Below are 72089 nucleotides of genomic sequence, written 5' to 3' on the forward strand. Positions count from 1 at the left end.
TGGAGGTGGCCGGAACCATATGGCTCTGGCCGGAACACGGCATAGGATTCTAAGTGCTCTATTGTGATGCCATAATCGTCAATGTTAAGTATTAACGTTTTTCATGTGACGTATTCTAGGTTCTATAGCTTTGTTTACATCCAGCTGGTAGGCAAGGGACAAGTTGAACCCATTGAACATCGTTGTCTGCAGCTGCCTCTCAGTAGGCTACATCTCTGTATTTCAGCAATGTCAACATTTCAGGCATCAATAAAGGTGATGATGAAACGTTATCCCATTGTTCAATATTTGATAGCCTGTCACAGGAACGTTGTTTCGCTAAAATCGCCCTGATTTGGTGCATTGATCTGTATCGATAACGTTATGGGAGAACCTGCATGTAGCCTAATGGTAGCCTAACTTTTTTTCTCTGTTCAAAACTCTGTTTACACGAAGACAATAGCCTTTCTTAGAAGCTGTGAAATTTGACCAGAAAGGAACATGTCTTCCTTCTGAAAGCTGACACAAAATCAAACAATATTTGATCATTTAACTTCAACTGAACAGCGACAGGTCTTGGTAGGCAGTAGACTCAGCAGACGTTAAAACGGTAGCCTACTGTTATAGCCAGAGTCAGTCAGCATCATGTAACATTAATGGCGTTAGTCATGAATCCTGTAACATATTATATCATATAACAGCGATGGCTTATTCGAAGACGATCTGCATGGATATATAACCACCCAGAAAAACTCAGAATGTGAGTGATAAAGTTCATTAATTGTATGAAACTTTTTATTAGTTATCCATTGCAGCATCGCCTATATTAGGCTGTTATGCTAGCTCAGCCTTTAAATATGTTGTTATTTTGGTCATGTGGACTTGATTAAACGAATAAAGATAATTCATAAACTGCTTATTTCTTACATGACTGAAGCAGTAGCCTAGGTTCAACAGTGGTGTTTGAGGTTGCTGTGTTAAGTTGTTGTGTGTGATCGCTAAACAATTAGGATCAAATCAGTTTATTTTGACATACGGGAGTTAGCCTGACCTGTAACGTTAGCCTATAGCACATAAGCCTATTCTGTTTTCATTTATTAGCATTTGTTGTGATTATATAATCAAATGACACTCATGATAACTTGAAATAGAAGGACAGAAGATAGGTGATTGATGTCCACAAGCATGAATTTCACGAGACAAATTAGAACAAACTCTTCCGGTAAAAATAATCTTGCCATGTTTAAAATGCTGCACTTTTTCCCTTCATAGCCTATCTCTGGCAATTCATTTTTGGATGACTGTAGATAGTAGTATTTTACCCTACGTCTTCGTAGACAGTAGGCTACACCATTAAGCTATCTTGAGAATAAAAGACTTCACAGCTGCTAATGATCATCCTCCACAACCACGAGGATAGGTAGGCTAAACGGTCGTTCGTCGCCTTTTTGCTTCTTGTAAAACCAACTGTTAGGGCCTACACAAGTGGTCGGCATCCCGGTCAATATTTGATATTAAAATTTCAATTTTGAAGCTATTTGTAACTATGTGTAGCCTATGCAACCCGACTGTTGTAGGCTTGCCTACCACTCTCTGCAGTGCCTTGCCTACCATTCTTGCCTACCACTCTAGTTTTAAACAAACGGTCACATGACATTATGACGTAGGTGCAAAACCTTAATATGGGGAAATTTTTAATAGTTTTTAATTAATAGTTCAAAAAGTATAAAAGTTACAAATATGAAAAATACATTCCACACCTGTCCTAAGTAAGACCTACGTAACACAGTTTGAATGAAGTTTCTACATTAAACGGTTGAAGCCGCATTAAACGCAGAAAAAGCGTTAGAAGAAGAATAATAACTAGAAAAGCCTTTCCTGAAGGAAATACAGTGCATGAAAATGCAAAAAATAAGATGTAAAATATCATACAGAGTAAAAACAAACTATATTGGTTGCTAGGTAGATGAGGTTTAATATAGTTGGAATGACTGAACAGTTAAATAAGTGGATAGTTTATATAGTTAAATGATTTGCTTGGTAGATAAGGTTTAATATAGTTGGAATGATTGAACGGTTAAATAGGTGGATAATTTAAATGGTTAAATTATTTAGGTAGATAATTGACGATAACTGACAGTTGGAATGGCTCTAATGTTTGCTAGCAGTTATGCTAACTATGTTATCAAAGATAATAATGTTAACCAAGTTACTTAGTAACTTAGTTAACTTAGCTAATGTTTTCATTTTTAGTAGTTATGCTAACTAGCACTATGTTAACCGTGTTACTTAGGTAACCTAGCTAATCATTTTTAAAATGTATGCTAACTATGCTAACTAGCATGCTAATATGCTAACTATGCTAACCATGTTACTTAGCTAATCATTTTTATCAGTTTTGCTAAAAATGCTAACTAGCATGCTAACATGCTAGCATGCTAACAATGTTAACCATGTTACTTAGCTAACTTAGCTAATCATGTTTAGCAGTTATGCTAACTATCCTAACTTTGCTAACATGTTAGCATGCTAACTATGCTAACCATGTTACTTAGCTAATTATTTTTAGCAGTTATGCTAACTATGATAACTAGCAAGATAACATGCTAACTATGCTAACCATGTTACTTAGCTAACTTAGCTAATCATTTTTAGCAGTTTTGCTAAAAATGCTAATTAGCATGCTAACATATTAGCATGCTAACTACGCTAACCATGTTACTTAGCTAACTTAGCTAATCATTTTTAGCACTTTTGCTAAAAATGTTAACAATGCTAACAATGTTAGCGATGCTAACATGCTAACCATGCTAACTAGCTACAGTGGGTAGGAGTCATAGTTGATGATAAGTAACAGTTACAATGGCTGAACAGTTAAAAAGTTCAGTAGTTTAAAGGGTTAAATTGTTTAACAGTGAAATATTGTAGTGAGGACTTTTATTTTGAAACAGTTTTTGGCAGAGGAAGCAGTTGAACAGGATGTGTAGTCTTAATAGGGCCAGTTTGTATGCTTAAAGCCTGAGACTGGCAGTTGATCCAGGTGGCCTGAACACCTGCCATAGGATTCTAATTGCTTAACGCCCGTATTATGATGTCACAATCGGCAATGTTAAGTCTATGGGGATTTTTAAAAAGTTTTTCTTTAATAGTTAAAAAAGTATAAAAGTTTCAAAGTTGAAAAGTCATACCAACCCGATCTGTTTGAAGACCTACGTTACAAAGTTTGAATGAAGTTTCTAAGTTAAACTGTTCAAGAGAAATTGCGTACGGAAAAAGTGGTAAGCGGAATAATAATAAGAAGTAGAAGAAGTTGCCTAGGAAGAACAGTACAGTGCATTTTCATGCACTGTAATAAGAAGAAGTTGTTGAAGTTGCCTAGGAAGAACAGTACAGTGCATTTTCATGCACTGTAATAAGAAATCGGATAACAGTAGAGTGCATTTTCATGTCCTCTAATAAGAAGAAATCGGATAACAGTAGATTGCATTTTCATGCACTCTAATAATATGGAACTATGTGGTTGATTGGGATATGGCTAGCCTTAGTGAACTCACAAGCACAGAAGGCTGAAAAGACACAATTTCTAGGGGCGTAAACAGCAGTGACAAAGCGACACACAAATACAAAAAAAACATAATTTTTAAAATTTAATACAGATTAGAATGTTGGTCAAACTATAATAAGGAGAATAGCAATAATAAACAACAATGTCAATTCAATCAATAGCCTAATAAAATAAGCAATGAAAATGAGGGAAAAAGCAATGCGATGCGTCAGGGCCGTTTTACAACCTCGTAAGTGCATTAACTTCTGTGAACAGACCACCGTGGAGTCCATTATTCCACTGTTGCCACTTGCGTTGTGCTAATTTCCTGTTACAATTTAAACGTTTTAATCGCTAAAACTTGTCTTATTTGTAGAACTACTTTCTTCCAACACTATTAACTAATTTCTCAACTTGCAGGACAAACTGCCGTTACTAGATCTAAATGGATGGTTGCTACGGCCAAAGGCCAGTCGTTAGTTCTATCTCTCCCGTTGTCAAGCGGACGTATCCCAAGATTCTGATGAACTTTAGCTTTGAAACATCGCTATTTTACTGCTGTCATCCATCTAGCTAAAAGCCACCTCCATCATATGCTACAATGTTGCCATGTTCTGAACGTCTGCATTTTACAGCTCGGATGCAACATGACAGTTCATTTAAACTTCACAACGAGTTTGGCGAATTAATATACAAGTGTGATACGGCCAAAAAAATGGATCTTCTTCATAGGTGTGCAAATAACATACCGTTAATGGTTGTTCTACATTACGTAGGACAATGGGAAATTCAACCAAGCAGTGGAATAATAAACAATAATGTCTATTCAATCAATAATATAAAAACAATGACATGGTAAGACTACATTAAGGAGAATTTCAATAATAAACAATAATGTCAAATTAATCAACAGCCTAATGGAAATAAAACAATATTATACAAACCATAACGCATAAGAAGCGCTTAAAGAACTAAGTGCATGTTAAACAGGAATGTCTTTAGACCCCTCTTAAACGACCCAAAACTACCAGAGAAACGGAGAGCACAGGGAAACTCATTCCACCAACATGGAACCACTGAGGAAAAGAGTCTTGAATTAGACCTAGTGTTTATGACTGGTCGACATGGGGATGTACGCCTTGATTATTGAATTAAAATAACTAGGAGCAGATCCAGTCAGTGTCCTATAGGCCAAAATGAGAGATTTAGATTTAATTCTGGCTACTATAGGCAGCCGTGGCCTACTGGTTAGCGCTTCAGAGTTGTAACCAGAGGGTTGCTGGTTCGAACCCCGACCAGTAGGCATGGCTGAAGTGCCCTTGAGCAAGACACCTAACCCTTCACTGCTCCCCGAGTGCCGCTGTTGTTGCAGGCAGCTCACTGCGCCGGGATTAGTGTTTGCTTCACCTCACTGTGTTTACTGTGTGCTGAGTGTGTTTCACGGATTGGAATAAATGCAGAGACCAAATTTCCCTCACGGGATGAAAAGAGTATATATACTTATACAATGGAGAGTAACTAGGAGAGGAGTTACATGTGTCCTCTTTGGCTGATTGAAGACCAGGCGTGCTCCAGCATTCTGAATCAGCTGCAGGGATGGATTACTGCACAGGCCTACCGGGCCCAGGCCCAGGGGCCCAAGGGGTCAGGGGGCCCTGAAGCCCAAGCCTTTGCATGGAATCATTGCCTCAATATCAACAAATCAGGATGTAGGCTATTAATCTGATTGAATTTAGTATTGGCCATCCCCAAAATGCACCAGAATACAGGAAATCACATCAAACTAATTAAAAATGTTCTGGGGGAGGACCCTCAAACCCCCCCTCCCACATATACAACAATTAGTGGAGGGCCCTTAATACATCTGGGCCCAGGGGCCCGAAAGTTCATAATCCGCCCATGAACGGGCGAACAGTTTTTTCGCCCGTTTTGAAGCACAAAATGACACTCACCCACAGAAAACCCCACCTCCCCCCCACGACCAACCCCTGTACCTGTCCTCTGCCAGCGTGAAGAGGACACTAGCCACCATTAACCCACGCAAAGCAGCAGGCCCAGACAACATACCAGGACGAGTGTTGAAGGACTGTGCAGAAGAGCTGAAGGATGTTTTTACAGACATTTTCAACACCTCTCTGGAGCAAGCAGTCATCCCATCACTTTTCAAAACTGCCACCATCATACCCGTGCCAAAGAAATCATCACCATCATGCTTCAATGACTACCGTCCTGTAGCACTCACGCCCATAATCATGAAGTGCTTCGAACGGCTAGTCATGTCACACATCAAAGCCACCCTACCCCCCACCCTGGACCCCTTCCAGTTTGCATACCGAGCCAAACGATCCACGGAGGATGCAATCTACAGCATTCAGTACCATAATACCACAACAACTCATCAGCAAACTGGACAAGCTAGGATTCAGTACCTCCCTCTGCAACTGGCTGGATTTCCTGTTGCAGAGACCACAAGCAGTACGTGTCGGGGACAACACCTCAAGCACTCTGACCCTGAGCACGGGGGCCCCTCAAGGGTGTGTGCTCAGCCCCCTGCTCTTCACACTGCTAACACATGACTGTACAACCACTCACAGCTCCAACCATCTGGTGAAGTTTGCGGACGACACAACACTGGTGGGCCTCATCACTAAGGGCGATGAGGCTCACTACAGAGAAGAAGTAGACCTGCTGGCTAAATGGTGCAAAGACAACAACCTCCTGCTAAATGTCAGCAAGACCAAGGAGATTGTTGTCAACTTTCAGAGAGGCCACAAACAACTGCCACCACTGTCCATCGACGGAGATGCTGTGGAGAGAGTGAGCAGCACAAAATTTCTGGGGGTGCACATCAGCGACGACCTCTCCTGGACCACCAACACAGCATCACTGGCGAAGAAAGCCCAGCAGCGCCTCTACTTCTTGCGCAAATTGAAGAAGGCAAGTGCCACGCCTCCTGTCATGACTACATTCTACAGAGGGACCATCGAGAGCATCATCTCCAGCAGCATCACAGTGTGGGGCGGAAGCTGCACAGATCAGAACAGGAAGACCCTCCAGCGCACTGTTAACACAGCTAAGAGGATCATTGGAGCACCACTCCCCTCCCTGCAGGACATTTACACCACCCGCCTCACCCGCAAAGCACTAATGATTGTCAAGGATACAACCCACCCTGCACACGAACTGTTCAGCCTCCTGCCCTCTGGAAAGCGGTACAGGAGCCTCCGCTCCCGCACCACCAGACTGGCAAGTAGCTTCATCCACCAAGCAATCAGGATGCTGAACACTCTACCCACTCTCCCATCACTGACAGCCCCCCCCACCCACCAGCCAAACAGGAACCTAGGAAACTAGGATCCTGTCTACCAAACCCCCCCCCAACACCGCCATGTGGAACTGCACTGTGACTGCGCAGCCAAACGTGTTGCTGCTTCACATCAAGCCTGATATACTTGAAATTACTGCATACTGCATATCAATGTAAATATACAGGTCACACAAGCACAAGTTTAAACTTCATGTAACTGTTAAGACTATATAAATATACAACACAACTACCTCTATTTTTTTTTTCATATATATGTCCTATATTTCTATTTTGATACATACATGTTCTATATTTCAGTCTTGCACTTTAATTTAATGTTTATTGTCTATGGCTATGTCTATAGTATGTCTATGTCTGTATTTAAAGCATGTCTATGTCTGCATGGGAAAGTAAGAAACGAAATTTCAATTCTTTGTATGACCAGTGCATGTAAAGAAATTGACAATAAAAGCCGACTTGACTTGACTTGATCAGCTGTAATGATCTTATTACACAAGCCAGCTAATAGTAAATTACAATAGTCCAGCTTGGAGATGACCATGGTCTGAACAAGAAGTTGTGTGGAATCTTGTGTCAGATAAGGTCTGATCTTCCTAATGTTGTAAAGCATAAACCGACATGATTTTGCAATAGAAGCTACATGCTTAGAGAAGTTAAATCGGCCCAAGTTACGTGCCGATCTAGTTGGGGTCAGTGAAGTTGAGTCAAGCTGGATGTTAATCTGTTGGGTAATAGGCTAATAGGTTAATAAGTTGGCTATGTTTTAGCTGGAAACACCAAAAACCCAGTTTTTGAGAGATTAAGCTGAAGGTGCCGATCTTTCATCCAGGCTGAAATATCCTTAAGACATGCAGAAATCCGGTAGGAAACGCTAGAGTCATCAGGTGGGAAAGACAGGTAAAGTTGAGTGTCATCTGCATAACAGTGATAATCAAATCCATGGGAGCGAATGGTCTCACCTAAGGAAGTGGTGTAAATAGAGAAAAGCAAGGGTCCTAATACTGATCCCTGAGGCACACCTGTGGTGAGGTCATTAGAGACTTAGATACCTGTCCCTGCCAAGACACGTTGAAAGAACGCCCTTTAAGGTAAGATTCAAACCAGTCAAGAGCTTTTCCAGAAATTCCAGTCCTTGCGTAGTGATATGAAAGACATGAATTAGAAGCACAAAACCCATTTTCCTTGACAGCGGTCTGTTATACTTAGCAACGGTCTGTTATCGAGAAATAGCAGACCACCGAACGTTGGGAAGACCTATTCAAGTGAATGGAGCATTCTTCAGCATTATGAAGAGCTGTGTAATAATCATCATTGTTTACCGACTTGTACAGACGACCGAAAGAAAAGCAAGAAGAGCAAGGCAGTGAAGAACTCAAATATTCAAGTTGAATCATCAAATGCTTCCTATATCTATTAATACCAACTTTAAGGAGTAAAGTTTAAGCCAACTTTAAGGAGTATTGCAACTAAGAGGACTTTAGTTTGACTTAAGTTGGCACAACTAACAAGGATTCAAAATTGACATTAAGGCTGTACCATTGTCAGTTGGTACAAAACAATTCTAAAAACAACTCAAAAATCCAAATTGATCCAAAACATTTTTTATTAGAAATCTGGTTGCCTTCAAATGATAACTTATTATATGATTTTAAATCAACTTATCATAATGAGGTTGCATCAAAGGAAGAGAGTGTGTGGATTTGACAGTACACAGCATCAGTTTTAGTGAATGTGCCTTAAGATTAATCTAAGTTGATTCATTTACAAGTTACAGGATCATTAGTTGAAATAAATGTGTTGACATGAACCAAATACTGGAAGTTTGCTCCCAGAATACCACAACCCCAGTCAACATATTCTTATTCATATCAATCCTTACTGATTTATTTCTTGAAATAAAAAATAAAACTAAGTGACAGTAATACAAAAGGCTATATTATTGTTGTCATGTTGTCGTGTAATTATTTGCTGGTAGCACAAACCATCAAGTAGATGTCATCCACAACACCTTAATCCTGTGCATAGGGCTCAAAGTATTGATTGTGGAGGCAGGAACAGATGTACGCAAACTTAGTTTTGCAGTGTTGTCATTGTGAATATAAACTTCGTGGTAACACTTTATTTTAATGTGTCGCTGTTACAGTGTACTTACCTAATTAGGTACAGTGGTACAACCTGTGTAACAACATGTACTATCAGGTACTATCATTGTACTTGCATAATGTATTTGTGGGTACCTACATATAGTTGTTACATTGTAATACTGAGTGCTTTTACAAAACTTTGCCAATTTGCCTACATTTTCATCAGAGGCAAAGAGCTGACCTGAGACCTGCTGGATGGGGTAAATCGGGTCATGATCGATTTGATATACAAAGCATGCTTAGCTTCAGTCAAGGCCTCATTGTCTTCAGTGTACATGTAACAGCTGTGCCGCTACAACCTTGTTACTCTTTGATACAGTGAAATAAACTGGAACAGGTCTTGTCTTGGAACAGGTCTACTAATTCACATGTACTGTGTGGTGTAACAGCAGACATGTTTCAACACATCAATTACAGGATGCATAACATCATTGACAGGATGTATATATGTAGATGTAAGTACTTAACTGGTACACTTTATTTTAATGGGTTTATGCCACTGTATCAAAGAGCAATAAGTGTGTACCAACACAGTTGATATATGTACTATGTAGTGAATTAGTAGACCTGTTCCAAGACATCGAAGACATAACATACATGTCATATGTACATGTAAGAAATTAACTGGTACACTTAATAGGTTTATTCCATTGTATCAAAGAGTAACAAGGTTGTAGCAGCACAGCTGTTACATGTACACTGAAGACAATGAGGCCTAGACTGGAGCTAAGAATGCTTTGTATATCAAATCTATCATAACCAGATTTACCCCATCCAGCAGGTCTCAGGTCAGCTCTTTGCCTCTGATGAAAATTTAGGCAAATTGGCAAAGTTTTGTAAAAGCACTCAGTATTACAATGTAACAACTATATGTAGGTACCCACAAATACATAATGCAAGTACAATGATAGTACCTGATAGTACATGTTGTTACACAGGTTGTACCACTGTACCTAATTAGGTAGGTACACTGTAACAGCGACACATTAAAATAAAGTGTTACCAACTTCGTTTTTATAACTATTAGTCCAGTTGCTACAGCTTTTATATCCATTCATAGTAAATTTATAAGGTCCAAGAACCTTCACCTTATAAGGTGAAGATCAAATCCATCCCATGGAGGAATTATTACACTGACACATAATGCAAGTAAGCATTGAGTGCCCAACTTTGTGACACCTCGAAGTGGGCAGGTCATAATTGAGAGTAGTCAATTTCACATTGAATCCCAAAAGAATTATAGCTTCTCTCTAAAATGTCCTGTATATTTCAATAATGGTCTTCTCCTTAATGGTAATCCTGACAATACTCTGAAAATCTCTTACACAGTCATTTTGCTCATCAGTTGTTCTACGTCATACACATCCCAAAAAGCCACAATAAACAGTAATGAAAGAAGAAAGTAGCATTTACCCATAATCCCTAACTGCTGTAGTTAGGACCATAACGTATTTTAAGTTCAGCCCACATATTGAGTTGACTTCAAAACCAAAGCTGAAACACTGTCTTGTTGAAATTACTCAAAAAAACTGTGACAAGTACAATCAGACAAAGTTTGCAATGCAAAATTAAAAAAAAAGATAAGTGAGATAAGTGTTTTTTTTCTAGTTCACCATGTCTTCCTGATTATTTGAGTAATATTACTTATAAACCTTATTTGGCAGAACAAAAAGCAAGTTCTATTTTTTTTACAGTGTAGGAATATCCATTTAATGCATAAAACGATTTTGATAACTTGAAAGAACAATTTTGGAGTCTGGATAGTCTACACACCTGTGTTTATAAAATCATGGATTTACACTCTTGTAACCATTATATATTCTATATAATGGTTATAATAATAAAATATGACAGGGGGCATTGTATGTTGTGCACAAAACAATTGGTATTTTAATCAATTCATTAATCAAACATGATACCCACACCAGAGTACAAGGTTTCAAATCTAAAAAAACAGGACCATACAAAGTTACAAACTCTACAAAATATAACAATTACAAACATTTTCAACAAATGGCTATTGTACAATGTACAGTTCTGTTACAATACTGTTTTGTATTTGGCACCAGATGTGTGCAATATAGAATTATACTAGCTATTTGTAATAATAAAACAAAAGCATACACCATGAAGCCACTGCAGTTTATCATCTGTGCTTTTATCATGCACTCTCAAAGTTATACAAGCATCTCAAAATGTAATATGCATTTTTGTGCAACTGAGAGTTTCATAATACTTTCTAGTCCCTCATAAGCAACTCGGGTAACTCGACCACAACCAACAACAACATAGATTTAGAAGTTTGGGTATAAAAAAAAGTCTGAACATTCCAGGGCAAGACACCTGCTTCTGAATGAAACGAGTCAAACAACCCCTTTAGCAAACAGTCAGAAACAAATTCAAATGTACTTGCACATTAGATCAAAACTTGTGATTCGTAATTGCCCAATTATGAAAGTTCTGAGGAAAATTCAATTATCTGACACTTCAAACACGGGGTCTTCTAAGCAACAAAGCAGCAAAAAAATCAAAGCATTTCTGTCTTGCATTTCACAATGATCTAAATGTACTGTTGAAATGGCTAAACAAGCCAGGGATATAAGCACAGGTGGACAAGAGAGGCACATGTGTGTTTGGAGAGAAAAAAGTATCATGGTAATGAAAAGAACTCATACTTAAATTCAACAATGATTAAGTATGCAGACTTCAGCTGATTTGCACATTACTAACTATTCTCATATGGATACACACAGAGTATATCCTGGATGTGCATTTTATACAGTCAAGAACCTGAAGTCTGGAAGACAATGACAAAAATATAAATAAAAAATAACTCACAGAGCATAGAGAAAATCTTTAAGCCTAATGTGCACACAAGACACCATAAACAAGGAAGAGTGGGTGGATATTCATGATCAGTGATAATGATATCAGGTATCTATTTGCAGGCTGTTATTTCTGTCAAAGACGTGTTGCTAACCTCTGAATTGGGCACCCAACCTTTACAGGTTTTGAATTTATAAAATAAAAGTTACGTTACATTATGATTTGAAGAAAACCCAATTGCTTGTTTGCTACATGGGTTCTTTCCTTATTTTCACTTTGGCAATTTCCTTAGAGGAGCCAAAACATTTGCATACAATATGCATATGACATTATCCCCTAAAGATGGTGGTAAGAGTTGAAGTGTGAAGAACTTTGCCTGTTATTTGAGAAAGCATTGGGGTATTATCTGGAAAATGGTGGCCTATAATATCTTGCAACTAAATAACAGAAATCAAAATGAAATGACATACATAAGAGCAATGTATTTGATCGTGGCTCTTTAAAACCAGTTCTCTACCCTTTACAAAGGTGTCAAGGATGTACATGTAACCTATGAACAACATAACTAACTAGGGCCTTCAATACCACAGAATCCACAGGGTGTTGAATTCTTGCAATTAACAATGTCAGATGAAACCCTATATTTTGCAATCTGCGAAGATCTTTGTAACCACAAAAGCAGTTTCTGCTTTAATTTCACTTTTCTATAAAACAGTAGTTGTGGTGCATGGGGCTGAAATTTCTTTTTGCTGTTCTGCCATGTCCCCAGTAGTAGATAATGATGTTGCAGAGTGGCATCTCAGCATACTAACCTCCATTGCAAACAAGACAACTAAATATCTTTTTTAATTACCTTACAAAAACAAATCTGTACAAACAATATTTCAATAGCACATGCAACAAAAATGCACTACAAAGGATTGGGATTGTTTTGTCTTTTGACTTCTTATTGTCCTCTGGTTGGCATACCAACACTTGATTACAACAACTTGATGAACAAACAAATTTACACCCACACAAACTCATATGAGTTTACAACCCAAAGTTAGGCTATTTCATAAACATACTTCAGTCTTCTTACAATAAAATAGTAATTTTAGCATGAATAAAAGACATGTTGTTCTGCCTCTGCATTGACATTTTTCATATTTGAGCATAGGAAAAAAGTCTATGAAATACCTTTTATTGTCCTTCAGACTGGCAAGGGTGAAATATGTTAACAGTTTTAAACAATACTTATAGGTAATCAAACCTGTATGTACTGCATAAAAAGCACTTTCAAGCATATGCATTCTCAAGACATCTAAGGCTATTTACACTGAATGGTAAATGTTACCCAACTCCAATTTTTTGCTCACAAATGGCACTGATCATAAAAGTCATGCCAGTGTAAACAGGACAGAAGCACATGGAACCGGATACCTTCTTATCAACATGAGGTAATGCATTATATATGAATTAGATATGAATTCATGCAACTGATGTGTATCCACACAGATGATGATTTGGAGGTACATGAAATTCCAAAGTCATTTGTGTCAATGGTAGGAAAAGTGTTTGTATGTGCATAAACTGTCAAATCAAATCAAATGTTTCCCTACACAATTCATGGTTTGTCACATTATCAAGGCTTTTTATATCACTACTGAAACGTTGCACTCTATTCATGGACATCATTCTAAACTTTCAGCCATCAAAAATCACTGATACACACACCCAGGCAAAACTTTCTTTCTCTTGTGCTGCATGACTTAAAAAAAAGAAATCACTGTGCTATTTATGACATGCAAAAAAAAAAAAACCCTCATGTGCAGCCATGACAGCAGTGCACTCACAAGTCTACACTTATGAGAACACTTTTTTTTTAAAAAAACACATTTTTTTCAAGAAGTCAATTTCGGACTTGTATAAATTGGCTTCGAGTCACACTTTTCTGTGGGTGTATCAAATCGGAAAAAAAATAGATACAGGTAAAAAACATGCCATGTAAACATAACCTAAGCATAAGAGAATTGATAAGAGATTCTATCAATTTCATAATCCCTACAAATCTAAACAGCTGACTGAACAGATTTACAGTAATTGAGGCATTAACATACACTGCATGGCCAAAACAAAAGTTGCACACTAATATTTCGTTGGACCCTTACAAAACATTTATTTCCATTCAGAGTTGCATTAATTTTGTATCAAGATCTTGTCTAGATGACAGGAAAGGCGAACCACTGGGCTTCTCCAGCAAAGACTTTCAATGGGTTTAAAGGCAGAACTGTGAACCGCTTTTCCATAATTTGAGACAGATTAATAAATTGTGACATTGTCGTTCTGGAATATGCCTCTGCCGTCAGGGAAGAAAAAAGCATTGATGGGGTTACCTGGTCATTTAGTGCATTTAGGTCATCTGAAATCTTTTGATAGCATAATGTTGCTGAGCCTAGAGCTGACCAACTGAGCCAACCTCAGATTATAAAACGGTCTCCAGAGGCTTGTACAGTGGGTACTGTACATGACAGGTGCATTGCTTCATGTGCTCTATTTCATATCCTTACATGCCCATAACTATGGAGTAGGGTAAAAAGGGTGTTTGGGTATAAACCACTATTTAAACTTAGACATTGCATACAGTAGGGCTATTGTTACTGTTAAACAAAGACTGTATGTACTCATTGCTATTAATTTAAGTATTCATGGACAGTTCGCACAGTTACACAAAAGCCCATAGAAATGCTATTTTTTCCTTGTCCTGACCCCGCCTGATCTACAGCAGGCAACCTGGGTGCTATCCAGACATTAGCAAAGACACAACATTCATTTAGCATTTCTTTGTTGCCTGGACTGTAACACTGTACACGGAGGTCTGGCATACTTTGTTATCGTTATTATAGAAAGGCAATCCCATTTTAGACAATTGCTAAAATGTCTGAATAAAATCTCATAAACTGGACAGGTAAAGCGGCAATGGAAATGTTACTTGAATCGCCCATTTCTTAGGTTAACTGAAGAGAATAAGGTAGTCCTTACATTTACCGTGGCATTTTGTTGCCCCATTCACTTTTCCTTGACCATGTTTAATGTGTGTTTATAACCTACCATGAATTGAAATTTGGTAAGTGGTCTGTCTGTTATTTGGACCATAACTCTCTTCTTTTAGTCCAATGATTGAGGTCAAGTAAGTGCTCAAAATAAAACTTCAGCTTTATTTACATTCAAGCTACAGAATAGGCTAGCCATACTTCTCAATTAACACTACTTGTGCTCATAGCTTGTGCTCCGTGGTTGCGCTTTGTGCCTGTATTGTGGGTGCAATCGAAATCTGCCGGAACACAAGGTTGCAGTGAAAACGTGGCATGGATCTTCATTCATCTGGGAATTCTCCTAACAAAGTGAAGTGGAATGGATTTGATATGGAAGCGCCCATAAAAACTCAAAGTGAGTGGGTCCAAAATAATGTGATTGGGACTTATCCAACCTTCCAAAGTCAAACGTTTATGCCCCCTAGCAAAAAGAGAGGTTTGGGGAGGAGGAGGAGGAACCATTTTCACAGATGAATTGGCCACCACACAGTCTTAAATTAAACTTCATTGAAAGTCTTTGTGATATGCTGAAGAAGTCTTCACAGAAGGTTGAGTCTCCTGTCATTAATACAAGATCTTGGCAAAAAAATAATAATGAACCTCATAATGAAAGCCATTCTTTCCTGTTAATACTTTCTCAGTAAAATTACATTTCATCTCCTATAATCCTATAAAGTCTCCTTTTTTTAATAAACTAAAAACTATCAACTTGGCTGGAACTTCTTCTCTTCAACAGTGCTTGGCTGTCATTCACATTCATCTACGGATCCCAATTTAGAGTGCAAACACAGTCAATTAGCTTTGGCTAACAACATATCTTTATGACTGTGTCTTAAAGGGGTGGTTCAGGATTTTGGACATAGGACCTCATTTCGAAGTTAGCAGGTGTGATATTTATCAGTGGAGACCGTTTTCAACATGTTTCATCCAGTCCTTCTAGTTGCCGAGTTCACAGGTGCTAGGCTAGCGCAAGTCAACAGTATGTGTCAGCCTGTCAGTCTTATCCACTCCAAAGTACATCCGCGGCAAATAAATTTTAATGCCAGACAATCCATGTCAATGTCTGTGTTGATAGAATAGTGTTAGAAATAAAACTACCCTTGCATCACATTGCAATAGTTATACTTTGTTCCCTGAAGTTCGGGCGCAGTACTACTAACCGGAGAAAGTATAATTCCGCTGCTGCTAAGAAACTAGTCCCTCAAAATGTAATGCGATCATTGAAATGCAAAGATAGAATAATGTTAGAAATCAACAGAGACATTTACATTGATAGCCTGGCGTTATAATTTATTTGCCTTGGGTGTACTGTGGAGTGGGTAAAACTGTTTTCAGTGGCAGGCTAACACATACTGATGACTTGCGCTAGCCTAGCACCTGCGAACTCTGCAACTAGAAGGACTAGATGAAATGTGTTGAACACGGTCTCCACTGATAAATATCACACCTGCTAACATGGAAATGAGGTCCTATGTCCAAAATATTGAACCAAACCTTTAACGGTTTACAAGTTGCCACACAGAGAAAAAGTTGATAGAGTACGGCTGCCAGAGACCCAAACATAGGCATAGACATACATGAGGGGTCAGTCCCAGTTATACAAACAGTCTGGAGAAAAGAGAGGTATAGCAATTAACAACTGAAATAAAAACTAAAATATAAATACATTTTTGTGGAATTTAGGGTGACGGACATCTGAGATGAGGTCCCGCAATCAGAACTGGCCTGCACTGCTGGGATCACACTGCAACAGCCGCACAATGGATGGGTCACTCTTTGCTCCCTTAATAAATTCCTCCAGTGACAGTTTTCCTGAGAAAGCACATACAATATCATGTTCAGTATCTACTTACACTATGTTATCATAACAGGGAATGTCACAGCCTAGTGGAGTGTCAAGAATGGTTAGTTCTGTGCTTGTAGAGAAAACAGTCCATAACCTCTCAAATTATATGAAAATAAAAAGGATTAAAGGAGACAAGTTGTTCATGGTCCTGAGATCTTGCTCAGGCTGCATACAACTTAACAGAAACTCTCACAATCAGTCTGCTCATTGTGAAGTGCAAGACTAAAGGGAGAAGCCTCTGTCATCATGCTAACACCACAGATATCCTAATGTTAGACCAGCGTGATTGGATAGTGAACGAGTGGCTAGCCAAACCTAAGTATCACCATTGGCTATTCAACAAGGAAGCATCAAATGTGACTTAAAAGTATTTGTAAATGTAGGAAAGATATGTATGTGTTGCATATATATATATATATATATATATTTTTTTTTTTTTTTTAAATATTTTTTTGGGCTTTTTATGCCTTTAATTTGATAGGACAGTGGAGAATGACAGGAAGTGAGTGGGGGTGGGATCCGGAAAGGACGACGGGGCGGGAATCGAACCCGGGTCGCCAGCGTACGGTGCAGGTGCCCCAGCCAGTTGCGCCACAGCTGGGGCCAATGTGTTGCATATATTTGTAAATAGATTAATAATTGAAAGACATAGGAAGTGTGGAATGATTTATGCCCATAGAATATATTTGTAAGTGACGGACATATGGGTAAATTGTTTGTACAGTTGCTAATCAGTTTTACTGTTACAAAGTGTGACACACACACATACAATACATGAGACACTTTTGATCCCCAGGGTGGCGCAAAAGTCTGTGTACCTGCAGAAAAGATTTGTAATTGTAGGACAGCTTTGTGTACGTATAGCATTGATTTTAAACTGCAGAATATATTTGTAATAGTAAAATATGTGTAACTGTAGGATCTGTAGCTGTAAAATCTCATTTCTACAGTTTCAAGTGGTGATACAGACACAAAACATATGAGTTTGATTTGATTCCATAGGGGTGCGGTTTAACAAAATGGCTATACTAGCTGCTGAATCTACTTTTTTATTTACATTTTATTAAAGCCCTGTTTCACTTGAAGTCCTATAGTAGCCTCCTTTGGTAACATGCAACAAACATTTCTTCAAAATAAATATCACGTTTGAGTACTACAGCAGTTTTGCTTTTTTTAAAAATTGTAAACATTTTCACCATTATTTCTAGTCATAGCGAGAATAGACAGTCTTCATTCCATTTGATTATCCTTAGCCAACAAATACCTACAATGTCTTAAGACAAGGTCAGTTTCTTTAAAAAGTTGGAAGATAAGGCTTTTACTGTACCATCGCGGTTTGTGTCCATCTGTCTGAAGATTTTTTCTGTTCTCTTCTCTGGTGTTGACTCATCTTCAGGCATCTTCATTACTGAGGATACCATCTTGTAAATGGCCTGTCACACAATAATTTTAAAAAAGTTGAAAAAGTGCTTCTAATTTCAACTATAGATGAGCATACAGCTGTAAAGTCAAGGATTGTAAGTGACACCATCATCACTTTCGGTATATCAAATGATAAGTTCCTGTCAATCAACATGTTCCTTCAGGATGTTCAGCATGGAAGGGACATTTGCTTGGCTTAAATTTGTTAAACCTTAATTACAGAAATCCCTCATAGAAACAGTTGCAAGGTCATAGGCAAGGTCATATTTTCACATGCAAATCTGAGGTGTGTTCAAATTCAGCAAATATTGGCGAACGTTTGTGGTGAACAAGTTTTTTCGAAACAGTTACATTTGAACGTTTTGGTGTTAACATTCCATTGTAACAGCAATTGCATTGTCACCTTCGTCAAGCCCACGTCCAGCTCCACTGTATGTTCGCGTAGAACTACCTTCTCAGACTGTTTGCTGGTGTTTGCAAACATTCGGCAAAACCTCAAGGCAAACAGAAACCTGTTCGCCTATGTTTGTGAATTTAACGTTGAGAAGTACGGTCACAAATATGTGATTAGAATGTTTGCGATCCGAGAGTCCCGCACTATGATGTGACAATTACCCTCAGGTATTTTTCCCATAGACTGTATAAAGAACACTGAAACTATAGATCGTTTGCGTAGAATTCTAGAGGGAACCAGGAAAATAGTTCACTCCTCAACAGGTTAAACACACCTTAGGTCTCTGGCAAACAGTTGCAGCAAATTTGCGGCAAGGTCCTATTTTCACATGCGTTGGTGGACTTGTGGTAAACTCATGGAAAACAATTGGTTCTTTTGGTTTTTATCATTCTTTTCTTTGCTACAGGTTTGCCAGACTCCTAGCTGTTTGCAGCAAGTTCATATTTTCTTTTACGTTTCTGGCAAACATTCAAGTTAGGCTTTCAATTGAGAAATTAAAATTTGCACTGTTTGGGTTCACCCAGGCTACTGGAATGCAGGAACATGGGCTAAATCAAGTAGAACAGTTTAGTAATAATTATAATTAGACATATCAGAACTAGGCCTAAATAACTGCGCTACAGTATGCTGACTGGTTTTTGTTTTCTACTACTGGCAAATTTGTCACCAGAGGTTCTCTAGACGTTTGTCATTACTGACTAACTGTGGCAATTTCCTCATTGTTGCCAGAACTTTGCTGGAAGTTTGCCTCTCGTGGCAAACATTGGCAAACTTGTGGCAACATATTCTAGTGAACTCATTTATTTGCCAGAAATCACCCACAAGCTTGCAGCAATTCTGCCACAAACATTTTGTTTTTTTAAGGGAATGTTTTAATCATGACCATAAAAAGGCAGCCAATCAGTGATTTTAGGATGTCTAATCTCATCTCATCTCGTAAAGTAATAGCATATAGGATGTAGCAACTGTCTCAAACATGCATTTTGGACAGGGTTGGGTAGTAACGGATTACATGTAATCTGGATTACGTTATCAGATTACAAAAATCAAGTAACTATAATCAGACCAGATTACAATAAAAAAATTGTGTAATCAGATTACAGTTACATTGTTGGGGATTACCTGATTACATTTTATCATGCAAGCAATGCAACTTTTTAATGATATTAATGATATCTTTTAATTCGACAAGCTTCTGGCTTGCTGGTTCAATCCCCGACCAGTAGAAAAAATGTGGGCAGGGGAAGTGGTTGAGCACTGCTCTCCCATGCCCACATCCACGGCTGAAGTGCCCTTGAATAAGGCACCTAACCCCTCATTGATCCCCGAGCGCCGTTGTAGCAGACAGCTCACTGCTCCGGGTTGGTGTGTGCTTCACCTCACTGTGTATTCACTGTGCTTCACTAATTCGCGGATTGGGAGACTAAAATCAAAAGAGTATCTATACTTACTTACTAATTTATTTACTATTGGGGCAGGTCTCTCGGCACACTGCCTGATCTTTTCCTCCTAATCTTAATGTAGCCTCTTGTTTTAGTGTTACCGTTTACTTTGAGAAAGTCACCAGGTCCCCCTGGTTGAAAAACATCCCAAAGGAATCATTTTCTCACCCCCACAATTGAAATGGACATGGTGTTATTCAATCTCAGGCCATGTCCCTGGGTCAAAAAAATCCAGCGAAAGCTAAATTCATTGTCCAGGTGTGCCCTTATAAAGGTTAAGCTGTATTGTGCATGTTTGGAGAATAGTGATCCATGATCACATCCATGATGACTAAGTGATCAATTTTGGGATGGGGAAAACTTCAACCACCAAAATACCACCCCCAAAGTGGAGAATAGCTATAGAAATGTATTAGTTTTGGGTGTTTTTCAGACAATGGGACCTGGTGACCTGAAAGTAAATGGTAACACTAAAACAAGGGGCTACATTAAGATTTTTGGAGGAAAAGATCAGTTAATTCCCACAGGAATGCTTTACTCAAAGCAAAGAGATTTATTAGATGTAATGAAATAATAAACAGAAAAATAGAATGAGAATTCTTTCATCAATTCAGTGGTGGTGTCTTTTACTTAAGGGACATACAGTATTTATTGAAGTAATCTAAAAGTAATCCTAAATTAATCAGATTACATTACATGTTTTTGGTAATCCTGATTACGTTACTGATTACAAAAATTGCCATGTCATTTGTAGTCAGTAATGGATTACATTTCAAAGTAATCTGACCCAACCCTGATTTTGGATTATCTTAGCAACCACTTTCTAATAAGAGGAAAACAGGATAACAGGAAATGTGTTCCACCAAGCTAAATATTGCATTGCAAAAATTATATATCTTACCAAGTGTTATAATCTTATATTAAGATAAAAAAAATCTAGTTAGTGTTGTTTTTAGTAAAAATATACTTACTTTGAGCTCTCTTGTAAGATTATTTGACTTAAAATAAGTCAAAATCTTCTTAAATTAAGACCTAAAGTAAATTTATCTGCCAGTGGAGTAAGTCAATTTACCTTAAATTGTCTTAAATCTTCAATCTAATCTTAAATTAAGATAAAATTACTTACTCCACTGGCAGATACATTTACTTTATGTCTTAATTTAAGAAGATTTTGACTTATTTTAAGTCAAATAATCTTACAAGAGAGCTCAAAGTAAGTATATTTTTACTAAAAACAACACTAACTAGATTTTTTTTTATCTTAATATAAGATAGCATTTGGTAAGATATAATTTTTTTGCAGTGTGAGCTGTCAAGTTGTTGTTGATAAGGAGAACACCAAAGGCTGATGAACATAGGACTGAAAAACTCTGTCTGCAGACCAAAATGTTGTTTATCATAACATATGGGGCTCTATTTTAGTGATCTGAAACACCAAGTCAGAGACACAAGATTTAAAGTGTGTCCAGTCCACATTCACTAATTTGACAGTGTGATTTTGTGATCAGAGGCCAGGCACAAAAGGGTTGTTCTTAAACAGTCATGGGTGTGTTTTGGGTGTAACATCCTTTAAACCAATGAGAGTGACATCTGTCATTCTCTCAACAAGTATCATTTCCACCACAAGCAGCGCAACATCAAACAGTGCATCAGTATTTGGACAGTCAGTGCATTTGAAGTGCATGGGTGTGTTTTGGGCATAACATCCTTTATTTTATCCTTTATGGAATATAATATTAAGTTTAACCCTAAAAATACTCTACTCATGACACATGTAAAGTAGTAAAGTACCTTGGTCATATTCTTACCGATGATCTGAGTGATGGAGATATATTCCGTCAGCGCTGCAAACTATATGCTCAGGCCAATATGCTCATTTGCAAATTCAGTATGTGCTCTTTTAATGTTAAAAGCCTTCTGCACACCCATGTATACTGCTCACCTGTGGTGTAGATATTAGAAAAACAGTCCGCAGATGCTCATAGTTGCTTATAATGATACTAGGAGGCTTCTGCTTCAGGTACCAAGATGGTGTAGTGCCAGTCACCTGTTTGTTTCTGGTGTGCCTACTCTGGTCTTTCTCTGGTGTGCCTACATGTGAAGCAGTCCTCAGAGGCCTCATGTTTAAAGCTGCAGTTGGCAAGATTTTTTGATCATATTCACTGAAACCAACACTATGCTCCAACAGAACCACATAAATCAGCCGGTTTTAGAAAAAAACACACTTCTACCTCCACCTAGAGCCTGTTATTTGTTTTGCAAAAATCCACAGCTCCCGGTTCTTCTGGTCCAATCAGAGCAGGGCTGTGTGAGATCTGACTGTCAATCACAGCCTGGTGCGCACTGACAAGCACGAACTCGATGAGAGGATGCTTAGTGGTAGTAGAGGGAGGGGCATGAGAGTTGTAAACATTCAAAATTTTGGCTAAGTCCCCTCAATCTGTCAGACTTGCCAACTGCAGCTTTAATTTTATTAGTCGGCTGGACTTGTCAGAGAACTGCATTAAAGAAGCAATGTTCAATTAAAGTGGGGCGCATGGTAAAAAATGAATCACTGAATTGGGTGTAAGATAAGAATAAGCCTTGTGTCAACCCTAGCACCAGGTGTACGATAGGGCCTTAAAGACTGCAAGTGAAACAGACAGTGTGAGGGAGTTTTTCAGTCCTATGGTCGTCGACTTATAGTCTTCCCAACACACTTGTCAATCCAAGAGTTGTGCAAAAGATTTTGTTCTTGTGTGGTTTAAAAACTCAAGCAGCATAGAATTCCCAAGAACATTATGCACATGGACACACTAACATGTAAACATTTAGTTTGAAATCAAGCACTTAATACCTGTACAATTTCCAGCATCTCAGACTTGCTGATATACCCATTGCCATCCAGATCGTACATACTGAAAGCCCATTTAAGCTTTTGCTCAAGCTTTCCCCGTGATGTCACACTCAGAGCAATGATAAACTCCCGGAAGTCTATTGTGCCATCGCCATTAGCATCAAACGTGCGAAAAACATGTTCTGCAAACTTGGAGGCATCTCCATAAGGAAAAAAGTTTCCATATATCTTCTTGAACTCTTCCATTGAGAGATTTCCACTGGGGCAGTCCCTCAGAAAACCCTTGTACCATTCCTGGATCTCATGTTCAGTGAAGTCAGTACTTTCCAACAGGTCCTGCATCACTTCGGGCCGCAGCTTGCTGTTCTGTTTTCCCATGATGATCTCTGGTGGAACTACAGGGAAAAAAGTGCAATCAGAATTCTACTTAATACAATTGAAGGGTTCAGATGCAAAAGCCTCTAAATGCCACCTATGTCAAAAATGAGATAAAGATGGTGAGGGGATGCGCTTCACACATAGTATACGCTAATCCAATAATTTAACTTCTAAACCCACTAAATACCACTCTCTTCCTGGTCTGAAATGTATTTGTATAGAGCTACCACAGGTTACTCTATACAACCACAGGTGGCAGTGTGGTGACTCTATATAAAACATATTGATGTCAATGGGGCATTTTGCCCATGTTCAGGGTGGAAAAGAAAAAAGAAAGATTTGCATAAGACAAGACAAATTGGTGTTTTCAAAAAGAAGGGATAATGGAGAATAAAGAAAAACATATTTAAAAAATCTTTGTATATTCCCACAAGGTGTTTGGGTGCTCTGAAAATGATAACCAAAATAATTTTTCAGACTTGTGAGGTCTGCTGTTCAGACCCTGAAGGGATTTGTTTTCTGTTCATTGCTTTTTGTGAGAGTGTTTCTACTTATCTCAGTAAGGAAAATAAATCAAGAGCCTATGTTGAGTACAAATATGTCTTCTGAAGGCTTAAACAGAGCCCAGCCAAAAACTCCAATAACATTTGTATCAACTTTGAGGGACAGCTATGACCATGCAGGATTATCCAGACCAAATGTGACAAATGTGATTTTGCTACATACGATTCCTATTTATGTACCAGCATGCAAAATTTGAGCCTCCTACATGGTTTAGTTCTTGCGCTGTGGGCTTGTGAACTTTGACAAAAAAAAGAGGCCGACAAAATCGACACCCCCCTCCCCCTGTAAAACTGTCTGTATCTTGGAAAGTATTGATCTTACATAAGAGTAATTTTACAGTGTGTCTCCTGGGTAACATAGGTACACCTGGTAATTTTTTCAGAATTTTCAGAAAGAGACCTAAGTGCGTGGGCCCTGGTTGAACTGACGTGGAATGACCCATTCATTGATTTTTGTTGCAAGGCCATAGAACCCAACCCAAAACAAATATGCTCTTCATTCATCTGTTCTAAGTACCCCAAGTCTTAATTAATTAAATAATACAGAGCCCTCCTTCACAAATATGCTTTAATTCCTAGACTAGTAGAGAGGTCTCAGGCAGGTAAATGTCACCCAGCTAATCTAAGTTTCAGAACAGGCTCCATTGTTCTTGCATATACCATCATGTCATGCGGCTCTTGAAACAATTTTTGCAAACTGCACCACATTGTAACTTGCTCAAAATGTTTTTATGTTTATGTCTCAAAAGCAAATATTTATGCCAATCAACATAGTGCTTTTATGATGAACTAGTGGTTTTGAGAATTTTAATTCTGATTTAAGAAATTCACTAAAGCGACTGAGAAACACTGTAATCTACAATATGTTTAAGTATGTTAGAGTGATTGAGACTTGAAGACAAATGAACCAAAACCAGTTTTCCCATCTCCCCACAGAATGCGGTCAATTCTCAGCCTCTGACCCCACCTACTGGCAAATGTGAAGACTTGTTGCAACACAACAACCTTATCCATTCACTCTTAACCTAAGGGAACATGATTAGTAGTGTGCCTTTGGATGCCAGTAACAAATAGATTCTTAGTTTTGGTATTTGGTATTGTAATTACCTCCACTCATGCAGTTATGTTTTTCGGTTTTGGTTGTGTTTGAGTGGGTCTGAAGTCAGAGATAGATTTAATTGGGTTTTAATTTGCACTGCAATGAACCGTTGGAAATGTATTACATGCAAAAATATGAGTACTTAAAAGAGAGCTCCCGCCATTTTCCACAGATCTCCTTTTCTCAGTTCATTCAGTGCATGTGGGTGGTTGGACAAACTGTCTGCTGCCCCCCATGCACTGAATTCAAGCCACAGTGCACTGTAAAGACAGTAAAGCATGGTGGTGCACAAGTCATGTTATGGGGATGTTTCTCATACTGTGGTGTTGGACCCATTTATCGCACACCAGAGATCATGGATCAGTTTCAATACATCAAAATATTTGAAGAGGTCATGTTGTCTTATGCTGAAGAGGAAATGCCTTTGAAATTGGTGTTTCAACAAGACAATGACCCAAAAGCGAGCAAAGTATTGGTTCCAGACTAACAAGATTGACGTTATGGAGTGGCCAGCCCAATCCCCAGACCTCAATCCTATAGAAAACTTGTGGGGTGACATCAAAACATTTTTTTCTGAGGCAAAACCCAAAAATGCCAAGGAATTGTGGAATGTAGTTCAATCGTCCTGGGCTGTAATACATGTTCACAGGTGCCAGTAGTTGGTTGACTCCATGCAACACAGATGTGAAGCAATTCTCAGAAATAATGGTAATGCAACTAGATATTAGTGCAGTCAAAGTAAAGCAAAATCTTGAGACATTTCAGTTTATACAGTAAATGAGTTTGAAAAGAAAAATGCAAACACTGCTATTTTTTTTTGAACAGCTTAACATTCCTTTTTTCTTCACCTTCTGTAAAGGTATAACACAAACTTGATCAATTTTGGTCATGTTTTGATTTGAAATTGAATGTGCAGTGTTCATAATACATTGATATTATGGAATTAACAGCTACTTTATTGTAAGGATTTTGGGCTTTATTCAATTTTTTTTCACACTGCTATTATTCTGCACACAACTGTATTTGTGCAAGGACGTGGGTGTTGTGAAAGACAATAAAATGTATTATTATTAATATTTTACCAGACAATTTCAATAGGGCTGTTAATGGTGTGTGAATACTGTACAGGATGGTCAATTTGGTATGAGTCTTCCATGGTTTGCCATGTAACTGTTGTCCATCAGCTTTGGCATTTTGGTCAACAGCCTGGTTAGCTGGTCCAGTCAACCTCAATGGACATTTGTTTCAAACTGTATGCCAACTGATTTCAGGTACGTTTGTAGATATATTTTATTAATTAAATTTATGGATATGTTTTATACATGACAGCATCACCCATTATTGGGAAACAATAAAGGTTGGTTTGTTATCTGTAGGTGTGTGACAATTTAAAAATGTATCAAATTAATAAATGTGATGATATACAGACAAGGCCGATCCCTATGAAATCCACAGAATCATTAACTCTTCCTTGCCTACAACCACACTCAATATAGATATGCTCACTCCCACACAACACTCAAGCTGTAATAACAGATAGGAGAGACAACACACAAAGGCAGCTGTGGCAGGACTAATCACCTCCTACACACATTCTGTCAGAAGAGCTGGCTTTGCCATCATTAATCAGCTTGTATATTTTAACAAAAGAACTTTTAGCCTTGGGGAATACTTTTGATACCCTTGGGGAATACTGTCATTCTTGTCCACCAGAGTGCAACAATGGTCAAAATGGGCCTATGTCTGGTGTTTGTTTCTATGTTAATACCCATATTTTAGATAATATTTAGTTGGCTACATACCTATGACTACTTTAAAGAGTTCAGATGCAAAACCCTCTAAACGCCACCTCCGTCAAAAATGAGATAACAATGGTGAGTGAATGCTGTCCACACATTAATAATTTTGCTTCAAAACCCACTAAATACCTCTTCCTAATCTGAAATATTGATTTGTAGTCAAAAACCTATAGGAGCCTGATAAAAAATGTTTATTTAAAAGAAAAGTAGTCAGACAGATTTAGAGGGTTTTGCATCTGAACTCTTCACTTGCTTATTGATATTGTATTCCTACAATCAACAATCCAATACTCAAAACACGCATTAACTAGGGGTTAATATAAATAATATTGTTCTATCAAACTGCATAATGGATGCTTAAAGGCAACCCCTCTGTTGGATTCATGCCCATGTGCATGCTTTTCTGAAACAATTGTGAATCAAACAGAGTGACAGTGTTAGTAAGGAATATGGTCACCTCTGAGGCATTTCGGAATTTCCCCCATAATTCCTCATTCATACTGTAAAGATCATCGGGCCAATGGTTTTGTTTGTTTTTCCCCCCACATAACCTACGGGAGCACTAATTAGTCTACTTGTTTCATAATTAGGGAGAAATCCTGCCTTGCCATGCATCACAGCAGTAGGAAAGAGTCTTTTTAATGCGTTTCAAACAGATAAAAAAAAAATCTATCTTTGTAGATTATCATTTGATAACTATCTACGATATTATCTAGCCAACAAAGGGCGTCGACATGACACCTCAGTATTCAGAAATACGGTTTTCTATTTCTGGCCGAAGCTGCGTTGTATTGATTTTAATGTGGCAGTAGACAGTGCCTGACGTATCCTAAGCCATGTAAAAGCAAACTCTATATTTTTCTGTCAGTTATATTATATAGATTATCCATATTGAGTGCAGAATTGTCAACAATTCAAAAGTAATATAAGCTGCCGCATATTCTAGTTAGCCTGCTGAGACTGCACTAAGTTATAATGGAAACAGAATAGACGGAAGATGAAAACCTGACGGATTTTGCTTTCATGAATAAGGTGGATAAGGAAGAATTCAGTTTCAGTATGTTGTTTTTTTATTCACAAAAGACAAATGATTATATACCTACATAATTATGCATTGGTTATGCTGTTAAACAATGGTGTGCAGTATCTCCTTATCTTCCTCTGCATCTTTATTTTGTTCTTCAATTGTCATGCATTGCTGATAATTCCATCTGAATTAAATCACTCATCAGTCTACAAGCATGTTTCTATTGTACAACAGAAAGTACCACCTATTAACCGACACCTCTAACAAGTAATAAGATTGATTATGATTAAAAGAGTAATTGTGGATTGGTCTGTTGCCATCTGTCATGAATAGGCCTATCCCAGAATCTTTTGGTCACCCACTATACGGAAATGATAAATGCACATTACTGTGCCATATAAGAAATAAACCTTCTGATTAAGTGTACAATAGAGTATTAAATAATAAGCTACACATATTGATTGCGTGTTGAAATGGGTTGCATTATCAGAACATGTATTGGACAAAAGTTAGAAGAGGAACACTCGTTGAAAAATACACTTTGGATAAAGCCCCTCTTTTTCACCACTTTACTGGTAAAGAGTACATCACTTCGCATTTTGAAGAGAGTCCTATGTGAATGTTCCATTCATTCAAAGCGAAAGAGCAGCGATTTCATAATGTCACATTTAACAGTTATTGAGAGAGAGAAATGGAGTAAAGAGTACAGTGAATATTCAATTTAGTATGAGAGAGAAGGGTTGCGTTGCTTGGCAACAAAAGATGCCAAGACATGAAACTACTTTTGTGGGAGGAGGATGAATTAACAAAAATCTAGATAAACTATAGATAACGAAATGTAATGTATTTAAACTCGACTAGTTGGTAGCAGAAATGCCACACTAAAGAACAGTTTTCTGCTGGTTAACTAAGCAATCTCCAAGGCCCTGGGGACTGCATTTCCCTCTTCCTGTGTTATTTCAGAGCAGCAGTGGGTGTGTGCCTGTATGTAGGGGGTGGGGTGGGGGGGGGGTTAAAGATAGCCAGGGAGGTTGCATGCAAGTGTGCAAGAGATAGGGAAGAGAAGAAGAGCAAGCCAACTCCCCCATGGGAACAGTAATCTACAGCATCTCCATGTCTGCTTGTTTATTTAAACCCACTGCACATTGGTACAACAACCTACGTAATAAGCTTGTGAACCACTCTTACTGAGATATCCATCGATTCAATGAGCATTTTAACAGTCAATAACATGTTTGTTTTGTTCTCATTCCTTCTATTTTTGTAGATTTCTTATTGACCACATCAGCCAAACAAGACAATAAGCCTTACCTCTTTGCTTATTTGTTGATGGAGGCGTTCAACAATCCATAACCTGATTGTTAATGAATTGGATGACAGCTGTAGATGCTTCTCTAATCAATAATTAAATAAAACAAAGACAAAGAGATGTAGCAACAGGCTGCAAGACTCCTTTATCAAAGTCCACAAGATTCTTCTAGACTCTCAGCAGCTGAGGACCAGAACTCTGCCTCCACCCCCTCGCACACACTAACGTCAGAGCCCTACGGTCACATGAAAAGAAGCAGCAAGTCTGTGTTGCCCTGGAAACAGGAGCCCTGTTCCGTAGTGATTTCAATGGGTTATCTGTCACACTGAAAAAAGCACTTATGACTACACTTTGATATTTAAAGAGAAAGATGATAGAACAAAAGACTGAAGAACACAGGAATTTGACAGATCATGGCCACATTGATAAATAAAAGACCAAAGACTTAGTTAACAGAGAGCAAAAAATAAAGTTTATGCTTCAGTGAAAAAGACTTAAAATGTGACAGAATATGTAGCCTTGTAAATAAAAAAAATGGGGCACAGACCAAAAACAATATATGAACTAAATACTCACACTCAAGTCACATGCAAATAAGATTAGGACAATACTGTCTGTCAAAGACCTTTGAAGTCTACTCACAAAAGAAATGCAATCTTTAATGTAGCCTAATAATAAAATAGCATAATAATAAAATAAATTGCTGTGTAGCCAAGATTGCCTCGAGAAAACATTGAAACTTTCTGTTGGATAATGACTGAACTTCAGCCTTTGTGATACTGAAACCGTAGCATCAAAAAAGATTCCTGCATAACAACATATTGATACCTTAGTTTTCTGAAGCTAAATAGATACTGCTACACCACACAGTGCTATAGACCAACAAGTTATGGTATGGTCTGATGATGGATGAGCTCAAATCATACTCATCTCTTGAAAGTAAATCTCATAACAGATCTCACTGCAAATTCAAAAAGAAAACAAGAGAGGGAGTGTAACCGTTCACTAAGGTTTTGTTTAATTCTCTATTCTAAAAACTAAATGAAATTATTGGATTAATTATTCACAACAGGGACTGAAAAAAACTGATAAGTAACCTACATTTTCACTAATCTTAAGTATTTTAAGTTAACTTTAAGTATTTAATTAAAAACAATTACAAAACATAGCTTTTTTAAAATACTCTTTCTGGGAAATCTAGGCAGTACCCCCCACTTTCTTCATTGAAATGGAAATGCAGAGCATTTGGTGGTAGTCAATACTCCATAGTCAGTAGAATCATACATTCCACTATACAGAATAAAGAGACCTTAGTGGTCATTATTTAGTGAGCAAAACCCTGACTCTTTCTCCTCCTCCCACACTGTGGGAATAACAATGGCTTTGGTTGAATTCCATCTGACGGCCCAGCTGCACTTAGGGGCCCCAAATGTGGCCCCTGAATATGGAAGGGTGATTGAAGAAAGCCCAGGGTAACCTCTGTAGCCTAAGCTATTTTGTGCCATAGAAATTTGAGCGGGTACTCAGATGTTTGCTTTTAAGGACAAATGAGAGAGATACTAAAGAGAAGCAGGTGCAGTGGAGATCATGAGGATATATTTTGAAAAAAGCTCTGTGACCCCAGGTGAAATGAAAACTCTGTTGTCCGTAGTAACAATATCAGATTAAATGTCCCATATTATACTTCTTTTTCAACAAGTCAAAATAGACCTGGGTTGATGATGGGTTGCACAAAACATGTACCTGAAAAATTCCTCTCAGATTAACACATTATCAGCAGCTCCATTCTTGCCAATTTCAGTCCCTTTTAGAATAGGCTGTTTCTGGGGCCTGTTGCCTTAAATGCAAATGAGCTGTTGTTGGCCACGCCCCACTCCGGAACTGATTCCACGTTTACCTCAACAGGCAGCATTGTCGTAAGCCAGGGAATACTAGTCGGTCGGTGACACGGCGATGGAGGACTCTCCACCAGAGAGCATTCGACTGCCAGTGATAAAATGCAATTTGTTATGTAGGAATAATAAATAATGTGTGTCAAACGTCTGTTTTAATGTCTGTAGTAAAGTAGACTAGTCAAGTTATTGGAGTTTAGCCGAAACGTCTGCTAAATACAATAACCATAGCAGAATCAATTCAGACACCTGCATGTATGATGTAACATGGCCTAACAATGTTAAATGGCACTACGTAAAACTTTATTTGGGTCGGTATATAGACCCAGTAGAGTGTAAAAAGCATTTGTGAAATTGGCTGCCTACTACCAGGTGGCCTGAGTCGCTTCCAGCGTAGGCTAGGCTACGTTATATGGCCTTCGTCCTCGTACCTACGGCCAAATTACAGCCCCGCGGGGATACCGTTTACCAACCCCACTCCCACTTGTCATAATGCTTAAATATGCCAACAAGAACGAGACGTGTCCTGGACTTCTATTTGTATACTTGAAAAATGGATGATATCAGGTGCATAAAAGACGTTTGGATACACAAAATACTGTTGATACTCTTTCGCATGGTGCTGGTTGGAAACGATGGGCTACGACCAAAATGGAGGACCTTCGACAGGAAGCGTCTAACCTAGTGGGTGGGAAATTTCAGATGGAGGTGGGTAGTCAGCGCCCTATATGGCTCTGGGTGTAGTAATATTCAAATTTCCCCCATGGTGACGTCTCAATAGGGGAGATTTCTGACTAGCTCACAGGAGCGCAGTTATTGACATCAACCTCTCTCAACTAACCCACAAAAACTCAACACATGGTTTTGTTTCGCACCTGGAGTGTTTGTAGAAGCTTCAGAGACCCAAATGTAAGTACAAAAGCACAGAAAAAGTGAGTTTTGCATACCGTAAAACTTCAAATAGCCCGGGCTTTTATTTTCCCAAATAGCCAAACTGCACCGGCTAGTATTTGAGACAGGCGTCTATATGAAACAGGCCTTTAATTCCCTTCACACAAAACTTTAACTCTGATAAAATGGGAAGTATTATCAAATTAATTATTTCAAACACACAGAATGCCTACCCATATGACTACAACAACAACACGTTACATTTATATAGCGCTTTTCTCAACACTCAAAGCGTTTCACATGGAAGGGGGGACCTCACTAACCACCACCAATGTGTAGCACCCACCAGGGTGATGCACGGCAGCCATTATGCGCCAGAACGCTCACCACACACCAGCTTGAGGTAGAGAGTGAGGGAGTGAATGAGTCAATTACAGTGGGGGATGATTAGGGGGCCAGATTGAATGAGCCAGGTTGGAAATTTAGCCAGGACACCGGGGAATCCCCTACTCTTTGCGATAAGTGCCATGGGATCTTTAATGACCACAGTGAGTCAGGACCTCGGTTTAACGTCTTATCCGAAGGACGGCATCTCCTACAGTACAGTGTCCCCGTCACTGCACTGGGGGATTGGGATCAATCTTTTTGGCCAGAGGGAAGAGCGCCACCTACTGACCACCCACCAACAGCACTTCCAGCAGCAACCTAGTTTTCCAAGGAGGTCTCCCATCCATCCGATGATGTTGTTCATTGAGTGAGATAAGATCCGAGAGTCAAAACGGATAAAACACGTTCTTATTAAACGGAATTTACTAAGAGATCATACAACACTGAAAGCTAATATTTTGTCACAGACAAACATTTCATCTCACAGGTAATGAATTGATGCATAATGTTATCCGCAAGTAGTTGACACAGCTAACCACCAAAAACCCAGCTGTTTTAACATTAGCCTACCAGCTAAGGCTCTAGGCTACATACATGCTGCTAACTGCTGATAACTTTGCCTTTTTAAAGAGTTTTGTCTCTCCGCGATTGACTTTGTTGTGATATGAACAAACTAGTTAATTTGCATGCATGTGTATTGCGCTTCGGTGTTGATGGTCATTCGGCCGCATTTATTTGCGCTACAACAATCTACAGTAGTTTGTTCCGATTCACGTGCAAGTAGCCTACAGAGGAGAGGAGCGGGTCTGTGTGTGTGTGTGCGCGCGCGCGCGCGTGTATGTAGAGCACAGGACAAGGAGAAGCCGTGTCAGTGCCACTACATGTAGACCTATTTGTTAACTAACGAAAGAAGGTCATATCTACATGAAATAGAAACGAATCAGAATCATTAAATGTTTACAAGGCTGGAAGTTCAACAAATATATGTCTACTAATGTGATTAAAATAGTTAAATAAAAAATATTTCATTCATCAATCTTATTCAATGACCTAATGTCATCATAACATGGGCCTGGGCTCCAGGAAAGAACAGTTTATGTTTAACTTATCTAATTTTGTGTTGGTCATACTATAGAATAATATATTGCTTGTCTTTGTTGAATAAGACAGAAGATAAAGAGCTTAAAAATAATCGCATATCGCATCACAATCGCAATATTGGTGAGAAAAATCGCAATTAGATTTTTTTCCAAAATCGTTCACCCCTAGTGTGTGGTCCAGGGGAGGACGAGGAGGGAGATGAAGAAGGAGGAGCGGCCGGCGACTTCACCGAGGGCGGCGACTTCACTGGCTGTGTGTGGATCTCTGATTACTGGAGCACCCAAAGTTCACTGGGCTTGACACCAAATTTCGCTCGTGTAATGACCGCTTTCAGCTCTTGTCCTCCTGCATCCACTTCAATGACAACTCACTGAGGTTGGAGAGAGGTCAGCCGGGTTATGATCCACTTTTTAAAATCCGCCCACTCATGGATCTAGTCCTGAAGAGTTTTCAGAGCGAGTACTACCCCCACGAACACCTCTCCATTGACGAATCCATGGTTTCATTTCGTGGAAGGGTGTTTTTTCGTCAGTACATGCCAAATAAAAAAGACACCGGTTTGGTCTGAAGAATTTTGTCCTGTCAGACTTGACAAGTAATTACACGTACCTGTGGCACGTATACACTGGAGGGGCCTTCAACTACGATCGCTGTCTGGGTATTGGCCATAGTTCAGTTGTTGGCTTGCTAAGGGAGGCCAAGCTTTTGGGGAAGGGACACACTCTATATACTGACAGCTACTACACCTCACCCGCTCTTTTCCAAGAGCTCCACCGGCAAAACACCGGCGCGTGTGGAACTGTTTGTGTGAACAGGAAAGGTATGCCCCCTCAACTCCATGGTTAGAAACTGCGGCCTTCAGATCCCCCACTTTTAACTGCGTCTTTTCGTGATGCTGGTACAGTCACCGTCCTCTCCACAGTGCACGATAATCTCGTTATCACCAAACGAGTGCGTAGCAAAGGGCAAACATTTGTAATTTGGCTACAAATTTTGTGTCCTAATGTTAACGTTCGGCTGAATATATTCTCATCCAAGCTATTGGAAGCCTAACTAATGAAGAATTAGTGACCTTTGTATTACATTGCTCACCATTTTTCATGATCTGCTAGGCTTTGTTGAACTCTTTTTGCATGTAGAAAACATACGAGCCCACATTCTGAGCAGCGCAATTGACCTATCGCAAGCCCCGCCCATCGAACGTGGATGAGCCAATGGCAGTCCAGTAGCTCCGCACATGTAGATAAAGTCCGACAGACACCTTATGGCTCCATAGAAATGCATTGGAAGCCGTGATTTTTTTCCGGTTTTATGGGATTGTATAGTGATATAAATGGAAAAGGGACGACCAAACGACATGTGTGGGATTAACGCAACACTGATACACAGAATAATGGCTTTCAATCTTGATTATGCTTTATTGTTATTATGTTAAATTAGATTAAATTCTCCTCCCAGCTCTCCCCTATTTTAAGCAGAGTTAAACTTACTCCTTAGCAAACCACAATGAAACAGTGCTCCACCACTCTATGGATTAAGCCAAACAGTTAACTCAATGTAAGTAAGATAAAGAAGATAGTTTATTGTTCTCAGCACTGCCAGCATTATGTATAAAATGATTGTCACTTAGAGGAGACTCGTAAACAACTAAGGTTAGCATAGTTAGCTAACCGCTGCTAACGTGCTAGCATCGCCTCGTCATAAAAGCATGGGGCTGTGCACAGTAGTGTAACATTTATTCACCAAAAATTAATAAAGTTGAAGTCGCTCTGCAATGTGACTATGTTTCCTTTTATTTGCAGTACCATGTTCCTTACATGACATGACCTGGTGCCCTAGCAATATGCATGCAAGTCTATCTAGCACAGCTAGCTATTAATATCAGTGAGTCCCACTCGCCCCCTGTCGGACAAGTTTGCAGGAAAGTGTGCGAGAACGCGTGTTCAACATGGGGACGCAGCACCCCCATTTAGCCGAGTGCAACAGTGTATGCTGGATTTCTGGGCGTCAAGTAATATTGATATATTCAAAAAACAGAGGCCAGAAAGGCCTTCAGTATGCGGATGGACACATTCACAATGTCCGCTGTTATCAACAAGGTGGAACACCACAAATCGAGGACAAACCAATCCGGTGTTACGGATCTTAATGGGATATGCATGTTAACTGGGGATAAACAATTAGCACGTTATCACAAGCAGGTAGTTTACCTTATTTGCTGCAGATGTGACTGATTCAATAAACAGGTCTGTGCAAACATATGGTGTTGACGTGCCATAACAAAATCTAACCATATTTCGAGGATTAATTGAAGACGGGACCAAGTGCTGCAGATCCAAGTTCCCACGCAACTTGGGAGAGTGGCTAGCCTAGGCAGCTCATGTTGGGGAGGTAGAGAGATAGCCTACTTATTATTTTGAATGGCTGCTTTAGAAGGAAGAGTTCAAATAAACATGATACAAGTGTATTGAAAAGAAACCACTAGATCTATTTGAGATTAAACCTACCACACACGACATATCTGCATGGCAGGCAGACGCCATCAAGAGTAATTGCAGACGTGATTTGTCTTGCATAAGACTTCATCAGTGCCCGCTTAGGCTAAATGTGGGCAATGTAGTAGGCCTTTGGCGATTTCGAGACTGCATAGCCTATACAGCAAAGCATAGTTTTGAATCGGCACATGATTTGATCTTTAGAAGACATTGGCTATCTCTCGTTCATCCATCAATAATGCATCGCAGTAGAATATTGCGTTTGTTGAAAAATGATCGTTAGCTTATTTCTTTGAACAGTCTTCTATCCCAAGTTAAACATGGCAAGGTAGCCTGTGCCTAAAAGCTGAAAGTATTCTTGTTGTGTGTAAGGCGATACTAGTGATGGCGAACTGAAGCTTTCTGAACCAGTGAAGCTTTTAATCCAATTGTATCGAAAAAAGGTTCAGTACTCGAAGCTTCAGAACTCTATGAGGACCTCTGCTGGTGAAAGTTAAGGATAGCATTGTGTCACGAAGTGTTTCAGACATTAGCCATGAATGTCTGAGTCGAAGATGAATAAATGTTGAGCATGAATTAATGGAAATAAATAATGTCATAAATAGGCCTAACTAGGCCTATTTTGTACCCTGTATAAATACAAATGTAATTGCCTTCTCTACAAAAACAATAAAGATAGTATTTTGGCTGTGAACATTTCTTGTATTTGTAAACCAATACATCAATTTAGGAGGAAGATGAATAAAGAATGGGCATGCACATACATTTCTGTGATTATATTGAGTACGTAGCCTAGACCAATTGTAATCTGGGTTGTGTTAAAACTGCGATTCAGTACTGCACACGCCTGGACTCGAACCCGCGAAACAGACGCACCTTAGAACGGGAGTCGAGCGTGCTAACAATGGAGCTAAAAGCCCACGCTATAAGCTTTCGTGTCAGCAGCACTATTGACTCTGTTGGCTCTCCTTTTTCAACAACCCACAACGGCGCGCCCCGTGTCGTGCAACTTTAATGCTTTGAATTAAATTTCGAAGCAGTCACGTGGGTGTGTGGGAAACGAAGCTTCGGACGTCACTGATCACGTGATTATCACAAAACGAATCAAGCTCCGATACAAAGCTCCACTCCAAATTGGTTCATGTCTTTGATACACGCTTCGAAGCAGGGGGTTCACAGGTAACATCACTAGGCGATACGTGATTGAGTATGAGTATGAGTGTGCGAGTTCAGTTCCTGCAAGGTAGGTATAATTTTTTGCGTAGGCTTATATTGTCGTTTTAACAGTGGAAACCAGGTTTAGTTATGTTTTTGTGTGTAGTTTTGAACACAAATAAAGGGAACATTTTCGTACACACTCAGATTTCTTTACTGAAAAGTAGCAGCCTATCCAAAGTTATGCAAACTTAGGCCTGTGTGTGGTAGCGTTTCACAAGGTCAGGATATCGGATGTCACTTCTACAAGTACCCCAGGCATATATTTGAACCTTTTTGAGCTCTTTAGTTATTTAGTTACTTAGTCTACTTGCAAAAGAAGCATTATAGCATTCGCATAACCGGCGTATTGTCATACAGAATGGACATTAGAAAATTCAAAATTGACCGAGGTCCTCCGAAGTCCTCATTGTGACATAGTAAAAAGGGGCGGGGCTTGGGATCGGTCGCCAACTTCACCTTACGGCTCCATAGAAATGTATTGGGAGCCTTGATATTTGTCCGGTTTTATGGGATTTTAGAGTGATGTTGAGTGAGTTGAAAAGGACATATGTGGGATTAACACAACACCGATACACAGAAAAATGCCTTTCAATCTTGATTACGTTTACTGTAATTATGTTAAATTAGATTAAATTCTCTCGTCCCAGATCTCCACTATTTTAAAGCAAAGAGTTACTCCTTAGGAAACCATAACGAAACAGTGGGATTGGTTTTGGCAAGCCATTGGGCTGATACATAGACTGACAGTGCAAACTCGACCAGGAAAAACTCGACTTGGGGGGGGGGGGGGGGGGGGGTTCCACGTAACTGTATCACTTAAACGTAACTTAATGTGGATGTGTGCTAGATATCTTTTTAACTTAAATTAATTGAACATAACAATGTGACTTTGATTGAACAGGACAGTATTAAGTTGAGTCAATGTAAGAATGCTGAATTAATTGAACATAACAGCATTAAGTTGGTTGAACACAGCCATATTAAGTTGGTTCAATGTAAGAATATTAAATAAAAATAAAGGAATTCAATTACTTACCATCTACTTTATTCACTCTTGTTCAGTTAATGTTATTTATTTGAGTCAATTGTAAAGAATATAGTATCTTTAGAGTTATTTTATACAGTTTCGTGGAACCACTTGACAAAACATTTTTAATTAAATCCAACAAGATATTTGTGTGCACTTTATTTTTGATGGCACTGAACTGAAAATGTTAATGGATTTTTTTCTGTAAATTTAATTCATTAAAACTTGTATCAAACCAGTTTTTGTCTATGCTGTCAAACGTGGATTAGTTATGTTCCCAGTTTTTATATTGGATGTCATCACTTTATAATACATCATAGGCCTATATCAGAATATTCTATTACTGTTAAGCCCACTATGAATATTAAAATACACACAACCATGTTTCCTGTATCATACAGCTTTTCTACTGGGAGGTTTACAACTTATTCTGAGTCAATTTACCCAAGTTTGTCACTAAACCACATAGGCCTACTTGGAATACCCCTCAGATGCCTGAATGGCACTGATCTCACTTAAATGTTTATGGAACCTTTCTGTGGACTGTGAATAATGCTGTTGATGGAACTTTTCTGTCAACTGTGAACTATATTTAACTCATTAAACTTGTATCAAACTAGTTTTGTCTATGCTGTCAAACATGGATTATGTTCCCAGTTTTGATATCGGACGTCAGGTCACTTTATATCATATATCAGAATATTCTATTACTGTTAAACCCACTATGAATATTAAAATACGCTATATCATAGCTACATGTATGACCTTTGCAGCAAAAAAAAACGTGTGAGAATCTGTTCGGTATTCAGTGAGATATGATTAATTAAGTGCGCTGACAGCTCATCTCACCGGCCAAACAGATTACACTGAGTGGAGTGGATGACCGGTCCAAGATGGCGGCTCCAAATCTCGTCAGCGCTAGTAAGGAGTAGCGGTCGATGCGGCGTCTATGTATATTATGTCTATGGTGCCACTGATCTATATGTCTATGGTGCCACTGATCTTTATAGATCCGTGGGCTGTGCACAGTAGTGTAACATTTATTCACCATATAATAATGAAGTTGAAGTGGCTCTGCAATGTAGGCTATGTTTCTGTTTTTTGGCAGCACCATGTTCCTTACATGACATGGCCCAGTGTCCTTGTAACATGCATGCAAGTCTATCTAGCACAGCTAATATTAATATCAGTGAATCGCACTCGCCTCCCGTTTAAGTTTGTCACCCAACAAAGCTAGATATGAGTTTTTATACATGTGTCTCCATGTCATACTGCAGTTTTTCAACGGATTGTAAATGATTGTTAATGAATTTAGGTCCGTGGCTCTCTAAAAGAGCCTCTTGTGCTGTAACTTTTGCAGAGTTTGAGTCTTAACAGCTACAGTATACTGTACCATTGAATTTCTAGACAACTCCTTTCTGAGTTTGACGGGCATAGTAACAATAACTAGGGGGGCGTGGCTTTTGCGAACGGTCAATTAACAGGCTGCTGTTCACTTGTCCTTTTGGACGTGAGCTAAAGTTGGACATAGCAACAGTAACCAGGTAGGGGTTAAACAGTGTGATGGGCTGGCGCGTTGACTGACAGTTCGAGAGGATATTTGCAATAACTTCAAATCAGAATTTAATACATACTATATATTTCAGAAAAAAAAATATTTATGAAATTAAATCATCATACCAATTATGGGTTATGATAATTATTTCAACCTGATAATGAATGATGGAAATGAGCAACTAGATAGCCCATAATCCAAAGCAGTAGCCTAAGGTCTGAGACGCCCGGAGAAGGTACAGTGTGAACAGGAGTCCAACTCGGAGTCTCTGCATGGTTCGATTTGAACTCCGCGGTGCGGTTCGCCTAATCTTTGCATTGTGAACACAAAGCGCCCTGGGTTCACTTTTACTTTTTGCATTGTAGCCTATTGCATCCTCTTTGACTTGCCATTGCCAAAAGAGAAGGCATGTAGTTTATTATAAAAACTATTACCATTAGGCCTATAACAAAACATTATACAGACATTTGTATCATATACTGTAGGCTACAGCCAAACAAGTGTGTAATGTTAGGCTATTGAATATATTTTCATCCATTGTCACTGAAAATGTAGAAATCACTTCAAATCAGATCAACTTCAGATCAGAAATAATTCTGAAAATATTTTATAATTTTAGAAAAATATATATGAAACAAACCACCACCAGGCACCTAACCCCTCACTGCTCCCCGAGCGCCGCTGTTGTTGCAGGCAGCTCACTACGCCGGGATTAGTGTGTGCTTCATCTCACTGTGTGTTCACTGTGTGCTGAGTGTCTTTCACTAATTCACGGATTGGGATAAATGCAGAGACCAAATTTCCCACACGGATCAAAAGAGTATATATACTTATATATATATATATATATATATATATATATATATATATATATATATATATATATATATATATATATATATATATATATATATAATTATTTCAACCTGATAATGAATGATTATGAAAATACATAACTAACCCAGAGCAACTACATACATGTAGCCTATAATCCAAAGTAGCCTAATAAGGTCTGGGACCCCTAGAGAAGGTATAGTGAACAGTGAACAGGAAGAAAACTGAGACCCCATCAGAGCTGACTTCTTGTTTCAAACCAGTACTTCTCAACCAGCCACTGGTGTGCCGTGAGTGACGCAAAGTGAGGTGTGCCATGGAATTCGAGGAACCCAGTAGCCTACGTTTTCATACAGGCTCATGAAATTGGCAAGGGCTATTTTTGCACGCATCAATGACCGCTTCTTAATTAAAAAGCTCAGTTAACACCATGTAGCCTATGCTGTGGTCTCAGCTCATGAACACTGTATAGAAAAATATGGGCATAAACATTCCCGTTTTAGATAAAGTGTGTACATAATGTATCAGTAACCATAATTCGTGTGCCTGGGCATTCTGGTTTAGACCTTGGTTGTGCCTTAGCCCCAAAAAGTTTGAGAACCTGTTTTAGGCTAGCTACCAGCTGGGCATATAGGGTCAATGAGTTTGGCATTAGCATAGGCCTATATTCTGTAAACAAAGTGACAAAAACAGTTGCCTTGGGAAATGCAAGGTAGGCTAGAGTTCTGCAAAGATAGGCTAATTGAAAGCCTATAGGCTAGACGTAGCCTAAAATTAAGAATAAAAATGGGAAGTTATGAGTTTTCAAAGTCTGGCGTTTTGAGCTTAAGCGTTTCTTGGTTTTAAGCGCAAGAAGTGGTGAGCGGTTTCAAGGAAATTATGAAATATGGATGTTTTAAAACGACTTTTTTCCAGCACTAGCTTATGTCTTTGTAATAATAGGGTGACATTTTGATTAAGAGTGAGCAGTTCAATGTTCTCACAACTGTGGACGGGTTATCCACAGGCAATCACAACCAACATTATAGGCTAGCCATTACTTATTTGTGGTGTTGCATGGGAGCATGTTTAGAATATGTCTGGGAACAACATCGTGAACAGGCCGCGATTTGCCAATAACCAAAGTAATCGTCAAGTAGGCTAATGACATGCTAGATCTTTTATAACAACTGTAGTTCGAGGGATAAAATAAGGGTCAAATAAGCTCTTCGTGCATACCCTACAAATAACGCTATATTCTGGTTTTAAAGGGAACTAGATGTAAACGTAGGCTACAAGAACGAAACAAAGGCCGAAAGTTTATTGACATCGACTGAAATTTAAATATCGTTCGAAGACGACTTGCTGCTGTAAACTGTATGGGAAAGACATGTCCAGTTACAAAAGCTTCAGCAAAGCCTAACGCTCAAGTTCAATTATTAAACTTGAGTAAAAACCGATACCAACGTTAATAGCTGATACAAGTGCACAATCAACCTAAATGGATGCCAGAATTCATCACAATATGGGCAGCCTCCTGCATAGCTTAGTTTTAAACTTCAGAAACTTACCACGTAGTGTCGTCGCAGTTAAATCACTGAAGACGTTGCGGGCTTAAATGTATTCACATAAAACTTTACACTAACTTGTTAGGCTACAAAGGAAACTCAACCGTATGCCATAGGCAAGTAGCGAGGACACAGTTGATGACGTACTATGATTGTGGATCAATTCAAGGAGGAGCATAGCCTACACAAAACTTCAGCAGTTTGATGCACCACTCTACCACGACATCTGCTGGCCAAGAAGTTAGGCCTAACAAATAAAAACGATCAAGAAATCCAAAGTTCCAAACATTTCTCTAATGACAAAGCCTCTAAAAATGTGTTCATTATTTGTCCATTTCATTCAAACTTAAAATATCCTGATTATTGTACATTTTTATATTGTTGGAAATGTGCATTCCTGTAAAAGGCTGTATCGTGAGAATCTACTTGTCTTGGCATTCTTCAGCGATCGCAAAGACCTTAAACCACGCTTTAAGACGAAGCTTTCAACCCACTAGCAAGTCAATGCTCACCAGCACGCCCGACTCACAAGTCCACTGCCCGAGTTTCACCAGCTTTCCCTTCTTGGTCGAAACCCAAAGAAATAGGCTACTTCTGCAATTAGCCTTTCTCAAGGCGACAATTTATTCCAGAGGTAAATATGGGGATTACCTTCGCTGCCCAGCTCCATACAGACAGCCACGACAGGTGCGTAGCCTGCCTTGCCACTGAACGGATCCCAGCAGCTCTCTGCTCGCCAACCTTTGGCCCCCACTGTGCTGTTGTGCTGTGATGGAGCCCTAGACACTCTACTACCATAGATGGTGTGCGAGAGCTCCATCCCCCGCCCCCCACCTCTTCGACCGTGTGCTTGTTTGGAGCTCCGGGTATCGAGAGTGGTGAGATCCCAGTGGACAAGACTGGGCGTGGTAACGACGTCATGTTGATCCTCGCCCTGCCCCAGTGCCGGTGTCAACCCTGAGCTTCCTCTGGGAGCTCTGTGGTGTGCTCGACTGCACTACTGAGATGCTCTGCATCCCTTGGCTGGGACTACCACCCGTGTCTGTGACCAGGATGGTCGGCTGCTATTTTGGGGAATCCACTTCCTGCGTTCCCAGATTTAGCACAAGAAATCCGGTACTCTTGGGATCACCCCTCTCGGCGCAGGCGCCAGTTTAGGGTGGACCGGCTCACCGTTGGACAACATATTGAGTATTGTGGTGTAGCAATACTTTTTGGACAAGAATTGCTAGCTTCTTGGTCACCTCTGTACACGCGGAAAATTAACTCACACGTATCACACGTTCAGATGGCAGAGTATCACACGTTCAGATGGGAGAGTAGCACACGTTCAGATGGGAGAGTAGCACACGTTCAGATGGGAGAGTAGCACACGTTCAAACACCTTCATAGCCACTGAAGTGAGGTTTGCAGATGGGAGAGTAGCACACGTTCAAACACCTTCATAGCCACTGAAGTGAGGTTTGCAGATGGGAGAGTAGCACACGTTCAAACACCTTCATAGCCACTGAAGTGAGGGCAACAGGCCTGAAGTCGTGGAGCCCAGTTGTTTTTGTTGTCATCGGGACCGGAATGATGGTAGAGGCTTTAAAACACTGTGGAACTACACACTGCTGCAGGGAAGTGTTGAAAATGTCAGTGAAGACAGGTGCCAGTTGATCTGCACAGTGTCTGGGGGAAGCTGATCTGGTCCTGCTGCTTTCCTGGCCTTCTGTTTTTTAAAAAGTTTGCACACCTCTGCGTCCTGGATGACAAAGGGAGGAGTGGGGGGGTGGGAGGAGAGGGGAAGACTGCCGGTGACTGATTGTCCTCAAACCAGGCATAAAATGCATTAAGTCTATCAGGAAGCTCAGGGTCCTCATCTGGTGGTGAAGTAGGCCCTCTATTGAAATTGGTCATCTCCTTCAGACTTTTCCAGACTGACCTGGGGTTGTTGGTGGCCAGTTGATGCTCCAGTTTCAGTGCATAATCAGCTTTTCTGATAGCAGAACGAAGTTCATACTTGGCATTCTTATACTCCTCCTTGTCTCCTTTCTTAAATGCAGAACTTTTTTTCCTGCAAAGTGCAGCAACCTCTTTGGTGAACCAGGGTTTCCCATTGCCATATGACTTGATGCATTTGGTCTCAATGCAGTCATCAACACAAAACCGGATGTATGATGTCACAGCCTCTGTGTACTCGTCTAGGCTGACACACGTGTGTTTAAAGATGTCCAGTTGGTGCTTTCAAAGCAGCCTTTCAGCGTATCGATAGCATCTGTGGACCATACTTTCACGATGTTGGACTTCGGCTTCACAGATTTAAGTTTCTGACGATACTCTGGGACGAGGAAGAGTGTTGCATGGTCAGACTCCCAGCGGAGCACTCGGGAATGCACCGTAAGCCGAAGTGATAGTGGTGTAGCAGTGATCCAGAATGTTATCTCCTCTTGTTGGACATGTCACCTGTTGAGTATAGTTTGGGAGCTCGTCAGACAGATTGCAGTGGTTGAAGTCCCCTGCATACAAGCCATAACTAGGGAAATGGAGTTATTTTTGTCACTTTTGGGAGCTATACGCTAGTTCAACCACCTAGATAAGCTGTGCTAAGCTAGGCTAAGGGTGGGTTTGTCAGACTGAGTTACTGCATACACAGAGACGAGAAAGGCATGCATCATCTTATCCAACTCTGAGGGAGACAAATAAACTAATTTCCCAAAATATTGGTGTGTCCCCTTAAATTTAATTAAATCATGGTTATGAAAACTGACTTGTTTTTTATTGTCTTGGCCTCATCTCCACAAAGACTCGATCTCAACTTGGTCTTGTTTCCTTAATTTTAAAACCAGCGGTCTTGATCCTGACTCTGTCTTGACTCTTTAGACTCGGTCTTGACATATGGTCTTGTCCCCATCATTACACTGGAATAAAATGTGGCCCTGATTACAGCAAACATGAATTTTGATTTAGATCACTAGTCCTATTTTTCTTGTCTGTCATTCACAGTAACTCATATAATATATTTAACTAGCCTTTAGATATAATGAAGAGGTTCATTAGGCCTACTGATATACTATTTACAAATATGAAAAATATTTTTCATATTATTATTCACTAATTAATTAATTAATTACCTTGAATCAATCAATCAATCAGATTTATTTATATAGCACGTTTAAACATGACTTGCATCAACCAAAGTGCTTTACAGAGACCAGTAGGAAGCAAACATATAACATATAACAAATAAGACAGAGGCAGGCCATACAAAAAACACATCATAAAGCAGACTATACGAATACACGAAAGAGACGACAGTACAAGCAGGGCTCCGGTCAAGATGAATGGGGAAACGCTAGAGAGAAAAGGTATGTTTTGAGCTGGGATTTAAAAGAGTCACCTGAAGGGGCGAATCTGATGGAGGTAGGGGTGCTGTTGCACAGTTTGGGGGCTGCAACAGCAAAGGCACGGTAGCCCCTGTGCTTGAGATTGGCCTTCAGCTCCTTCAGTAACCCCTGCGTGGCCGATCTAAGGGACCTAACATTAGAGTAGGGGGAGAGGAGGTCTGAGATGTGTGTGGGGGGAGGGCTTTTCCGTTAATGGCTTTGAAAGTAAAAAGAAGGACTTTAAAATCAATTCTGTAACGAACCGGAAGCCAGTGGAGGGAGGCTAGGACAGGGGTGATGTGGTCTCGTTTCCTTGTGCCTGTTAACAGTCTAGCGGCTGCGTTTAGGACTAGCTGCAGGCACAAATTACCCTTTCAAGATCTGGGGGGTTGAGAAAGGTCTTAATCTTTGCAATATTTCGGAGTTGAAAAAAGCTGGCTTTCACCACTGCATTTATCTGCCTGTCAAACCGGAGCTCTAATTAATTGGCTTAAATGCAAATATTACATAAGCCTAAAACTAAATCAGTGTTCCTGCCAACGATGGTACAGTTTCCATCAAGACAACGAATCAAAAAGAATGTCTGAAGAACTTTAAAAAGGCCCCCAAACAGTTAGTTAGAAGCGGAAGTCACTCCCATATTTGACGCAAGGCCTCATGGGAAGTAGAAAACTTGCGGAAATCCAAAAAGATAAGGTAACCTAAAGATAAAAAGGTAACCTAAAATTATTATTTTTTGTTCTATTCTGCACAATGTAGCCTTTAGTTTGTGCCTCTAGTTTTGAAAAACACCAGCAGGTTACTTCATAACTTGCTGCTCTCCCCTATAGCATAGTATATTCATTGGTGTCAAGTTCCACAACAAAAGGAGAAAATTTAGCTACTCAAGTCAACCTGAGTAGATGTTAAGTATTAGCAATGAGTTATCAGAAGACACAGCAATCATGGTTATGGTTACATTTTTCAACCGTTTACAACTGCAACTGTTGTAAAATTTCCCTTAGCCAAGATACATGCAAAGAATATCTACAATCTCTTTTGATCAGTTGAAAGAGCCATCTCACTTTTGGCCTGACAATGATATGGGCAGAGTTACCAGGGTAATTCATTTAAAAAGCAGAATCCATTCATTTAAAATCTGTGATAAATCACTCACAAAAAGAACCATTTATCTGTACATTTATTTATCAAAATACAGCCAAACAGAAACAATACACACACATGATGAACTGATAATGAACCTTTACAACAGATTTGTCTATGTTGAATATTTCACATCTGGTCACATCACAGAATAGAGTGGTACTTGCAGGCAAACATCACCCAAGTAGCACAGGCTGACTCAGGATAGACAAACACTCGCACTCGCACTGCCAACCGAACATGGTCTCCACGACAGCAAACTATCTCCTCACAGAAATGTGACCTGTTTAAAAAAAATAGACAATATTCATTTGAAGGATTGTCTCATAAAACAGGATTCAATTATACTACCGATCTATAGTTTCTGCACAGCCAAGGTTTTCAATACTTTTTCCATTTTGTTCTTGTGAAGAATTAAAAACTTGTTGAATTAACTACTGATGAAATATTAAGACAAATGAGAGAAGTATCCATTACAACACAACAATAAAACAGTACATTTGAAAGCTTTAGGTCACCAGTTTGTCCAATACAAATCTAAGTGCAGTGGAGGGTGCTGTGGTGCAAGCGGCACCATCCACACCACATTCAGGTCTACTGTAAGTGCCCAAAGAGACCAGGGTCCGTTTTTACAGAAAAAGACTTTGACTATGGCTTAGATATATTAGATAGTCAGACTTCCCATAGACATCTAAACTAAACCATTGCACAAAGCAGTTTAGTTATTTTAAATAGGACTATGGTGCAATAAATTCTGGGTAAAGTAAGACACTTAAAAATAAAAAAGAGAACCATGTCTATCCATTCAATTTTACCCAACAGAACATGCATAGGTCTTCTACAATTTATAGGTCTTCTTTTATTGTTTTTGTTTTAGATGGGTTAGGCTAGGCTAAAAATTTCCCACTGAAATCAATTGGGAAATCTTTGTTACTATATCATTCTAAGTAAGGGATAATGGACTCCACGGCATTCGGTTCACAGAGAGAAACATTCGAGGTGGTAAAACGGTCGCGTAAGTGCATTTCTTTCTGTGAACCGAATGCCATGGAGTCCATTATCCCACTGTTGCTACTTGTGTTTTGTTAATTTGCTGTTATAATTGAAGCATTTTAATTGCTAAAACTGTCATGTTTGTACTGTAGAACTACTTCTTTCTGCCACATATCAACTAATTTCTCAACTTGAAGGACAAATTGCCGTTACTAGTTCTAAATGGATGGTTGCTATGGTCAAAGCCCAGTCGTTAGTTCAATGTCTCCCATTGTCAAGCGGGTATATCCCAGGATTCTGATGAATCTTAGCTTTGAAACATCACTATTTTACTTAGCCTACTGCCATGTAACTAGTTAAAAGCCACCTCTTTTCATAGATAGATAGATAGATAGTAGAATTCAAGTACAATTTCCGCTTGGGGATCAATAAACTATCTATCTATCTATCTATCCATGTTCTGAACGTCTGTATTTCACAGCTCTGATGCAACGTGACAGTTCATTTAAAGGGGAAATCCGGTGTAAAATGGATTTTTGATATGCTTAGCATGATAACAAAATGCAAAAAAACGCTAATCCGATGCATTCTAAACTACCCTGTTTATAGCCGATGCTTCCAAAAATGCTAACACTGGTAGCGATAGGGCATTTCTCATGGTAAAAAGATTACTAATTTGAGCCATTTACAAGACTCAAAGTAGCCCATCAAAGTAGCTACTTCCGTCAAAAACACGCAAGATCTGTGTTGTAGGGACTTAATTTCAAGATGGTGCCGACTGGCAAAAGAGATTGACAGATTTCCTTTGTTGTGAAAAATGTTCAGGTTTTTCTTGGTGTTCATGAAACCATGCACCTTAATTAGGTTCCCAAGGCCTTTGGGAATAAAAACAGCCCCACAATAACACAGCCCCTCCACCATAATTCTCATTAGGCATGGGGTTCTTTTCAGTGTAGCCATTCTTCTATGTATGCCAAACACAGGGTTGCTAAAAAGTTTCTTCAAGTCAAATTCAAGACCTTTTTAAGACCATTTATATAAAAACTTAATACCTATTTCACAGACCTACCAGCAAAGAAAAACATTTTTTTTAATTTGTTCATTTATTTCACAAACAAATGTGAAAATGTGGACTGTGTAAAGCATTATGGAAGAATGATGTAACATTGCAGCATAGTAGTGAGTATTTATGCTACAACACCACAGCACAGACACAGACCACAGACAACAAGCCAAACAGAGGTGTGAAAAATCAAAGAATTTCAGCAGACCACAAAAAAGTTTGACTAACACAGTTAAGTTGTTTTTTAACATTGTACTCTAACGCCTTCACGCCCATGGTACCAAGCTGAATCTTTTTTTGCATACTGTACAAAAAGCCTCGAATACATTGTTGTCCAACGGTTTTAACCAGTGACAAAATGCTTGTTTATCTAGCCACACTTCGTTAAATTTACATTTCCCCATAACCCCAGCATGAAATGGGTAGCTAGGTAATGTAAAAAAACGTTAAACAACGGCTTTAGTCAAACTTTCTTGTGCAGGGATGCAAACACATGTGTGGTGAAAAAAGAGAGTAACACGTTTGTAGCGATTCGATGCATTACTGGGGTCTGTTGTCGATAGGAAATGATAGATTTTAGTTAATTTTCATGGATTCAAAATGCAAAATATTATAGGCCAAATACTGAACATTGACTGTGGATTCAGGTAGGTTACACAGAGTTTGTCCCCCCCCCCCTAAAATCTCCTGTCACTAGCTAGATGCTTTCATATTTAACATGGTTTAAACCGGTGTTTCTCAAAGTGTGGTCCGCAAGCCATCCCAAGTGGTCCGCGAGCAGACCTGGTAAAATTATATAGATGAGTTGTTTGCAATATTTAACCAACTTGTATGTAAATCCAAACAGTTCTGCAACACTGCCTATATAAGCTACGCCAGTTTAAATCATATGAATCCTCTGACACAATAAGCAAGGTACAAAGACAATAAGCAAGGTGTTTCAGTGAATAGGCCTGTTGTGTAATGTTGAAGTAGGTTTAATGTTAAGTGGTCTGTGATTTTTATAGGGTTAAGTGGTCCTTGGTCTGAAAAAGTTTGAGAAACACTGGTTTAAATTCATATGTTGCAGTAGAAGTTTTATGTAACTGTGAAAGGAAACTAGCCTATATGGAATATTCTGTAGGCCTGCTGTTCCTTTTATGAGAACAATTTAAATGACTGATCTATATACTTAATTCACCATTAGCTAGATTAGCGTGGTTCTATGCAGAGTTGTCATTTAAATGCAGTGTTTTGTAGGCTCAAAGCATTTCACGTTCATCACTCAGTTGCGGTGTAGGCCTATGTCTTGAGTGATCGCTGTCCCTTTAAATGTCTGGGACTTTAAATGACGTTTTAATTCCATGCTGTTTTTGTTGATGGGCAGCCATCTTTGATTCAGTTTTCCTACCTTTTTAACAAACGACACAAGCAATTGCGTGGTTAAAGTAAGAAATTGTTTTCACTCGTTTTCTTGCAATTCCCACATAACATTAGATAGCCGAGCCTAAACATTGTCGGTTACTATGTCTATGACTAGTTCGGTACCGCTCCTTTGCTACATGATCAAATATTATCAGATGAGAGCACCGGACATAACCAGTAGGCTAGGGCCATAGGCCAAAGCGGGAGGCACCGAAAAGCGCGCTGTTTGAATCCCTGCTTGTGTTCTGCTTAGATTTTCTTTGATTTTTCGCGCTTCTGCTTGGCTTGTTGCTTGTGGTCTGTGTTGTAGTGCTTTAACACGTGACGTGTTCGGACCCGGGGCAGCATTGCGCTCTCAATTATTGGTTCCGCCATTCTTTATTTAGGCTATGTTATTTAATCAAAATAATAGTGGTTGACAAATTAAACTTTTGAGGAGAATATGATACGGAGAAGTTACATACTGCACAAATTGTAAGACCCAGATATCAAAATTCAAGACTTTTTCCAAGTCTTTTTAAGGTATTAACCCTGCAAACCTACCTGAAGGGTTTCTAGCCAAAGAGCGTGATTTTCATTTCATCTGACAATAGACCACACTTCCAGACAAAGTCACTGTACCATTCAGTACTGTAACTCCTGCCGTTTACATTGGTAATTAAATGACTGGACAGGCATTTACCTGGCATGCCCTCTAAATAATCTATTAGCAGTGAGGTCACTTTTGAAAAATTTTTGGGGGATTTGGTGACCCCAAGATGATACCTTTGTCTGTAACTCTCCAACAGTGGTTCTTATGGAATTTTTTGCCTATCTTACCATCCTCAATACTGTACGTGGGGGCAAGATAACCATGGGTCTTTGTCCAAGCATGTTTGTCACATTTCCAGATGATTAGAACATTTTAATAATTGTTTTAACTGTAAATAGGCATTTTAAACAAAGTACCTATAGTTGTCATAGACATTCTCTGACTTACAAATGTCAACACACTTTCTTTTTATTTAAATTTAGTGTATTCTCTTGTCTTTCCAATGTTGAAAAATGACTAGAGGATTTAGCCTCTGTGTGACTTTATTTTGATACCATGAAAAAAAAGTCATGAACTACTTCTGATTAATTTAAATAAATTTAAATTATATAGGAAAATGCTTCTGTTAGGTTTTGTTTATAAGATTGTTCAGAGGTGCCAATAATTGTGAGCAACGTGTTTTAGTTAAAAATATTTATTTCTTTATGAGAATTTCCTTTTTCTCAAAATAAACTTGCTTCCCTTCAAGGTTGGATTTTTTCCTATTTTTTCATTGTGAGATTACAATAAATCACGAATTTTAGACCCTGCTGACCAGCTACGACGTGACTTGTAATCATACAACATTTCATGCAAAAAAACTAACAGAAAAACTAAAAAAATTCAAAGGTACAAGACTGTGTACATATTTCAATTTCCAAATAAAGGAACTACTCATTCCATGAGCAGGGTTCCTACACATTTTCCATTTCAAAATTCCATACTTTTTCCATACTCAAATGTTCAAACTTCTCGGTAGATTTTTCTGACCGTATTCTAGATATTGTCAATGGAGTGTTCTACTAGCATTGCGAAGAGCTGTATAATAATGTTTATTATTAACTTGTTTGCCCTCAGATAACACTTGCCCATTGTTGGATACTTTTTGATGGGGAAGTGCTGTGTTGGAAGGTGCATTCACATTTGATACAGCATACTACATATGTTGGAGACTAGTGCACTGATAGATAGATAGATCGATTTCTTCTCCCTACAGTACTCCGTCTGGAATAGGTTGATTCACGCTCATTTACTTTGGCAGTTGGGCAGCCGACCAACCAGCGAACAGAGGGCGTCCCTGAGAGCGATTACGTACTCAGACATGGTGTTTCAATTACTAGGCTACGTCCCCGCCCCTGAAGCAGATCGCTTGGAATACATCAACGTAGGGAGCGAAAAGGGCTTATATTTATGAAATCTTTGAGCAAATGTGAATAATAGTTTAGCCTATTAACAGGAGTGTCACGAACAAAGTCACAGTGGAGTAGGATGTTATATCGTCAGCTAAACTTTAGTCATAGATTTTGTCACTTGAAATAGGCTACGAACGTACCCGAGTCAAACTGTAGTTTAGTAGGCTACATGGTCCCGTCAAAATCACTATTTTTCAAACACTAAGAAGGCTCGACATAACTTGAAACTTTGATCGAAGCATCATCAGTGTCTCTACATATGAACTCGAGCATTAAGAACATTGTTCGTGTACACATAGTTTACTAAAAAGAAAGATTTTGGACAACTCACTCCTTGCAAGATGGCAGCGAGCAGAAAAAACAAGTGAGTTGTTCAAAACCTCTCTTTTAGTAAACTCTCTGTACACCAACAATGTTCTCAATGCTCGAGTTCATGTGTAGAGACACTGATCATACTTCGATCAAAGTTTCATGTTGTGTCGAGCCTTCATAGTATTTGAAAAATAGCGATTTTGACGCGATTGTATCAAAAAAGTAGTAGTTCAAGCTTAAGAGTGGCGCTTTGGACGTACTTATGCATTTATATGAAAGTTTGACTTGGGTACATTCACAAAACACTATATGATGCATTTTGGCGAGAGTTACGCAGATGAAACGTGTGATTGTTTGCTGATAAGATGCACCCGTGCTTGTTATGGGCGTGCTGCAGAGAAACTTCTCTGTATGACGAAACGCCGGTTGTTAGTGATTGGTTCAAAGCGGTTCAAAGGAACTCCAATGATTTTAAACCTCAAACTGTGCCCTCCCACCCGGAAATAAACGAACGCCTATGGATCTAGGCCAGACTCTCTGCGAAGTCAGAGAGTCTGGTTTCCAGGCTAAAATTCAGAGGCCTCAGAAATCACCGTAAACAGTATTATTTGTTTGCAATAACAGTTTATCAGATAATGCAGTATCCACGTCTTGGTAACTTTTACAAAATCAAAAAAGTCTACCAGTGTTTTAGCCGAAAAAAACAGAGCTAGGTATAGGGCACGTGCATAGAATTGGGGTTTTCGATTTGGTTTTGGTACCAGGGTCCCCTTGCGGGAGAGATTTTTTTCTGAGGACCCCCATTCAATTGTATCTTGATGATGTGGACTGACATCTTAAGCTACACAACAGTAGGAATGGTTTATTATGACCTGAGTGAAGTGATTAGTACTGTAGATGCAATAGTCTGGAAACACAAATATTTCTCCATACCCTTGTTCCTTTTTTCCTTACTTATCCAGACCTGGAAATTCCATACTTTTCCAGGTTTTCCATACTGCGTAGGAACCCTGCATGAGCCTTTTTCGAATTTACACATTTTAAACATTTGCATACATTTATACATTCATACATTTAACATGCTTCTAGTTTAGGGCTCGTCCACACGACGCTGTTTTTTTTTTTTATCGGTTAGGCCTTGCGTCCACACGACCCTGCAATTTTAGGAGGCTGTAACCAATCTTTTTTTAAACCAGGTTCCAAAGTGCCAAAGTGGGTTTTTTAAAAAACGCCGGTTAACTTTTGCCGTGTGGAATGCGTAGCCGGCAATTTTGATGACGACATACAGTAGCCCTACCCCTCAACTCAGCCACCGCACTCAACCTGACACTCTGCTTGTCAGAACAAACCAAACCACTTGTTTGTCATGTTTTTCTTTTCCCCGTCATGATTTATGTACACGTGGTATCAGCCTTTTAGAAGAACATTAGCTTAACTTAGTTAAACATTAACTTATTGTGCTTCATATGGTTAAACAGCACAGGAACTGTTTATGTTCTCTAACTGTTTAGTAGGTGAATACAAGTTTGTGTTACATTTGCTATAATCACAAGTTTGTTATTGAAACAGCACCTCTCTTAAAAAAGACAAGAGATTTTCCTGACACCTGATGCCTTTTCATCTGATGTCTGAGGATGTCCTAATGTGTACACCGTACCATGGTCATTTTCTGACCGTACTCCCATCTCTCTATTCCATTCAATTATTTGCTACTATCCAATCGCAATTAAAAACAAAAAAGTCAAGCTTGTTATCAAATGTCTTTTTGAAAATGTACCCCAAAATTAGTTTTTGTATGCATGTGAACTGTGGTCTACATTCATGATGCACTGAAGGTAACCCACCTGAGACAGGTAGCAAAAGCTCGATGTGTATTATGGTGCAGAAATTGGATAGGGAAGCCTTTAAATGTGTGGCCATCAGGGACCGCTCTTCTGACAGCATCCTGAAATTCCTCATTGCCACATGAGACACCAGTACATCGTTCAAGCTCATAAGCTACCAGTGCTGCAGAGAGCAGGTATGACAGGTTGTCATCCCATATTGTAGCTAAACCCAAGTCCTGCAACACACATAACATCATTGCAACATCAGAGCATAGTCATACTAATCAGTAACATGCACAATTCAGAGGTAAGAATACCTACACACACCACTGCATCATCATCTGGCATGTATCTATTAGCAAACTGGAATTGTAACAAATTGTAAAATAAATGTACTGTAACATTTCTCTCAATGGGCCATTATGCAACTATTTTCAGATTATTTTACCTGAAAATGTCATTGCTACCCCCCCTCTATTTTAGAAGGCCATATATCAGAGAACATCGCAGCAGGGACAGGATGTCATGTAATAAGTCCACTGTGAACCACCAAACCACTGACATTTCTAACCGATTCTACCCCATTAGCAACACCACTGATTGGTTATTGTTATTGGTAATTCTATGTGAAGTTAATATCATGATGTTAAAGGACAATTCCGGCTCAAAATTAACCTAGAGGTTACCATATATATTAACACATGTGTACCGAGTTCGCCCGTTCTCTGGGATTTGTTTTCATGCTAATCGAACAGGAACAGGAGGTGATATTTTTCCAGGAGGCAATATTTTTCCATTTATTGACATGTCGCAGGGCTCCACTTTCAGACTTGCATAGATGAGACAACAGTGCCGGCTTCAATGCAGAAAGTCGTAATCTGTCTACCCTCGGTCCTTGGCTGAATGTGCTTACAATTTGTATTAATTTAAATACTATTGGGCTGTTATAATGCCCCAGATCCTTACATTCAGGCTATCCAGGCCCTAGATGAGTGTTATGGCCAATCCAGACAGCTTGTTTTGAAAGAGCTCCAAGTTATGATTGAGTAGGTATGGGTCACGATTTTCTAATTTTAGAATAGTTTTTAATTTAATTTAATTATAGAATATTGAATGGTTAATGCGGTTATCATTTGTCTCCAAAAATAAATAAATACATTTCCCAATGTTTTAAGTAACGCAAATGCAACCAGAAGGTGCCGACAACACACCAAAATCTAAACGCTGTACCTGTATACAGTCTCTCAAATATTAGAAGAACACATTGTCTCTCGCCACTGTTCAAAGTTCGTGGAATAGGCTACAGAATGATGCAGAATCAGGCGTGTAAAAGTTTTGTGTGGAACTCACTGAAGTAAGTCAGCCTACAGTACATGCTAGACATGCAGAGCAAATGACTGCCCTCATTTCCAAGATGATCGCTATTGACATGCTATCTGTATATAAAGTGTTTTAGACCCTGCTGACCAGCTACGACGTGACCCCTAATTTTACAACATTTTATGTCGAGCAAAAAAACGAACAGAAAAACAAAACAAAAAAGGCAAAGGTACAACACTGTACATATTTTAATTTTCGAATGAAGGAACTACTCATCCCATGAGCCTTTTTCGAACATTTGCATACAATTACACATTCATACATTTAACATGCTTCTATTTTAGGACCCGTCCACATGACGCTGTTTTTTTTTTTGAAACCGGCATTTTTTTTTTTTTTTTTTTTTATCGGTTAGGCCTTGCGTCCACATGACCCCGCCATTTTAGGAGGCTGTAACAGATGTTTTTTTTTTATTTTTTAAAACGCCGGTTAACTTTTGCCGTGTGGACTGCGTAGCCGGCAATTTTGATGACGACATAGCCCTACCCTTCAACTCAGCCACCACACTCAACCTGACACTCTGCTACCAAACCATTTGTTTGTCATGTTTTTCTTTTCCCGTCATGATTTATGTGCACGTGGTATCAGCCTTTTGTGGCTAAGTTAGAAGAACACCATTAGCTTAACTTAGTTAAACATTAGCTTACTACAACTTATGATTAACGCCTGTTAATGTTTTCTCCATGTCGAGAATTGGAGACTGCGTTGGTAGCAGATATCGCCATGGCTGTGATAACCTATGGCCGAATCACAGCAATGGCAATATCTGCTACCAATGCCATGATCACGAGGGCCATGTTGCTTTTATACAACAGTTCGACTACCAACTAATCGAGTTTAAAGTCACCAAATTGTGTTTTCTATGGTGGCCCCGCAGGGGCAACTTTGAAATGGCTATTTACTAAGAAGGGAGGCGTTTTGGATTTCATATCTTTTCCCCAAGACCTCAATGAGGAATTTGACCCGAGACAATTTATGTAGTAAGTAGCCTATATATATTCTTTTATAATGCATATGGACTTATTGGGTTTGGATGTACAGTACATACTATAAGTGGGGAACATCTAGGCTATGTGAATTATGTGATTGCTTTATATATTGAAAGAAACACGTGAATGTTTGAATGTATATTAATTCTCTGTCTATTGACCTACAATGTCCATGCCTTGTCATTTGACAATTTGTGATTCTGAGAAACTCCTGTTGTGATATTTATTGTTGATTAAGTGTAACTGCCTGCACCTGGTAATTTACCCATGATGCCTCTACCTAGGACTGTTTAAAGCCAGTGCATGTTAGTTACTCACTGAACCTTGATTAAGGCTGTGCGACGAAATGACTTGTCATTAATAAATGTATTAAGAGATCAGAGTGAACCTCCTGGCCAGCACCTCTACTTGTGTCTGCATTCCTCGTCGTTCATCCTCAGTCCACAAAAATAGTTTCAATCTTAGCCTTGGCGTCTCCCGTGGCCAGGCAATGAAACACTTTCAGAGAAGTTCAGTGAGAGGCTATGTGAGCTTGTGCTCACAGTAATTTGTATAGCCTATTAGCCTAATTACTTGTCATTACCTCTCTTGAACATTCACCCTACTCTCTACTTACTCAATTTTGTCAGTGGTGATTCATGGAATGTCTCTCGTCCAATCAGAATTTAATAGTTAGACCAGACGTAACTGTTGTATAAAGACAGTTATTACACGGCTCTTCAAAATGCTGTAGCATGCTCCACTCACTTGAATGGGCCTTCCCAACGTTCGGAAGTATAATCATTTTGTATAACAGACTATTGCTATGTATAACAGACCGCTGTCAAGGAAAATGGGTTTTGTGTTTCTTATTCATATCATTCCGCAAGTAGTTGGTTCGCTTATCGCCATGGAAAGTGAACGTCAGCAAATAAGACATTGCCATTATTAACAAATACATTTTTAAAAAGACCCACTGTGTGAAATGTCTTTTCTTGTTTTGGCAAGTAGCTGTATAATAAGCGCGATAATGTATTGTCTGCCGGTCATTATCGGAAAATCCCCTACGCTTCACACAGTGCTGTGCATTGATTTTTATCCATTTCTGATGTGTTCTGCCTACCTTTCTGTGTTCGGCCAATAAATGGCGCAGCTCCAGTTCCATCTGATTACTGGCCTGAACTGGATCAAGTGAGGAAGAACAGAGAGTGGGCACAGGAGGTAAAGAAGTTATGGATCCTGAAGCGCACACAGAATTCAGTGCTTCCTCACTCATAGCCTTCCAGCAAGACTTATCTTCTAAGTCAAAAACACACAGCGGTACAGAATCTGTTGGCTGGCAGTTTGCGAAGAAGGCCTTCTGGTTAAACACACAGCCAACAGTTTGGTAGGGGTAGGAAGGCTTAGGGTGAGATGTCAGATCATCTGGATCAATCAGCCGATGGAGGTACCTGAGGAATTGCATCTGTTGGTTAAGGTGGGAAATATAAGAAGCATAATCTACTCTCACTTTCTCTCAAACACTGACATGCATGTATAATTTATGATTCATACAAAACTGCAAAATCCCATCTTTAGCAATTTTGTTCAGCACTTCATTCTAGAGGCTTGTATTACAGCCAAGCATCTAGCAAATGTTGAATAACCTGTAGTTACTATCCAGTGTAATATCATTTAAAAATGTTTATATATAAAATGTTCTGCTTATATGGTTTAAATCTGTGGTTTCAAACTCCAGTTAACACAAACAAAGCTATCTATTGCATGTCAAATTAACAGTTGGAACAAGATAATAACACCCCTAAACAATATACAGTTAAATCCTCCAAGATGGCTTCACATTAGACACCAGTTGTCTGGTTTATGGTAATACACAAATTGGACTCAAAACAAAATAGTTAAGACAGTAGTAGCTAACTAGCAAAGGCTAAATGAACCTGCCAGATGGCCAGCTGTAAATCTCTGTAAATGCTAATTTTGTTGGTTTGACAGCTTATAAAACACTTGGTACTGGCACTTGTTTTCTGAAATGTAAATTGGTCTTTGCTTATTGATTTTGTTTTCTAAAATATATTTGTTTAGCTCCAATAGTGTGGAAGTGACTACAGTCATTTTGTATGGGTTGGATTTGCATTTTTGCACATTTCAGTTCTGAAGAAAAATTCCCTATGAGAGAATGAATGGGGTTTTGGGAAATCATGAGATGCAGGTTGCTAGTGACAAAATATTAGCTTTCAGTGCCTACGATGTCTTTGTAAAATAGCAAACGTTTAATTAAAAAGTGTTTCATTCTTCCTGGTTCCCTACAACTAGACAGTAAACTGTTGCAAATTGTGTGTTCCCATCACTCTGTCTCTTTCGTTGCTCTGAGTGGTTTTTGATCTCTCCTATTGCGTCCGGAGGCATTTTGATCGGCGTCCGTTTGGGAACGCTCTTTGGAAATGGGCTGTGAATTAATCTTCCCCAGACCCACTCTCAGTTACAACTGAGAAAGGTCTGGTGTCAACCGGGCTAGGCTGTTAGCAATTTGACTGATTCTTGAGCTCTCAGCAGAGTGCTGATTTGCACGTCTTTTTTAGATGGTGAACGTAAACGAAGGAAAGCCCTCTAATTGGACGGGCCAGACTGACAAGTAGACTTGTCTCTAATCAGGAAAATGTTTGGTTTATTTTTCTTTCTGTCTGCAGTTCCATAATAGGCTACCATTCAATTGTGCCGGAAATGATCTGCGGACTAGCAATCTCCTCGTCGAGGAGGCCCTAAGTCTTGTCCTGTTTAGCCATGGGTCTGTATACAAGGAAAATTACAAGTGTCTTAGGGCTCTTACAGAGTCAACGCGAGCAACACGAGCAAGCAACGCTAGCAATGTGAGCGACGTGCTCCCTTTCATAGTATACACGGTGGATGCAAGCAACGCGGCCGATAGGTGAAATGCAATACATCGCTCACGCAACAGGGGGGAACAGTCACTGGTGACTGACATTCCGAGTTATATTCAGGCTGTCTGTAAAAGTTACATCCCAAGAGGCTCTTTTGGAGCCTTAATAGATATCCTTTGTTTGACAATAAATCGTTTCTATTCTTTCCTTTTAATTCCATGTGTTGCAACTCACTGGTAACTTTGTTAAAGGAACCGTATGTAAGAAATGAAATTCAATTAATCATAAAATGGCCCTGATTTGTCACTAGACATTAGGAAATCGTTGCAGCCCTCAACTGATGTTGATGTTTAAATATTTGTGTTTTAGCCTGATCCGCCACCCTCCACCTATCTAGTAATCACAAAGTCAGTAGTGTTTCGGCATCTGGGTTGCCAGCTCTGCTCTAGTTACCACATCTGCGGTGTACACCGCTCTACAGTATTTTGAAAGTGATTGTAGTACCAGTTTTGGCCAAAATCCTACATACGGTTCCTTTAACTTATCCAGCAAACTATTAAAAATTCACGACTGTAACAAAACACTGCAACTCTCGCTTGCCCTCGAACTAGTCCATCTTCCTGTTTCCGCCTTGTCGCGCTCGTCTGAAAAAAATGAGTGGTGCGCTACCGTGTGCTACCCAAGGGGGCAGGCGAATTCCCGGAAGTAGAAGAATCAATGTAAGCTGGAGGGACCACTTCTCTGCTAACCCCCATAGAAGCCCATTCATTTTAGGATTTTTTTGAAATACCATAACTTCATATAACATATATCCTGTGCCGACATTGTAGCTTCTGTGTAATCTACATAAACAATAAAAGGCAAAACAAGACTCGAGTACCTCGTACGTAACCTTAGGTTCCCGTAAGAAGAATGTTTAGCATGTCCGGTTGTAGTGAAGCTAACGCACCGTAGGGGGATAACCGTACCGTTTGGATAAGGAGCTCAGTCCAGCCGGCACGGAAACTCATGAACAAAGCTATGTAGCCTATAGCATTGTATGTTAAAGTAAAGCATTGCATAGAGGCAAGTAAACCTAATGAAAAACGGCACTAACGATAATCATTTCAGTGGTTTTCGATGGATTGACCGTAGGTCGGAAAAGTGGAAAGAAGATTAGCTTCAAGGCTATAACTTTTTTGTTTTGTTTTAGCATGACTGTTTTTGAAGATGATCATGTGTGGTAGCTTCAACATTAACACGACTTGGTATCACTTGTGAGGATGATATTAATAATAATACATAAATAAATGTAACTTTGATGACTTTGAAGACGAAGTTAGTGTGAGAAGAATTTCTGTGTATCCATCATATGAGTTACAAGATTCAGTTCGATGGCTAACGTCACAAAGTTAACCCTTTAGGCGCCAGGTTTTAAAAAAAACATCATTCGATTTTTACATCAAAATTTCAAAAGGCCATGGCTTGCAAGTGGTCAGAGATAAAGTCCTACTGTAAATGTGAAAATCATTGAGTATGGACAAAAGTTTATGAAGGGGGTAAATTTACACATCTAATTTGCATTTTATGACGTCACTGGATGACAACCACCTCGAATTTTGCACATTTCAGTAAATACTGGATGTTGAACATATATTTGAGCAGTTTTGCTTACTTTTTTGTCATTTCACCCACATAACACCTGAACAGGAAAGCAGTCACATGTAAACCAACAATAGTAAACTATTACTATAACCACAAACCTTATTCTACTATACAATAAAGTAGCCTGGTCAAATCAGTTCCTATCGCGGGTGACTTTGTAGTTCTTCAGAGCCCTATTTTTACTACCCCTGCTGTCTTTACTACGTCCATTACAGACACTATCATCACCTTTACCACTGGCACCTTCAGCTACGTTGTGCAGAGGGTCGACATAAGCATGGTATGCTTAGTGAACACTGTCGCAAAGACGCACCTCCATTCACAGACGTACCGTGACTAGACGATCGCTCATATTCTCCAAAAGGCAGATATTCTCCTTCAGAATCAGACTAGGTAAATAACAGACCCAAGACTTCATCACATGTGAACTTTTTCTTCAACATTTGGTGTATATCTGCTTCAATTTGTGCAAAACTATGGTCTGCATTGCTTCTGTGTTATGGAAGAAATCAGGGGCGCAGCTACCCATTTTTTTGAGGGGTATGCAACAACAAATTGGCGCCCCCCCCCCAAAAAAAAAAAACACAAACAACTAAAGTAAAACAAAAAGGCCAATAATTTACATAATTTATTAGTGTAAATTATTATTTTTTAAGAAATTCTGCCAATTTGAACTTGAAGTATTGTCAAATGGTGCATTGTCACTTTAAGACTTTAAGAGAGTCTAAACGGTTCTCATAACGTCCTTTTGCCAGCTGTTGCTCACAAAGGATAAGGCTGATCCAACTCTAGCCTTTGTTTGCCACATTATCAGCACAATATTAAGCTATTAATATTAGGATTGTTAGGAAATGGAAACATGTAATGAGTTGTTGCTAGCGTGACATTTCTGTTTGCAGTTTGCCATTAAAAGTTCAGTATGAGCATGGTAGCCATCTTAATGGAATAGGTTAATGTTTCAATCGGTAGAAGCTATGCTTAGCAAACGCTAGTCTGTTAACATGAATATTTGCAAGCCTCCAAGCACAGACGTCATACTTTAAATCCTACCTGTTGCTTTTCACCATCCACTTATTTAACTACTGTGCATCCCTTGACATGCCATCTCATTTTCCCTCTTTCTTTTTTTGCTGTATCCATCTTTCATAGACGAAAACTCACTACTCGTACCTGCTCACTCAGCGCTCACGGCGCCCCCACTCCCTTTTCTATGTCAAAATTCTATGATGGAATCTTATGAGATAGGCTAGGGCGCCTACTCTAGCCTGTTAGTCCTCTAAAATGTTATTTAACATTGAGGAAATGCAGAAATGATTTAGAAACGTACAACAGTAACTACATATAGAATATATTATTTTTACCATCGCTTTGGCGCCCCCACGGTGCTGCGCCCCTATGCGCCGCATATAGCACATACCCACTTTTTGCGCCACTGGAAGAAATGCACGTCTTCTTATGTGTTTCTCGTGTGTAATCGCGTGTAATACCACGTCCATTATGGACACTATCATCACTATTACCACTGGCACCTACAGCTATGTTGGGCAGAGGGTCGAAATAAGCATGCGATGTGAACACTGTCAGTGAACACTGGTAGTGAACACTGTCGCAAAGTCGCCAAGACGCACCTCCATTCACAGATGCTCCGTGGCTATCACTGCCAATAGACGATCGATCGTATCCTCCAAAATGCAGATTTGATCCTTTAGAATCAGAACAGATGAATAAAAGACCCGATACTTCATCACACGTGAATTTTTTTTTCAACATTTGGTGTATTTCTGCTTCAATTTGTGCAAAACTATGGCCCGCATCGCTTCCGCGTTATGGAGGAAATGCACGCCTTCTTTGTGTGTTTCTCGCGTGCTTCCTCAACATTTAAAAAAAAAAGGTTGAGCTTGAATCGAAGCTCTGGGTGTCTGCCAACTAGTGGTGGAGAGTACAAATGAGATGTCACCGTACATGGATCTATCGTCTATTTTAATCAGTGACGTTGTTTGTCGCAATTTTGCAACTTTGGCGGGTAAAGGGTTAAGTGTGAGTCTGCGCAGTACTGGGGGGACCAACTGAAAAATCGTTCTATTTGACTCGGTGCCCTTCCATTGAAAACGACGGAGTCTGTTCGTCCATTCTTTTACTGTCTATGGTGCTACCCGGCCAAAACCCTGGCGCACCAGAGAGATCTACGTCATTTTGACGTCACATTGTCGCGCTACCGGTCGGGTGCGTCAGGTATGTAGAAGCCTTTAGTGCGCTTCGGGGGTGGGGGTGCGGCCGGTTTTTCGACTTGCATTCGCACCAGCCAAGTGGCCATAGGAACTGGTGGGCGTAAGGAGTGACAAGTCGTCATTTGTCTAATCCAAAAATGTCTAATCCAAAAATGGAAATAACAGGTCTTTCGTCTAACACACGAAATCAGACTCTTGTAGGCCTATAGCCTAAGTTAAAAGTTGAATGGGTATAAGTCACGACTTGTTGTAACAGAGGTACAGTAAATATCGTAGCAAATAGCCTATGGTGATGACACAGCTTTTAAAACATTTATTTCACTCTTGCTGGAGAACTGGCTGTTGCGCAAACAAATTAATAAGGGTGATGATCTGCATCTCCGTTCACCAAAAGCTATGATTTTGCTAATGCACAATAAATCATTTTTGGAAGGTTCTCTCCAATTGTTAACGTGCAACATTTCTCTATGTAGGGTAGTGTCAAGCAGTGAAGTGATAGCCTATTGCAGGTAGGCAATGTTCAGACAGAAGACGGGCACTGCTTTTCCTGTTTTCCGAAAACTGTGTTGAAAAATGGTGTTTTTAGCAGTCAAAACATAATTATTTTTTCCTGGGGAGAAACCCCCGGACCCCCGCTCACATCATCCGCACCTGTCGTGACCTCATGAGCTAAACCATTAATGAAAGCAAAACAAACATAAACAAAACAGCCAGATGCCTCTTCATAAAAATAACAAAGACACCTTCATAAACAATAACAAGTTTAATTGTGAGACTGCGTGTCGTTTGGAGCAGCGTATCAGTAGGCTATATTAAAAGCAGAAGATTTTCAGTTTGCTTCGGGATTTAATTCACTTTTGGATTCTTTGATTATAGTGCTAAATGTTGGGACTGTCGCAGGAGACATAGTGTAGGCCTATCAGCCATCGAAATTAATATTGTGGAAACAACTGAAAAAAACATTGGGTAAATAATATGTACTGTACATACTGTAGCATACTGGCACACATAGACTCAAAGCGGCAAAAGCCGACATTCCTAACCCTGCTCGCAAGTGGCACCTGGTGGTTGTTTGGGTCATTGTAGCTTCATTGGAGAAAATTAAATGAAAGACGCGCGATTCACACGTGAGGTCATGTGAGAATCACATGTGAAGCCGGACAATTGACCTTTCGCGAAGTCCCACCCTCCTTAGTTACTGTTGCTAAGTCCGACAGCTCAGACCAGAGTTGACTAGAACTTCAATGGTAGCTGTAAGCCTGTCTGTAAAAGTTACAACCCAAGAGGCTCTTTTACAGAGCCACGGACCTGATTTCATTTAGAAATCCTAAATTTCCATTATTCTGTGTATCGGTGTTGCGTTAATCCCACACATGTCGTTTGACCATCCTTTTTCAACTTACATCACTATACAATCCCATAAAACCGGAAAGAAATCACGGCTCCCAATGCATTTCTATGGAGCCGTAAGGTGAAGCTGTCGGACTTTGTCTACATGTGCGGAGCTAATGGACTGCCATTGGCTCATCCACGTTTGATGGGCTTCCGATAGGTCAATTTAAAGGAGAACCCACTGTAACTGAACAAATGAAAAAGATTTTAGACCAATAGTGGCAAAATACTGGGCAATTTGTCTGCAACCCGCTAGCGGACCACCAAAGAACCGATTAGCAAAATGCCAGCGGACCGCCAGCTCTGTCACCAATGGACCGACAGTGGTCCACCAGCCTCTTGCCATCTGGGCTACCGCACTTTTTAATGGCTGCGTCAGGTTGTAACATGGGCTACATGTTGCTGTTAAGTTAAATTCTTAGCTAACTAGAACATATTTTCTAATTCCCGTTCAACTTCCATGGAATATACATGTATGACTCCTTTCCAGAGTTGGCTGTAACGCGTTACTGTAATCATATTACATTTGTCAGTAATGAGTAGTGTGACGCGTTACTTTTCTAAATTCAGTAATCACACTACAGTTACTAACAGCGTGTGAGCAAAGATTACTTTATTAAGTAGGAATCCTACTCCTCAAGCCATGGAGACGCATGTTGTGGTGGTGTGCTTTACCCTGTCACGAGCAGGGTGGGTGGAATCAGGCCGCCTCCTACAGCACTGCCTCTGAGACAGTCTTATGGTGCTTTAGATGATACTTCTTTGCTTTCCTATTTACAATCAGGCCATTTAAAAGAGCTAAAAATAAAACACTAAATATTCACCTATATAAAAATATCTGCCGTTCAAAATGTTGCAGTAGCGAGTGCATTCTTATTTAACTGTGTTGCCGGTATACAGTAAGTGTTTGTGTGTGTGTGTGTGTGTGTGTGTGTGTGTTTGTCTTTTGGCAGGGCCACAAGAACATTCGCAAAAAAATAAAACCGGAGTATTTGTTAGCTTAATACTGAGCGGGAGAGCGGGAAACAGTGCACAACCAACTAATGACTATTCTGAAGTCATTCACACCACAAACTGTAAAACGTTTTCAGGTTATTATACAAACTAGGACTGTTTTCAGTGTGAACAAGAGCATCTAGTAGGCTATTAATGACAGAAGGAGCGCAACTCGCGAGCGCACTTCACTCAAAGCAGTTACATTTTTTGTGTGCATGTCAACATTCAACATTGTGAGGGAGGGTGCGCAAGCAGGGCAGCAGCACTTCCATTAAGTGTTCACTTTCATGATGAATGAACCTGTTACAGGGTATGATGAAGTAGGGGGCTCTCTCACCTATTACCAGTCAGGCTTTCCCAAAAGGTGACAGTGCCATCAGTGCCACAGGTCATGACCCACACATGAGGATTGTTTCTTGCCTTTGTGCCGACACATACATAGGCATCCAGGCCGAAACCTAGGAGTAGGCTGCACAAGAGGGTTGCATGGTCCTCACAGTCTCCCTGTATAGAAACACGTCATCAGTTAAATGTTTCAACATACAAGTAATTGAGAGAAGCTGTTAGTAAATAAATGCAACTGTGTAAAACCGGGCAGACATTGTGCAATTTTAGCCAAATTGTATCCCCAATTCAGGTGGACCTGGCAAACTTTAGAACTGGGCTGAATTCCCATCCGCCTGATTAGGACTTAACAATCAACGGTCCAGTTCCAGACTGAGGTTGGATTTCTGGCATCAGAATTGTTGGTCTGCTGTCTTGCAGTGTGAGCCATTTGATTGTGCAATTTTAAGTGCAATCGACTGAATAACAGCCTTCAGTTGCACAAATATTTTTTAATTTATGCAACTGAGGACTGAATAAATTTGAATTCCGTTCAAATATGAGAATTCAGGATTACCTAACATGTAGACCTTTTATATATGTATAGCTATTCCATTCAAAATCCGTACTTTCCAGCTGCAATAGTTACATTAAAAATGATTTAAGTGATTTAATGATTTAAAATGACAAGAATGATTGAGTGTATTGGCCATACTCTCCATAGAGAACAGCAGTTGGATTTCATTGCTATATCATCAATGACTTTGCTGAACAGAAGGCCCGTAGAGTGAACTTCTAATGGGTGAGTTACAGGTTGCTTTTTGTTATGGAGTAGGCTGTGGGGTGCACCTTCTGTGACCTGTTTGTGGAATATCTGACCGCTGCGCTACGCTGTTATAGGCCAAATTAAGCAACTGTGTGGTCATATATATATATATATATATATAAAACAGCAAATAGGCTACATGGTGGCGCCTACACTATATATATATATATATATATATATATATATATATATATATATATATATATATATATATATATATATATATAGTGTAGGCGCCACCATGTAGCCTATTTGCTGTTTTGCTTGATGCTTTTCTTGATGGCTATTTAATTGTTCTGTGGCTATACGGTATCTGCGTTTTGGTTTTGGATGTTGTGGAGATTCAGAGGTGGTAGCGATGATTAGTCAGCCACTGTCCATCGCTCTGTCTGATCATGTTGCCGAATCTCCATCTCATATGCGCTTGCGGGTGTGTGTGTGTGTGTGTGTGTGTGTTGGGGGGGGGGGGGGGGGGATTATTGTGTCATAGGGCCCACATTTTCTAGCAGCGCCCCTGCCTATACCCACTCAAAGACAGTTGTAAATGCTTTGCTAATAGAAGGCCTATTACATATGAAATGTGTAATATACATGAGATGATTGTTCCGTGGGTGCAGTCATAGCCACAACCAAAGTGTGGAAGAAGTCAGACCTTATTCCTGCAAAGGAAGGCCATCATAGTGCACCACTGCTCATGGTAGCTGCCACCTCCAACCACAGGTACCCTTTCCTGGGCCAGTAGGCTTACAAACCGGGCTGCCTGGCGTGGAGATTCCAGAAGCCGACCTCCCCGAAGAATGTGTACATATGAACAGACAGGTCGATTCAAGCCATTCTCATCCTGTAATAATACAAAGTGAAAACTAAATCATTTTCACAAAAATACATACCTACATGCACACAAATCCAGAACACAGGAAATGCCATGCCTGTTAGCAAATACACATTTATTCATATACATTTTCAGCAGATTATAACTAGGCAAACAGTAAAAACCCATTTCCAAAACTGGGACTTAGAACTGGGAGTGGGACACCCCCTCTATGAAATGTTTGATGCTCTATCCATAAATGCTTAAATAGTGTTAAAATAGTGAAAGTGAATTCAGACACGCCCTAAACGTTCATGCCCATCGCACCTCAGACTGTGTTTAGATTGAAATACTTGCAAAAACTTTGTCTTGTCACATTGGTGTGTGGAGAAACGCAATTTCATTCTACTGTGCTGTTCTACTTGTTGTATGGTCTGACTGACAATAAAGTTCACTTTGATTTGACGTCATTTTCAGGGAATACTTTGAATATTTTAGGAAAATGCCAAACAGCATTCTTTACTACTGAATTTCGTCGCCGTTTAAAAAAAAAAAAAAAAACATAGTCCAGTATTTCTTTTGAAATTGAAATGAAGTTGTATGGACTGGACTATGTTTTTTTTTTTTTTTTTTTTTTTTTTTTTTTTTAAATGGCGACGAAATTGTGAATTTCCAGAGCACACTTGGCAATCGACTCCTACGGACTTTCCCCTAAAGATGGCAGCAAAGATGGCAACATTTCCGGAAAGGTACTGGCTTGATGAAATTCATTCTGGACTCTCTATCCGACCACATAAAGACCTCGGGATATTTCGGTTTGGCTTTAGGGACCCTCTACTCACTACCACGTAAGTGTAATGTTGTTTGGAACTGTAGAAGAGGTATAAAAATAGCGTTTTGTAGCGGCGAAATAATATGCCCTTCTCACTTCCACGCTAACAAGTTTTGACTAAAAACGGTAACATCGAACTTTCTCAAAACACATCCGAATGACATGATTTGGATGTCAACTCAACGTATGTACTCCCAATCATCCGTAAATTGATCTAAAGTGCATTTTACTCGGGATAATTCCTTTAACAATAAACATATAGTCTTAACTCATAACAGCTGTTAGGCTTCTGTCATTTTGATCTGTAAAAATGTCACATGCAGCCATGCCTAAATTATGCTTACTGCACATTAATTATAGGCTATAATACATTATAATATAATATTCAGTATTGATTATTGAATGCTAAGCTGGAATGATGTTTTCCCCATCATCCTATTTTTAAAGCAGGCCTGCATGTAATTGGGCTATGGGTTTTCTACAGGAATGGCATGTTTTGAACGGGCACTGCACTAGTTGCTATAAATCTGGTTAGCATCATTAGCACGCTGCACAAATTTGTTTAAAACTCTTGCATTCAAGTTAACTGATCATCTCAATACTGATGTTTTCCAAGACTCACAAGGGCCTGTCCCAAGCATAGGTCCTAAGGAGAAAAAGTATTACCTTGAAACTAAAACACACATGGGGAAACTGAACAGTCCGACCATAGACTATGATCATCATTAACACCACACACCTTATCAAAAAGGAAAATCAGAGACTTTATTTCCTAAGACAACATTCATGCCAACAAAACCCTTTTGGTGCTCTTCTACAAAGCCATAATTGAAAGCATCATCTCATCTTTAATCTCCGTCTGGTATGGGAGCTCTGACAGTCGCACCAAGAGGAAATTAGAGAGAGTTGTCACCAAAGCCTCCAACATCACTGGTTGTGACCTTCCATCAGTCCACTCTCTGTATGCTGAACGCAGCTTGAACCGAGCAACCAAGATCATCAGGGACACCTCACATCCGAGCCATGAAGATTTGCAACTCTACTTATTTATTTAATACTGGACTGAGCTACAAAAAAATACCACCAACATTGTTGTGTGGCAATTAAACTAGGCTACTTTGTTTCCAACAGATTGATGGCAGAGTGTGTGGATATGATGTGACTGAAAAACATAATGACAGAATGTTTATTACCAGAGCATACAGCTGAAGGCTTTGGAGATCGCTAAAGAGCTAAACACATCCACGACTTCAAAACTAGCCTTAATGATGCGTAATGCACTGACATTGCATTGCAGAAGTCTTGCCCAGCGCTGTTCCTTCCTTCGTTACTGTCTTTTCAGCAGTAGCCTATGTGATCAACATAAGGAAAACTCGCTCACACCCCTTGGATCAGATGGCCAATGCTGATCAAACGCCAATGTTTTTTTGATATGTCAACATCTGCCAGTGTAGGCTACAGTTAGATGTGTATGGTAAATGCAGTTATTGAAAGTTATTGAGGCTATGGTTCTTTTCTTTCATAATTGGTAGCCTACCAGTTTACCACACTTTTATGGCATTGTACAAATACCAAGTTATTCATTAACATATTACCATATTACAAGTTATTTATTTAATTTGTATTTGACAAATTCATCCCAAAAGATGAATGAAATTGATCTCATGATTTAAAACAACAGGCTATAAATGAATTCATCCAATGTGTTATCCAGCATATAAAAAAACTTTTTCTAAAAATTAGTTGTGAAAAGGTAGGTGTCACGATTCTCCAAATCCTCGATTCGATTTAATTTTCAATTTTAAAGTCACGATTCGATTCGTTTTTCGATCTTTTTTAATATTACTATTAATGCATTCCTTATGCCTTTTGGCTTTTCCTTTTCTGTTTGGGGGGGGGGGGGGGGGGGGCTTTTATTTTGAAACCACTTTTTATTTTGAAACCGTTCCAACCGCGAGGTTGTAATATAAACAGAACAAACATTAGGCTAAACAGAGACATGAACATAGTGAAATGAAACAACACAGAATGATAATTTGATTGTTTCAGCACACTCCGAAGAGACCCAAGGTTAGTGTTCATGGAATATGTACTTATCAATGTGCATTTTAAGCCTTAAAGTAATAGTATGGGGAATCATGCAATTTTAGGAACGGTTCATATAGATTTTTGCAATTGGTGATTTTTTGAAGGACCCCATTGAATACAAAACAACCTGTTTCCAATTTTTTCCTTCATTTTCAGTGCCAAAATTCAAGATTGTGGACAATATATGCAGAAAAATAATATAAAGGCTTAAAGTGGTCAATTTTTTTAATAAATATACACATAATAAAGGTAGACAAGTGAGATACAGACTATTTACAAAAGATGTATTGCATCATTTGCCAAGAAATTTGGAGAAAAAATGGGAAAAATAGAAAAACATTAAAAAAATCTGCATTTTGTTTCATTATTGAAGAGTTCAACAAAACATTGTCACTCAAGTATTTATCCTTACCACTGTCACTGTCTTTTTAATATTGGTGCACATCTCCTCAGAGCCTTCACACCTGCAAAGTTGTGTGAATGGTAAGTTGTTACTCTTGCAAGAACACCTTCTACTGCATTGGCTGGCAAGACAACAGCACTTCACAAGCTCCACAACAGCCTGTGGTGCTGGTGGAAGTTTTGACAGAACAGGAGCCCATTGCCCATCAACAATTTGCCTCCATCCCAGTGATAGTGAGTCAAGAATCTTTGGAGCAGGCACTGTATCTTGTGCCCAAACATTTGCTTGCCTGTGTGCTCTCAGAATTTCAATTTCAACTTAATTTCACTTATAGAGCGTCAAAACATTACCCATGTCTCATGGCACTTTACAGAGTGTTAAACATTCAGACAGAGCCAATTAGTAACAGGGGCGAGGAAAAACTCGCAAGAATTGGAGAAACATATCGGATGAAACCCTAAGCAGATCCACGACTCAAGGGCCTGACCCATCTGCCTGGGGTCAGTTACAGGACAGTAAGGTCTATATACAGAGAATAGAACATGGTATTTAAAGCCACCTGAGGTATATGTTACAAAGTGGTTAGATGGTTACATAACCAGTATGATAATGCATGAATCCTATTTAGTGTTAAGTTCAAATAGTCCAGTGTAGGGGATGAATTGTCCATAGGGATTAGGAGTTGTCATCGAGCAAGTAGTGGGTCTCTAGGCTGCGCGGGCAGGAATCCGAGCATGGGGACAGCAATAGGCGATGGTAGGACAATCATAGGGATGGGATTTCCCTAGTTCCCGAGTTCCACTGAAGGGCTTTAGCTGTTTGAAAACCATGTTTTGAGGAGCTGACACACACATTTCTCACATCCAGCTAACACGTCTGGAGATGGATGAGGACCTACTACAAGCCTACAAAGTGTGTTAATGACATCATCATGACTTGATTGACTTGAAACAGAAACCTTTCCTTTCCCACGGGATAAACAGTAAATGGCGGGACAAACGGTTGTCTTTCAATTTCCTGACAGGATATAGGATACCCGATAGGTCCACCGACTCTATGCACGATGTGATTGGCTGGACCAAAGTTTGGTTTTTCCACCTCACAAGCCAACGGAGAGTTGCTAGACCCTGGCTAGAAATTACATTTGCTGCCACTAGGGTGCGTCAAGATTTCTAGGCTGAGATGTATCTTTTGTCGACGTTCTCCAGTGCC

The 72089-nt window shown here is 39.4% G+C and overlaps 2 protein-coding genes and 1 long non-coding RNA gene across 4 annotated transcripts in view; 1 reads left to right on the plus strand and 2 right to left on the minus strand.

Moving 5' to 3' along the window:
• Positions 1 to 10862: 10862 nt before the first annotated feature.
• ncalda (neurocalcin delta a) lies at positions 10863 to 42163 on the minus strand. Of its 2 annotated transcripts, none has more exons than XM_042107537.1 (4): positions 42021 to 42163; positions 22896 to 23290; positions 18069 to 18174; positions 10863 to 16707 (listed from the first exon to the last, which is right to left on the minus strand). In XM_042107537.1, exons 2-4 carry the CDS (start codon positions 23271 to 23273, stop codon positions 16610 to 16612), a joined length of 582 nt encoding a protein of 193 aa, XP_041963471.1. In that variant the 5' UTR covers positions 23274 to 23290; positions 42021 to 42163; the 3' UTR covers positions 10863 to 16609. The 2 variants fall into 2 exon arrangements, with proteins under 2 accessions (XP_041963471.1, XP_041963472.1); XM_042107538.1 differs by lacking the exon at positions 42021 to 42163 and adding an exon at positions 29073 to 29246.
• Positions 42164 to 45340: 3177 nt separating this feature from the next.
• Positions 45341 to 69418, plus strand: LOC121721000. The gene is made up of 3 exons (XR_006034715.1): positions 45341 to 45419; positions 54974 to 54976; positions 69408 to 69418. It is a non-coding gene; the product is annotated as an uncharacterized LOC121721000 (long non-coding RNA).
• cep76 (centrosomal protein 76) overlaps positions 46545 to 72089 on the minus strand; it is a 73346-nt gene continuing 47801 nt past the window's right edge. The window contains exons 8-12 of the mRNA XM_042107506.1: positions 67396 to 67584; positions 65931 to 66097; positions 57578 to 57905; positions 54125 to 54342; positions 46545 to 46808 (exon numbers count right to left, since the gene is read on the minus strand). Coding sequence (XP_041963440.1) covers positions 46670 to 46808; positions 54125 to 54342; positions 57578 to 57905; positions 65931 to 66097; positions 67396 to 67584 — 1041 coding nt within the window. The 3' untranslated portion in view covers positions 46545 to 46669. The remainder of the gene's footprint in view (positions 46809 to 54124; positions 54343 to 57577; positions 57906 to 65930; positions 66098 to 67395; positions 67585 to 72089) is intronic.

Source organism: Alosa sapidissima, chromosome 10, assembly GCF_018492685.1.
Source record: "Alosa sapidissima isolate fAloSap1 chromosome 10, fAloSap1.pri, whole genome shotgun sequence".
Classification (NCBI taxonomy): domain Eukaryota; kingdom Metazoa; phylum Chordata; class Actinopteri; order Clupeiformes; family Clupeidae; genus Alosa; species Alosa sapidissima.

Excerpts from the sequence above, each read along its gene's own strand:
- ncalda (XM_042107537.1), bottom strand. The coding sequence starts at position 23,273 with ATGGGAAAACAGAACAGCAAGCTGCGGCCCGAAGTGATGCAGGACCTG. Across the intron at positions 18,175-22,895 it reads AGATGCTGGAAATTGTACAG|GCCATTTACAAGATGGTATC; the intron begins GTATTAAGTGCT and ends ATTGTGTGACAG. Across the intron at positions 16,708-18,068 it reads GATGGACACAAACCGCGATG|GAAAACTGTCACTGGAGGAA; the intron begins GTACAGTAAAAG and ends GTGCTTTCTCAG.